This window comes from Megalops cyprinoides, chromosome 8 (genome assembly GCF_013368585.1).
Source record: "Megalops cyprinoides isolate fMegCyp1 chromosome 8, fMegCyp1.pri, whole genome shotgun sequence".
In the NCBI taxonomy this organism is placed as follows: Eukaryota; Metazoa; Chordata; class Actinopteri; order Elopiformes; family Megalopidae; genus Megalops; species Megalops cyprinoides.
The window spans coordinates 7387913-7460001 of NC_050590.1; the positions used below are offsets into that span (position 1 = coordinate 7387913).

The window sequence follows — 72089 nt, forward strand, 5'->3', positions numbered from 1 at the left end:
ATCACCTTGACGCTCTCATCTAGACATATAGCAGCACACTGCTACACCAGAAACACAGAGCAATACAAATTAGGTGCCACCAGCTTTTATTTCTTCCAGTTAGTCTTAGAACATGTCTGCACCAAATGGCACAGCAGTGCGATGGAAAAATATCAAGTGTCCTCCTGTTTTGTTCTGTACTGAAGAAATATCTTAAAACACATCAGGTGGTGCCTCAACCCCCCTCCCCTCCTCCTAGAAAATTAACAAAAAATTTGCATATACTCTAACTGAATTGGAAATGGAACTGGTAAACCATTGGATTTAAGTGAATCTACTCTTTCTTTTAATAATTGCAACAAAGAAGAAACACTTACACACTGTACATTAAAGATTTCCGCAGAGCTGAAGGACATGTTTTAAGCGTGTTCCATGAATATATAAGTACTGCCATGTATTACAGAAATATGGTAATCAACTGCCTGATCTGAATGTGGACCTTTTCTAAGAATAATTTGAACAATTAATAGAGGCCAAAGTGCCAAAAACTGGTGCAAAACAGATTAGTTAGTTGCAACCTTTTCATCTTGTAGATGGTGTGATAAGCTGGATGGAAAACAGGCAGATGCAGGAAGCAAAAAAAAGACTACATCCTGGAGTGAACACTAGGTGATTACAGGGTAGACACACAGACACACACACACACATACACACAAACACACACAGACACACACACACGCACACACACACACACACACACGCATGCACGCAGACACACACACACACACACACACACACACACACACACAATCTAGACATCATTGTGGGAGGACATGGTTAGACCCCAAAGAAGTCAATACAGAAAGAGGGAGCGCACATTATCTCTACACCTGACAGGACCAGGTTCAAATCCTTTACCTCAGTGCTGTGAGGTGACAACGATCTGCTACCATACTGCCTAAATGCGTGTGAGCATTGTATAACCTGTTCAGCGATATATCAACCCTTGTGCCTCCCGCTATGTATAGGGTGTAGAGTGTGAAAGGTCAGAATGCCCTGTTGTTCAGAAGCTGACATGAAGTTGAGGAGCACAAGCTAGGCAATGTTCCACTGCTGATAAACAGTTCATCCTTCAAAGTGGATGTACAGGCATTCATTCTCTGGAATCGGTTAGTCTGTCCCCAGATGGCAATGGTGATTAATCATAAAATAGTCTTTCTTTAGAACCAAGCCGGTTTCCCATGAACACAAAATACTTAATTCAAAAAAGCCTATCTCGGGATCAATAACCAGTCAATATTCAATCAGGGGACTACCAGTTACAGAGTCTTTAATAGGCTTAACGAGAGTCCTCATTCCTATGTTAGTAACTAACTTGCTGTTATCATCATTAAAATAAATGGGATCATTTGATATCAAAATGACCACTGATCAAAAACTGATCAAAAAAAAACCACTGAAACTAAATGGCTTTCAGCAATGGCATGTTGAATCCAGATTAGTAAACAGTTGTAAACATTGCCGTGTTCAGCACATTTGAAGGCAAGCACCTTGAAGTGTAAAAGCTAGCTGGTAAGAATAAAAAAAGAGGTTTAAAAATGGCACAGGACAAAGAAGATGCAGTGTTCGGCAGAATGTGTATGTTCAGCGAGACTGTGTGTGTGCGCGCGTGTGTGTGCTCTCATGTCTGACAGTGAACAGAAGGGGGCTTCAAGCACACCTACCTTGCACATCGTTCAGCCGGCCCATCTGCAAGTTCTGCTCGATACCCAGGTGCTTCAGGCTGCATCGCTGGGGATGAAAGTACCCTTAGCCACACACAGCAGTGAGTTAGACTACACTGACACTTGCTATGCACAGAGCACTGAGCTAGCCCACACTGACACTCACTATGCACAGAGCACTGAGCTAGCTCACACTGACACTCACCATGCACAGAGCACTGAGCTAGCTCACACTGACACTCACCATGCACAGAGCACTGAGCTAGCCCACACTGACACTCACTATGCACAGAGCACTGAGCTAGCCCACACTGACACCCACTATGCACAGAACACTGAGCTAGCTCACACTGACACTCACTATGCACAGAACACTGAGCTAGCCCACACTGACACTCACTATGGACTGAGCTAGCTCACACTGACACTCACTATGCACAGAACACTGAGCTAGCCCACACTGACACTCACTATGGACTGAGCTAGCCCACACTGACACCCACCATGCACAGAGCACTGAGCTAGCCCACACTGACACTCACTATGCACTGAGCACTGAGCTAGCCCACACTGACACTCACCGTGCACAGAGCACTGAGCTAGCCCACACTGACACTCACTATGCACTGAGCACTGAGCTAGCCCACACTGACACTCACTATGGACTGAGCTAGCCCACACTGACACCCACCATGCACAGAGCACTGAGCTAGCCCACACTGACACTCACTATGCACTGAGCACTGAGCTAGCCCACACTGACACTCACCGTGCACAGAGCACTGAGCTAGCCCACACTGACACTCACTATGCACAGAGCACTGAGCTAGCCCACACTGACACTCACCGTGCACAGAGCACTGAGCTAGCCCACACTGACACTCGCTATGCACAGAGCACTGAGCTAGCCCACACTGACACTCACCATGCACAGAGCAATGAGCTACCCCACACTGACACTCGCTATGCACAGAGCACTGAGCTAGCCCACACTGACACTCACCATGCACAGAGCAATGAGCTACCCCACACTGACACTCACTATGCACAGAGCACTGAGCTAGCCCACACTGACACTCACTATGCACAGAGCACTGAGCTAGCCCACACTGACACTCACTATGCACAGAGCACTGAGCTAGCCCACACTGACAATCACTATGCACAGAGCACTGAGCTAGCCCACACTGACACTCACTATGCACAGAGCACTGAGCTAGCCCACACTGACACTCACTACGTACAGAGCATTCTGTTAGATCATATAAGCCCCTTATTCTCTGCCAGAGCATGAACTGAAACTGAAGCTAATGGCCCAATTCATTTTTACATGGCACTTTTCGGGCATGCGAGCTAGCTCCGGGCATTAAACTGCCTTTATGCCCCTGACCAAGAGGGCACACAATGCCAAGGGCAGAGTCAGGGCCAGCACCATGGGGGTTCATAGGGAGTGCACCCCCAGACGGACCTCAGTGCACCCCCAGTTGTCTCCTTATATCCCGATGTCTACATAGTATTTATTACATTTTTTTAAGATATGATGTAACAGTCAATATTGAATATTTCACATTCAAATCATATTCAGTGTTCCCAAAATCAAACATTCAAATAATCTAAACCTGCCTCCCTAAGAAGGTGTACACAATTGTACACAATTCCAGCATGTAAATCATGATTCTTCATTCACTTACATTTTCAGGGAGGAAAATATGATAATATAAATGGATTCCAGTACTTGCAAAAATATGGTGAATGAACAAGCAATGCTGAAGAAGGAAAAAAATTGGATATATTAAGAAAGGAAACAAACATATTTGTGCAAGTGGAAAAATATATCTGCTGGCAACAAAAAACAACATTGAAGAAGCAATTTCTGACTCCAATACTGAGTTAAATAAGAAAAACAAAAAGAGAATTACATTAATTAAGAAATATGCCAAAGATGCACCAATGAAAAAAAACTAGCTTCATTTCATTAGCATTAACAAAATGCATTTATTAATTTTTGCATCTCATAAATTCTTTTTAAAACAGCCATTGTGAGTGAAAAGTTCCTTTCACTCACAATGAGCATAATTCAATTCCACGGGTTCCGCAACCTTGACAGTCTGGCAGGCCAGACAAGAGCAAGCCTAACTTCAGCAGAATTCCAAGAAAACAGGTGAGCATTCTGTAAGTGTAATGGAATGGTAATGGAACTGGATACGCGCAGGGGGAAAAAAAGGGCTGTTGAATCGTCGTGTTGTCAGCGCATCCCGGCTCTGCAGAACCCTGTCAGCTCCTAGACGCTCGGCATCAGATCTGAAATGACTGTTAATTCTGTAGAGCTACCTTTCGGCATGCGAGGCGTTCCTCTCATGCGGTGGAGAAACCTTTCTGAGACTCGCTCATTTTTTAAAGCATTCTGAGAAAAATGCTCAGTGTTAAGTATTCATCATTAATTATGAACATCATTTATATTAAGCCTTTGGAGTTATTTGACTTTTGAAAAAATAAGTATCGCTCCCAATCCTTATTGGATACAATTGGATGGTTTTACTTGTAAAATAAGTGATACATAAATACATACAGGAATGTATTGACAGAAATTAATATGTTGACAAAATAAATAAGTAAAGTTTCTGTATTTTTATATATTTATTTATTTATGCATATTTTATATTACATTATAAAAGGCATAAGCATCCATAGAGCAGACCGTTTTGGTCTAATAATTATCACTGCTGTGCAATATAGCCAACATATAGCTAACTTTATTCCACCAAAGGTTTTTTGATATTGGGATTGGTGTCTAATGCATTCACCCCTGTCTTGAAAAGCGTTGAAGACAGGCCCCCTGTGCAAAATATTTCCCTCCTGCAATAACAATCAATACGTCTCAGTATTACTTTCAGTAACAGCTCCTCGCTATGTAATGATTTGCATAAATATAAAGCGATTATCCTATAATCACATATGCATGAAGCTACACAAGCGGTCTGTACACAAGAGGAGATAAAAATCCTGTTCCTTATTTGAAATGCATTTAATGTGTGGTTAATAGATACCATCAGACAAAAATGATCAGTCCGAGGTACTGCAAAGACTTTTTAGATAGAAGCCTTAGGCTCCCTGCATTAATATTAATGACAAAAAATACAACTTGGGCTTTTGTTAATTTTTTACTATGTAAAATGTATTTGAATACTAACATAAATAATCAATAAGTGATTTCATAGTAAAGTGTTCAAATAATCAAATATTCCACCTAACTCTGTTTATACACAAAGGACTACGCTCACCACAATAGCGTTACACACTGACATGCACTAAAGACACTGCACAAAACTTTCACACAACTGCTACATGCAAAGCACCTCACTATTCTAACTATGTACAAAGCTCTGTGTTAGTTATCAACACAGACAAAACAATGTATTACCTACGTAAAGACTAACCACACATACAGTAATGAGTATGCTTACACAGAAGCTCTTATTACACTCTCCTCTCTGGCTCTACACATGGACATACTCCACATACATGTTGGCCAGTTGCAGTGTCTGCCTGCAGTATGTTGGACAACTCTTTTATGTAAGCATAAAGCATTATTTAAGTAATTCTTTAATTTTTATGAAGGGTCAATGATATGTTAGTGAATAACAAAGTCTGAAAACCCAAGTCAGCTTCATACAAACAGACATTATAGGGAATCACCATGTACTTCAGACAAATACATGAACCCAAAAAAAAAAATGAAATTGTAAACCTAACTTATAATTATGTCAAGAAAAATAGTCCCGCTTGCTTAGCTAGCAGCCTTCCGCAAAATTAAGGATAAAGTGAATTGTGGTTAGATTTAATTGGGTAGCTTGAGTCTATTATGTACTCTTATGCACTATACTTATGTACTAACCAAGTCCACTGGGCAGACAAAGACATAACACAGAGAATCATAAGGAGAGTTACTGCTTCATCAGGTACATTGAAACCATTCACCATTATAACAAAAAAAAAACTATAAAACCAGGCCTACATCTTTCCAAAGTGACTGAAGGCAAAGGACATCTCTCCCTCCCTCCCTCCCTCTCTCTCTCTCTCTCTCTCTCTCTCTCTCTCTCTCTCCACTCCGAGTAAACAGGCCCGCACTACACTAATGACAAAAAGGGCGCAATCAGAAGTTAAGTTGAGTCTAATTAAGTCTGGGAGCATACCCGCGGCCCCCACGCGAGCAAGCTCCTGTGACTGCGGCAGGTAACATCGCCCCGGCCATTAGCGCTGCTCCGTGGCAACGCGACGCCGGGTAAACAAACAGCAGACAGTAATAAATGAATTATGAATGTGCTTTGGTTTTCGAGACCTCCGAGCTCGGGGAGGATCTGCTGCTTGAAATTCATAAATGTAATTAAATAATTAAATTAGCACTAATTAACATGAAAGTGTTGATTATTTAAGCGCAAAAAAAAGGAAGGGGAGAGAGAAGAAAAAAAAAAAAACACTATTCAACTTCTTAATTATTCTTGTTCACACAGCATTTCCTTTCACTCAGCCGCCCTAAGTGCAAATAAAGCATCCCATCTGCTTGTAATTAGATCTAAATAATTTCAGACGATGTAGCTTATCATTTTGACTGCACATTTGATTAAAGCCAGTGTGGGAGCCTTGGTGCTTTGGATTTACCTAATAGGGGTTCTATTGGTTACCCAGTCCCTGACATTGGCACACATGCACACACACACACACACACACACACACACACACACACACACACAAAAACACAACACACACACACACAAAAACACAACACACAAACACACACACACACACACACACACACACAAAACACAACACACACACACACACCAAGAAAAAGATAACGAAAATCAGACAGGATGAAGAGGCAAATATGTGCACATAAAAATAGTGGGTAGTAAAAATCCCCGATCCTTTATAGTTCATTTCCTATAAATGAAAGGGAATTACGATGAACCACCGGCGCCTGCATCTGAAGCGTCCCAGCATAACGACTTTTCATTTGCTTAATCTCCAAATTAAATGGCGTTTGAAGCGAGAGGCTCTTTTTTTCCGCGGTATTATTACTCTCATCATCTCGAGAACATTTTCCTGCCGAGACCAATTTGAATAAGACAAGAGGGCCCTCCCTGAACTCAATAAAGGAGCTGTAATGCGTGGGTTAATGGTGGTGTCTGATGGATCTGCAGGGGGAGAGGACTACCTAATGACAGGATGTGGATTACAGTCCTCCTGGAAGACCTGATGTGTTTCCAGTTGGCTGCCAGATGCTGGAAATCAAGACGAACATTGATCAGTGACAGGACAGCACGAGCATTCATCAAGTCGCAAGATTAAAAAAAAATGAGAAAGAAGAAAAAAAAAACATGAATCAAGCTTGTCTCTCTCTTGCTTTAACAGGAACAAACCAAGCATAAATTATATTAATTAAATTAATTACATACTTAGAAGCATCTTCCCCCAATTAATTAAATTAGCCATGTACATGATGCTACTGGCAGGAGAAGATTAGGGGGTTTAATTAACAGAATATGAATGTTTAAAGCACAAACACACACACACACACACACACACACACACACACACACAAACACACACACACAGAGTGAAGGCAAACATAACGAAGTTGTGAGCACTAATTAAAAGGCTGCCTGCATTCATAAAGATGCTACCAAAATGATGACAGCACTGACAAGACCATACTGTTTGTGTTCCATTATTTTCAAACAAGTGAGAGCTGACACGGGGAGATGATGCTCTCTGGCTACGTTGCTGTACGAATGATCTTTACACTGCCACGCTGCATATTAACAAACACACACACACAAGTACATATTTGATTTGAAGGTCTCTACAGAGGTTGATGTTCTCACTTCTGAAATAGCAATGATGACCAAAAAAAAAAAAAAAAGCAATTGAAATAAAGCAAACTTATGGCATGAGAGAACCCATAAAACTGCGTTTTCGTGGTGGAGGGCTGCCCGTATATCTCAGTGAAAGGGGGGATTTTATGGGAGGCTGAGGGAGCAGGGGGCAGGAGCTGTGTGCCTAGCGAAGCGCAGAGACATAGACGCCGCTCAGCGTGACAGCTGCCGGGCTGCGCTCACCTCTGCCCCGCCGCAGAAATTCTCCAGGTGTCGAAGGCGTGATGCCTGCAGGGCCTTTCTGACGCGGCCCATCTAAGCGTGCGTCGGCCAGGAGGTGGCAACGGCCCCCGGTCGCCCGGGTTTGCGGCGCCGGCGGAGCAGGGGGGTATGTCGAGCAGGCTCTGTGATTGTCCCCGGCAGCCCTTGGACCTTGATCATCACCACCTCTGTGCCTCCCTCCTGCCTTGTAGCGTCGGCCTGGGCGGGGTTACTGGGTCCCGCACCTCCTCTTAGCTCCCCAAGATGGGCAGACACCAGTCCTCAGATCCGCCCCCGTCCTGTTCCCCACTCTGTCGTGGCCCCAACAGCGGGGCCCCTCTCACTTACACCACAGGCATGGCGTGTCCCCCAAAAATGCTTCTCTGGGTGCCACAGTGCCCAGCGGTGGGAGAGACTGCAGAGATGCAGCAGACTGTCTGCAAGATAGGGGGCGCCACTGAGCAGCGATTGAGTGTGTCTCAGCCCACTGCTCCACTCCTACCGCTTGCTTACCGGTATTGCATGTCAGCTACCCATTCTATACAAGCTCTTTTCAGCTACCAGCAGCTGAAAATAGTACCACAATAAAATTCCCTTTACTGTACAAATACCAAAAAAGTATCTAACCTCTGATATAAAAATGAATTACAGGAAACCCCTAGAGCCCCCAATGTCTACAGATGCCCATCCCTGCACTTCACCAGAAAAGTACCACCCAACCTATGCCCTCTTACCAGCCTCATAATAACAGCTGATGCAAACAACAGCGCAGAACACTGTCATTATTCTCCTTTGATCATCATGAACCGCATAACCGTTGGCTATTTTGTCCCGCTTCACCATGCATCCCTTGTATTCACAAAAACATAAAACAGCTGGCAGAGGCAGATAGAGGACTTCGCTACATGACAAGAGAACAAGTGCCTTTAGGGCCCATTATGTTTCAGCTGTCCATATTTTTGTTCCCCAGAACAAAGACTGCGCGCATCATACCAATACATATTAACGGGAAAAACGCTGGATTGGCGGATCTTTCTCAACAGCATCCTAAATATCACTTGCATCTTGAAAGAGGGGTTGGACAGTAACCATGTGGAATCCATCACCAGACATTTGTCCCTCTGTCCTGACATCCTGTGTAGATCTATGCTTCTTTCCCAGCATATTGTTATTTTGTTCAGCATTATATCAGCCTCAGGAGTCAGGTCTTTCCTGTACAACATTCATGTAAGCATTCATTATTTTACAGGATGACCCTGGCTGCTTAACCCTAACTAACAACATACAATAGCCTTAAATAAGCCCATAAGGCTGCTGCTGTTGCCATCGTTGCAGATGCATGGGACATTAAGAGACTAGGGGGTCAAAGGTCAACACTGGTCAATCCACTTGGAGTAAGGAATTGATTTTTAATTTAAACAATAGCTAAGGGATAGACTGTGGAGTCAAGGTGACCAATGAATGCATGTTACAAATTCATAAAGTCATAAAGCTGTGCTGTCATGACAAAGTATGCTGTACAAGCATGCTATGTTCACTTTCAACGATCATATTTTCAGGAGAATACAGATACTGACTTTGGCCCCAAAAATTTCCCTCCTAAAATGTGCTCTGTTAAAACATTAAAATGTTAAAACACTACAGACACATAATTGCTCTGGCCAGACATGAAACAACCTTATCAGTGCTGCCAGAAAAAAAGTGAAATGATTTCAAACCATGCTGCATGAATAAGGCAATATATATGAAGAACAGAGGCCCAGCAGCTGAGGTACAGTGGGGTACATGGGTACGAGAGGGGTGAACTACAGCCCTGCTCTCAGAGCTCCTGGAGAGGGCTGAAGGAGGGTGATGTGGGTGGGCCAAAATGGTGGCTGTTCATGCCCTGCTCTGCCGTGGAGCAGGATTGGATCTTTACTCCAGGCGCTTGAACGGCCACTTTCTGGTCTATGGATATCATCTCCAGTCACACTGTCAGGAGACCTCTAATGACATGCACATGCACAATGCACACACACACACACAGACACACACACACACACACCTATACACACAACCAGACACAAACAAAGTTGTCTGCCTTTAATTCAGACAGGAACAGGTGTCAATTGCCATGTGCATTTGCTCTGTCTCTCTCTCTCTCTGTAGACTCACTGCTTCAAATACAGATGACATGACGACAGGGGCTCAGGACAAAAAGCCAGTCTTAAAAAAACCATAAGGGGGGGAATGAGAGCACTGTTCTCAGATTAGCTTGTTTCCCTAAATCCTGGCAAAAGGAAGGTGCGTTTAATGGCATGTGTGCCGTAGCAATCAGCTCACAACAGGATGCCTGATTGCCACTGAGGGCAGGCTATTGTGAATGGGTCCCCTCGCCAAGCCCTCAAACATCAGGAGAATTTCCAAGCAGAGATGTTTTTCTTCCTGCCCAACCAAGCATTTTCAGTGCTCGGAGACAGCGCCAGTAAGTGAGTTTAGCCTTTTGTAAGTCTGACAGTACAGGTTGTGCTACTCTATTATGTTCAAACTGAAATTGCAAAGGCTATATTAGCGTACACATGCTGGTGGTTTAATGTGCAAAGGCTGGTGTATTTAAACTGCTAGTACATGCGTAATGGTACACACAGACTTTATTAGTGTATATAGGCTGCTTTGCACTATGCTAGTATATATAGAAGCGTACCGTGTTAGTCCTTAGGCACAATACTCATGGGTGGAGTGTATAGGATGTGTTAGTGTATGTAAGTCCTATTTCAGTTATAAATAAAAATGGAAATATAAAAGGATCAAACAATTGTACAGATTTCCTAAAAAAAAAAAAAAAAAAAGTAAAACCTAGGCTCTCAAATGACTTTGCCCCAATATTGTAGAGGAGTTTGTATTGCTAATTTGATTTAAATGCAGTCACCCATGGTCACGCAGCTACTAGCTTTTAATCCTGAAATCAAACACATTGCACCTCAGGGAAAATGTTTCGCGTGCCCCTAACTCAATAGCTGGCTATCAATATGTAATATCCCTGCTGATATCCGTAATCACTTCCGTGAAGACTAAGTAGCTAATTATCTCCATTTCTCAAAATGCAGGGATTTATCGGGTCGATAAGGAATCCAATAAACCCAATTTGAAATGAAATGTTCACGGCCGTTTCAAACCGAAAACGCAAGAGTAATCACCATTCCCCTCAAGTTCTAATTGCGCATGTGAACAGAGCGGTAGTCTGAGCCGGTGTGAGCTGTGCTGACCCATCTTGGCAGGGTTCAAGCTGTGTGTGTGTGGGTGGCAGGGGGAGGGGGGTGGTGGGGGGGGCTTGGCCTGGCACTGCACTGGAAGTCTAAGCCACACACACATCCACTGCCAAGGGAAACAGCCTTCTCTACCAGGCTGCCAATGCCTGTAACAAGTATTCAGTCTCAAGATCACGTGAGTGAATGAGTGTGACTGCGCGCGAAAACACGTCCAACCTCCATTCCCATTGTCTTTGTATAGGTTGGGGGGGGGGTGCTATGGGGGCTATGGGGGGGCCTAAGCACCCCCATAGCCCGCTGCAGAGGCTGGCAGACAGAGGTGACAGGTCTGCCCCCCCTACACCTGACAGGTGACCACCTTCTAACTCTGGACCTGGAGAGCAGAAAACAAGAAGGTCACTGCTCACGAAAGTGAGAGCAGATACCCTCCTGCTACTTCCAGCTTCCTTCCCTCTGAGTTTTTTATTGGGCTGCATACTCTGAATATTTGTGACCAACAGCAATGCATCTCAAGTATAGGTAATCTACACACCTGCCCAGCTGCTCTTTAAGATCTGAATCCCTTCATTAAATAAAAAAAAAAACTGCGATTTTCATTTAACTTCATAACTTGCTGTAAGAAAATGTCATTCTGTCTATAGGTCATTGTCAGCTCAAGAGCCATGTACGAGGGACACAAAGCAAAACAGTCTGAATGGACGTTGATCCTGCAATGTGGCGATCAGTGAGTGGAGGTCTGTGTCCCCAGCACTGCAGGTCCCAGGTCAGCAAGGGGACACAGAGGGTAGGGGTCTGAAGGTCAAAATATTAACCTGCCGCCCTGCCTCACCACGACCTGCCTTCAGGGCTCTATCACTGTCGGGCCACCACTGGAAATAACAGCACCACTTTGTGTTCGATTGCTTGCACAAGTAGAATGCTATTAGTTCTGGGTCACTGGCTGGATTTTTTCTTCACAACAAACTTTTTATGAAGCAGGGAGACGACCATCCATTAATCAGAGCAGTGGCAGCTTGTGGATGTCAGTAAATATGTGTTTTTTTGTTTTTTTTTTTTGCTTGTGTGCGTGTGTGTGTGGTTGTGAGTGCATGATTACAACTAACAGATTTTCTGCATTCATTAAAGTGTGTGGGAGCTGAGACACAGCAGCTAATGACATTGTAAACTGGCCAATAAGCTCCTTCCCCGCAGCTATCAATCACAAATTGGCATGGTTCTGGTCAGTTATGGTTGGAGGACAATTTCGGTATTTGCTACATTTTTCTCTGTGGTTTCTTCCAGTTGGACTGATCTGGGGCTTGATTGCTCTGACAGTATTCTTTCGTGTCCACTCTCAGCTACAGTAATTAACCCCCCCCCCCCCCCCCCACCACCACCACCACCACCTCCGCCACACCACATTAGTTTTCACCCCCACAAATTTATTTGTGAATCCATCAGATGGTCTGTGTATTTGAAAACCCCAGCCAGCTGCGTCGCAACTGTTTACAACTCATCTCTGGTTTGACAAGGAAAGTGTAAATCGCAAAAGAGTGAAGTGTTTAAAGGTGTGTCTGTACTGTCACTACACAGCTACATGCTTCTTCTGATCTAATGATATTTCATACCGCGCATCATTTGTTTCATGTAAGGCACTCATTTTTGTGATGGGTAAAGTTGTATGACCGTACAAATTAAGGGCAGGCATTTTCTAACATACAGTTGGAAATATTTTTAATAACATGCAGTCAGGCAGTATTTAAAATTCCCCGCTTTGTTGCATATTCAAACAAATCATTTCTTATTTACACATAAACAAAGAGTGCATAATATGGCTATTTCTCTGGGTGCTCTACTCACACAACAAGTTCCAAGACAGCAGTCATATCGATGCTGAATGGAATGTAACACTACGACCTTGGTATGACATTCCACAGGATTCCTCTTTTTATGAAGATTTTCTACTCTGGAGGACCAGCGACAATAGTATGAATAAACTCATGACAGCAAAACTGTCCAGGACAAAGCTCTACACATTCATATTGGTTGGAGCACCCAGCCTCCCTACAGTGGAATTAAAGGGCAGAATTTGCACAGAATAGCACACCACCAGCACAGTCTCTTAAACTGAAGAGCTGGGCACATGCAAAGCAAACCCGATATTTTTTCTGCTGGTCTCAAAATCCCTCCCCTGATTTTTTTCAGGCTGCTGAGCTCTGTAAAGAAACAGAGGCACTTGCCAGTTGCCAGCTTTTTTTTTTTTTTTTTTTGAGTTTTTGTTGGTTTTTTTTTTTCTTTTTTCTTTTTTTTTTTTTTGGAAGGCACACATCTGTTTTAGGCAGCGCTGAAATAAGAAAAAAAAAACATAAGATGACACAAAAATGAGAAAAAAAAAAGTTAAAGTTGTCTTCCCCCCCCATCCCCCCCCCCGGTACAGAAGGCAGCCGAAAAGAATGGCTGGCTGACGCTGCGGAGCTGGTGAGGCGGCGGGCAGAGGGCCAGTGGGTGCCAGTTGGGGAAGCGTGCACCCATCCTATTGGCATGCAGGGCCAGGTACCCACTCCTGTCCTGAGACAGCTGTAAACCAGCAGCCCATGGCATAGCAATCAGGCGCCGGCTCCCTTTGAAGAATGCTGATATCTTGCAATCTGCAGCTCTGCGAAGCCCGGCAGCCGGCTCGCGTTTCGCCCCGCATAAGGGACTGACAGCCCCGGACCCATTCCTCATGACAAGCGCAGGAGACGGGAGAGAGAGGGGACGAGAATGCGCAGGGAGATAAAAAAAAAAAAAAAGAACCCTGAAACAAATGGCGACCTTTGGAAAGATTAATTTGTTTACCAACAAATGTTCTCGCTGTCATGGGCACGCTGGCTGACCTTCATGTCCCGATCGCCAGGTTGTGAGGATGCTGACTGTAGTCATCTGTTAACTTAAACTTCTCCCATCACTCTCCCCCACCGCAGGTGACAGCCACCGGCAGCTCATTTGCCGGGTTTCAGACAACGGACGGCGCCACAGATTTCAGTCCATCGTCTTATAATAACATCCAATTCGTCTCAGTTAGCTGTAATAATTCCTGTAATAATTCCTAATCAAATCTCCTCGGTAGGATGAACAAGCCTCTATTGATGTGCTACACTCAGCTAAGTGGAAGGAGCAGGAAGTCGATATACTGTGATAGAAAAATTCATACACACAGTAAGCTTACACAATGGGAATGGTGTGCCAATAACATGGCCACAGGCTTGCAAACCCAATAATCCCTCAAGTGTGGTGCAAACTTCACACTTAATCCAACTGAGGCAGTACTGCAATCATTTCCTTTCACACTGTACTCTATCAATCAAAGCCCATTTTTGCTATTGAAAAAAGTGGATTGTACAAATTCAGTTTTTTATTTACTGCAGACAAAAAATGAAGCAGTACCCTAAGCAAATTATTTCAGTATTCATTATTTCATTTTATTTTTCAGTCTAATTAATAGACTTGCACAGTGTGTTTAAAGAATTTCTCATATCCCAAATCAAGCATTTATGAAATTTCAGCTCTGCTTAACTGTAAGCAGTGAAAAAAACATCATTCATTAACTGCGATTAATCACACTTTTTAAAAACAAGAAAATAATGAAAACACACACACACACACACACGCATACACACCAACACAGTTCCAAATTTGATTTGATTTGTCATATGTCATGTTCCAGCTGTTGCAATTTAGAGTCAGAGTAAAGATTTTTTAGATTTTTCAGTGCATCAACATTTCTATTTTAAAATGTTAAATTGCCTCTTTTTGTTTTAAATGTATTTCAATACATGAATTGTTTTCATGTCCATACTGGTTCATACTATGCATACCACGTGGCTGACAACTGCTAAAAATTCACTGTGCTCAGTTACTGAAAATTCCATTGCATGCCAATGTCTTTTGACTGGTCATTGTAAACATATACTGTATACTGCCAGTCTACTGCAGTCTGTTTCAAAATCCATCCTTAAGAAAGCTCTGCCAAAACTCATTTGGGTTTTCATTTTAGTGCCCCAGACCAATTACAGATATAGGCAAAAGAACCAACATCTTCATCTGCTGAGAGAAGGGAATAAAGCAACCCATATTAGAGATAATTGTGTGCAATATCACATGTTAGCATGCTGTCCAATGGTCGCCATGAGCAGCCATGATAACAGGCATTTTACCGAGAGTACACAACCTTATTAAAGTGCGGCAATAATGCATAGTTATAAACAGTATTGAACTGCCAGGGGTGAAAAACAACTGCCACCACCATACGTGTCTGAATGAGGGTACAGACAGACAGCATGGTGTTGGTGAGTGGTGCGCATAGACAGAGGGCGTTTTGGGATGGTGAGCCCATACATGACACATGCCTAAGAGGGTGTCTTTCTGGTGGTGAATACAGGGACAGGAAGGCTACTTATGGGCTGTACTTACTGCACTTCCTGCTTAGTTGCATAGCTCCGGGGGCTTGGTTCATTACAGCTCTCTTCCTACGGAGATCCGGGTTAAAGAGGGGATCCACAGTCAGTGCCGCCTTTGCCTTGTGCTAAATTAGAAAGTAACAGCACTTGAAGGAAAGGGAAATCAATTCAAAAGGCCTGTCCGTTAAGCCAAATCTCTTTGGCAATTTTCAGGAACCTTAAAGAATGTGCTATATCTGTTACTATAGGATTGATGCCAGTCCATCAAAATCATATACTTGCTTGTCAGAGGATTTTTTTTTTGTTTTCCAGGATAATTCACATAACGTACATTCATGCAGCTGGATATTAATTTCAGAAAATAAACACTTCAAACAGCAGTATAAAACCTGACATTTGAACCTATACCCATCTGGTCACAAGCCCCATTCCCTCACTACACCTCTGAACGGCCACCTGTTCCCAGGGGAGACAGGCTGTGGGCAGGCGAGGCAGACACAGCAAGCCCTCTCCGGGGCAGCTTGAATGTGACGCTCTGAAACTGAGGCTCCCACCAGTATATTCAATCCGTCACACCTCATACAGTGTGCTAGTGTGTTAGTAGCACACCCACACAGCGCTATCATCTCTGACACAGAGCATGCCTGGCACAGCCACACAGAAATGAAATGAAACAGTGTGACAGAAATGAGAAAAAAAAAAACAAATTGGATAATCAAGGACAGAATCCAGCAAAGGCTCGATTTATTGTGACACAATATTAATAAGTGCAGTCTGTATGCATTTCTGTTCATTTTGCAAAACCTGACCTGAGTACAATTTTTCAACTCTGTTGAGCACCACTGGCTGTCCTAGAGTAGGTTTAATGGGTCATACAATGCCACAACCTGAATTTCATTTTGTTTCATTAAGGTGACCTGCTGCACTTCATTGATGCCACAGTCCAGCTGTATGTCCTCTTACATTCTGCAATCTCGAAAGCCGTCTGTTCCTCAAGGTCTCCTGTGAAGGGAAGGATCAGCGCCCCTTTGTTCAACGTCTTCAAATATTCTTCAGCGCGCCTCTGCAAATACATATTCATCAGAGCACAACAGACAGTAGACCTCAATTTAGCAGGGAACCGTATGTAAGGTGCCACAAATATACAGTGACAGACAACAAGATTAAATTTTCAAACATGACAGCAGAAAGCAATTACATTGCTACACAGCAAAAAAAGAAAAAGACCGTGTCAGGGACATCAAGACATATAAAGTCATATCATCACAGAGGACTCATCTTTGATTACACTGGTTATACACATAAGTGTCTGCAGCAGAGTTCTTTGAATACTTTGTATGTATGGCTTCATAAACAATGGGAAAAAATCCGTTCATTCAAATCTGTCATTACACATGAGCTGTGAGAGAGACGGAATAAAATTACAGTCTCGACCCTGATGCTAGTCGCTGTCATGCAAATAGAAATGTCCAAGGCCTGGAGGTCTCTCCATACAGACCAACACACACTTCAGCATGGTTCCACTCTGAGCCACCCCCTCTGAATGATGAGTCCACCCCTGCTGCATAGCTCTTTCAGTTCTTCTTGTGTCTAAGCTCCAGAGAGCTGGGCAGAGAGATAAATATGCGTTATTATTATTTAATAAATATTTAATATTTTTTAATTAACTCTATACTGAATTTCAAATGATCAAACCCCACTCGGGCAGATACAGCTGAATTGAAAATTCTAATGATAAAAGTAGGGGTGGAGCGGGACTCCACTGCCCCTTTAGACCAAGTCTTTGTTATGGCGCATAGTAACTGCAAAGTGATCTGTATTCCCATTTAGGAATTAAAAAACCGCATTTTATTTCATATAGCTATTTATATTCTTATTTGTTTTATGTGACCAGCATTTCAGTGCTGATACAAGTAATCAGTTTCTCTCCTACTGTAAGCTGATACTTCAAAACAGAATATTTATTCTAACTCAAGAGGAAGAAATAATATTTAACTTTTAGAACAAAATGACCATGCAGTAATATCTTACATAACTTCAGGAAAATGTTTATCAGAAGATCCTTCTAAATTCTTTAACCACATGCTTAACAACATAATAATCTTGAGATTTTTTTTACGGAAAACACGTTAAAATGTCTACAGATGACGAATAAAAACACTATTCTTATTTGTACAAAATCTTAAAACCAACGACAAGTCCCATATCAAGCGTTCGCTATATTTCACATTTTATTCACCTGCCCATAGCAACAAGATACAGGTAACCGTATCTATATAAACAAGACGCCGAGCCTGTCATCTCCCCCATTTCTTTACTCGAAAGTAGAACTAACTTAGCAAACTAATTAACCGGATTATTATGTATTTTGGTCTTTTTTACACTTTACCGAATATACTGCTTTACTGAGCAACCATTTATCATGTTTTTGCCACAGCATTTTTTTAATGCAACGTAACAGCTAATATCCAATTACTTCTGTAGGCTAGCAAGCCTGCTAACAGTGTAGTTAAGGGGGCGGTGACGTCAGTCAGCGTCACACGGAAGTGATTCCCCGGCTGTGGGTTAGAGTGTAAAAGGTCCGCCTTGCCTGTGTGGCTATGTTATCCCAGAGGGAATAAAGAATATTTGGTTTGCAGTTTACAATTGACAGCCTAGAAACATGTCAGCCTCCCAGGAAGACGATATGACAACAGTGCCGTGTGCCGTTATCACCAGCTCTGATCCTGGGTTTAAGGAGGAAGAGTTAGTTAAACGTAAGTAGCTAACCAGCAATTTATTGTTAGTCTGTAGCTTAGGTAGCCACTTAGCCAGCTAGCCTGCTAGCTAGAAAGAGGAGGGTCTGCTAGCTAACTAACGTTAGCCAAGTTGCCTGCACTTACCAGCAGGTACTATGCCAGTTTGCTAACTTGCTCTTGCTTGAAAATCTAAACAGAAATCAAATGGTTTTAAAATTTAGGTAGCTAGGATAGCTAACAACCAACGCAGCTGTGAGTTTAAAATAGCTTGCTAGTTAGCTTGCTGGATGCATCTGTTATCAGAATCGTTACCGTTACAGCAGGCTAAAGAGGCTAACTAGACAGCTTGCTACCAAACATTAATGTTCATTGTATCTCTAACGGCAAACATTTTGTCATGTATTAGCTACAGCTAGCTTGCTGCCTAGGTAAATCTCCCTCTCCTGGCATGAAATTAAGTTGTTTGATAACCAAGGGAAATTCAGAAGTATAGTTAGCTAGACTAGCTAGCTAAATAGATGAAAGTGTTTGTCTTGTGACTTGTGTGAGCTGGCTAATTTTTTACTTTGACTTGTAAGCGAGTAAGATATCCAGCAGGTGGCAGTGTTTAGTTGAGGTTCATGGGTACTGCATCTGTAGGAAATTCAATTTACCAAATTATACATTATTCACATCAGGTGGCGTTTATTACTTATATCACGAAACCGTGCTTAAATTGTGGGCATGATCAGTGGTGGTGTTCTTTTTTTTATATAAATTCAAATCTAGAATGAATCAGGCTGAATTCTAAGATTTGGGTTGTACAGTTTCTGGTGTAGTTTAGAGGAGTTTTAGAGGATAGCATGGCCAGGTGGTTTGCGATTCTCGTAAACCCCTTGTCCTTGTTCTTCGTTTGTGTTAAAGCTGTGGGGAAACCGTATGAGTTTAAGTAAAATTCAGTATTAGGACACTCCATCCTGTTTGTTTGGGAGTGTTTTTTGTTTTTCAAGAACACTGTAATGTCTAGGTTTTTTTTCTTTACCAGCCTTGAAAACGTCAGGTTTTCCATCCAGCCAGGAATACAGTAAAAAGAAACAATGACAATACTGGGTTTGAGAAAGTGAAGGTGGTGGGAACAATAGAAAACTGGAAAAAAGAGTAGTGAGTAATAATGATATCCATATGGAGCATGAAACTGGAAGTTCCTGGCTGAAAGCGAATCCTCTTTTGTGGTGTTCATCCGAGATTGTTGAGGCGGCAACACTTTGACCAGCGCTCAGTAGCAGACAACAAAGTGTCTGTTATCCCTTCCTTTGATAAAACTATCCGGTTGCCGCGTCAATCTTAACAGGGCCAGACATTTTTGGTACTGGCATGGGGTAGCAAATAGCCAAAGGCAGGAATTGTGATTACTAACCCATGAAAGTAAGAGGCAAAGGAAAATGAGCGTTTTACAAAAAGCCAATCAAAGAGCTCTCTCCACAGGGAGACAGGGCCAGAGTTGGAGTGGTATCTTTACAGACTCTGTCCCATTTTTTGTAATGCTTCTTTACCTCCCCCCCCGCCACCCAGTTTGGAATTGCCAGCTGTACAGTATGCTCGTCTCATAGCGGAAAGCTCTGCACAGAAGTGCAGGCTTAGTGAGTGCAATCCTGTGATACACGCTCATGCCACCCATTGCCGACATCTCCACCCCATCCCTGGCAGAACAAAGCCGTTTGTTTCTGGCGCTGCGGGCTCCGAGGCATTGTCGGCAAATGACAAAACTGGTTTCGAACCCAGGCTCTGTCTGCACTCTAAGCAAGCTCTTCAAGTGCCTTAGCCAAGCAGGAGCTTGGCTCTGCCCTTTAAGACTATCTACTAATCCTCTCCTCTTTACTTGAGGAAAACCAGATGTCAGCTGCCTGCACACACAAAACTTGGCCTCCATCGTCAGACTTATGTCCCCCTCTGCCCATGCCATAAGCATAAATACAACCAGACTGTCCACTGTGACCCAGTACCGTGGAAGAACAGTGCAAACCAGACAAAAAGAGATGTCTGACTCATCTGTCTATTTTAATAGGGTGGTTGTTGTTCTTTTTTTCACTCACAGTCAGCAGGTTGTTGTGTTGTGACACAAATATGGTGACACCACCCTGATTGGCCTTGTACCACCCTGTCATTGGCGACACACTGCACTTCCTGTTTATCTGTGGGTGTGTGTGTGTCAGTGAAGTTGTGCCAGAAGCAACAAACTTTATCTTTACTTCTGATATCAAAGTGGAAGTAACAACAGAATAATTTCAGGGTGTGTGAAAAACAAAGAGTAAACATGGACTACGAATACATTTGTATGAATGTGGGGTTTGAAGATGAGGAGCAACTAAGATCAGATAGTGAGGAAATAAAAGAACTCCGAGATCCAAACAGAGTATTAGCTGTGATGGAAGCAAACAGTTCTGTTCATCTTTTAATTGCTAGACGTCAATGCCAACATCTCTCATTTCAGAGATCCTCGGTGGAGGGTCGTTGCCTGAGGCCTCCCAACAGCAGGGGGCAGTAAGATGGTATCCCTGGAACATCGACAATAAGTACTACACAGCAAACGTCAGTCTCTGTGTGGTACCCAGTACGTTCCAGATGACCAATGAGATTGCACAGACAATGCAGGCCTTCATTGTATTCTTCGACAGCGCTGTGGTGAGTGAAAAGTGTTCGAAGTGTCTTGTGTGCCTACTGCTGTAGCGTGTTTTCTCTTAACCCCCTGGTGTCCTGTGTCTCTCAGTCTGGAGGTCTGGACCGGGTTAACTCCTGGCTACCTGTAGTGGAGGACCTGCTTCCAGAGGTGCTGATCTTGGTGTGTGACCATGTGTGTGACAGTGGTGAGTGCCAACCTCGCCTTTCTTGGCCCAGTGTCAGTGCACAAAGGACTGTGGCGTTACAGCGTGTGTCGGCGTGTGTCACAGTGCCGATGCGGTATTTTGCGTGCTGGTGTTACAGGACTGACTGTCGGTGTGTTAACGGAGGTGATGTGCTGATCAGTGCGGTTACCTTTCAGGAGTCAGCAGGCCGCAAGCACACCAGTGGTGTCTGAGTCACGGCTTTGAACTGGTGGAGCTAAACCCGCAAGATCTGCCGGATGAGGATGGTGAGAGACAAGGGACCGAATTCCAAACGAGCGAGCACATTCAACAACAGTTTTGCCCTATGTGCCGTACCCTTACTCTAAACACAGGGTAATATTCTCTCTTTCTGTGCACCTACACAGACGATTTCCCGGAATCGACTGGGGTGAAGAGGATCGTCCAGGCACTCAATGCCAATGTTTGGTCAAGTGCGGAAATGAAGGATGGTAGGGTGCTGGTGTTGATTTACTATGCCATATTCTAAGGAAGTGTTTCTACATGGCACATTCCTCAACACATTACATTATTGTCATTTAGCACTCTTACCCAGAGCAACTTGCACAGGTTACAACTTTTCCATATTATCCATTTATACAGCTGGATATTTACTGAGGCAATTCTGGGTTAAGTACCTTCCCCAAGGGTACAGCAGCAGTGGCCCAGCGGGGAATCAAACCGGCAGCCTTTTGGTTACAAGTCCTCCTAGCCCTTTTGGTTACTGCCGTTCTACACTGCTGCCAAGTCAGTGTTGAATTAACATTGACAGTATTTTTTTCTTGTCAGTTTGGGCTTGTTTTATTTATTGTCAATGCTGTTTTTATTCTCATCACTTTATAGTATGGGGGTTGGCTGGAACAGTGAGCTCAGTGAATAGTATGTGCCAACATGATGATTTAAATATCAGTGAATCTATGCTGTATCTGTGCATCAGAAAAACCTGTTCCAATCTTCAAATTTCACAGCCAGAAGTATGTTGAGTCCCTGTTTGATGGACAGTTTTACAGTCCAATAAATGGTAACACACAAACTGCTGGGAGCAGGAGTTTTATAGGACAGACAAACCACAACTTGCATTCTTAGTCAACCAGAATTTCTTGGTCATATAAGCCCATCTGACACATTTTGTTCTTGTTCGTCAGTTGGAAAAGCACTCTCGGCCCCCTCACCTTCCAGGCTGACTGCTGTGCATTCCTGTTCTGACTCAAAGTGCGCTCTGACAGCCGCCAGCTCCCGGACCTGGCAACGAGGCTTCACGAACCACAAAACGAATGGAGCTATCAAGTGTTGTCATCAACTTACTAATTTAAACCAATCACAGTGTCCTGCCGCAGAATGCAAAGACTTTTTTTTTGTTTGGTACAAGTCAGTACGAGCCAATTAGCACCTCATCGGCTGCTCCATCTATTAAATGGTTCATGAAGACTCCCTGTCCTATGACTAGTTACGCCCTCTGTTACATAGCTCACCATCTAGGAGCTTCTGTGTGCTGAAAGCATTCTGAAAAGGTTGTTTTCTGACCATTTTTTTCCCTTTAATTTCAGCTGAAACTGTATTGTTCGATGCCATTTCAAACCCACTCTTTTTGTGTCTGTCTGACAGAGCACAACCAAGGGTTTGGCCTGATGAGTCGCCTGGTGGCATCCCGACACAACAACCCCCGGCCCAGCCATGATTCATCTGTAAGCACCTTACCTCTGGAACAGATTAATCCCCACAAACCTTATCCCAAGTAGGATTCTTCCAACCATAGCTGATACATATCTACAGCCTTAAATATACAGTAGTCTCAGTGTATGATATACAGTGTTCTATGTCACTACTGTGCCAGACATTGTAAGAATTGAATACTAATAATGCCCTAGCCCTACCCTAACCCTAACCCTAACCCTAACCTTGATACACCCCAAGATACCCATACTTGTGTTGAAACATTTAAAATGAGTCAATGGAGGCTGCCAACAGCTTACTGCTGCTGGTTTGATGCTGACCTGTTGATATTTTAGTTAAATGAATAGTTTTACAAACTTTCTTGTATTGATCTGTTTTGTGGGAGCCCACTTTAACAGGATGAGTCTAGTACCTTATTGAATTATCTGGTTCTGTCTTGTCTGTGTCAGTCCTCCTACCTTCCAGGAGAGGGTGCAGAGAACAGCTCTGGTGCAGACAGGACCGAGACTGCCGTGAACAGCGGATCACAGGGGGATGCACATGTGGGTGAGTGTGCTCCAGTCACTCCAAACCACTGTAATTTCCTATCATGCTGTTGGACTCTGAGTTACGTGGGCAGGGTGGAGTGTGACACAGGACTAGAGGATAGGAAAAATGTTTCCTGCCCCATACTAGCTTGGGGGGGGGCAGCAGTATAGCGTAGTAGTGAAGGAGCAGGACCGGTAACTGAAAGGTTGCCAGATCGATTCCCCACGGGGGCCTTGCTACTGTACCGTTGGGCAAGGTACTTAGCCCACAATTGCCCCTGTAAATGTCCAGCTTTATAAATCGATAACATTGTAAAACCCTGTAATTGATGTAAGTCACTCCGGATAAGAGCGTCTGCTAAATGCCAATAATGCAATGTAAACGTAACGTAGTTGTTGAGAATCCCTTAAAACCTAGCTGGTAGTGAAAATGGAAAATAAGGTGATCCGTAACTGCAGTCTGCAGGCATCAGCAGTGATTGGTATGTCTGTCCATTCTCAGATCCCACGATAGACATGGACATCCAAGAGCTAGCCAGTCTCACCATCGGGGATACCGACGTGGAGAACTTCGAGCACCTCTGCACCAAGCTGAAACAAATGAAGGGTACAGACTCAGCAGGCACACAGATTACATTTATGGGGAACAGATCTGCGAATCTATTCCCATGTCACTTCCTGAAATAACTGATTATATGTACCGCAGTTTATGGTGTGCATTTTCATTGGAAAGGTTGTAGGGGTCACAACATTTTTAATGATGTGGTCATGTCATGCAGTACCAGTCAAAAGTTTGGACACACTTTTCTTTATTTATTTTTACTGTTTTCATATTTTAGAATAATAGTAAAGACATCAAAACTATGAAATAACACAAATGGAATTATGCAGTGACCAAAAAAGTGTTATAATCAATTCAAAATTGAACTTTGAGATCATTTTAAATTCTTCTTTAAAAAAACTTTTTTTTTTTTTTTAAAGAAATGCACATATAGGCATCAACTTCACTATTTATGTTTGTCTTGTCCTTGAATGTCCTTGAATGCATGTTTCCCATTAGATTAGATTAGATTAGACTCGACTTTATTGTCATTGTGCAGAGTACAGGTACACAGCCAATGAAATGCAGTAAACCAATGCAATGCAGTTATTTAATCAGGTGCGCCCCATCTTTTGACTGGTGCTGTATGTGGAGACCATATGCTGAAGAGCAGAGTACTGAAAGCCTGAGAGCCTGTTCAGCCCCAGCAGAAACACTGCTACACAAGTAAAATTTGTGAGCTTGCTCTGGAAAAAAAAAAAAAAAAAAACATGTCCAGTTTAAGAAATAAGTAACACTTTACACAGACCAGCTCATAGAGTTGTGGGTAAAGTCTAGTATCCAATGTACCCTCCCTCTCCCTCCGCAGATAAAGCCTCCACGCTGCCTCATGAGCAGAGGAAGGAACATGCAGAAAAGGTAGGGATGTGCGCTGTAATAAACAGTGAAAATTCAGGAAGAGAAACAGGTGTCCAGCTGTTCACTGTATAACCACAACCCGGTTAAAAAGACCATTCCGGAGACTATCGATGATTCACTGGCTACCGTTTTCCTGGTTTAAGGCCAAAACCAGTTTTTATGGCCCAGATCGAGGAGCAGCGTAGAGTAGGGTACCGTGTGCCTCAGTGCAAAGAAACCTGCTCTGCAAAGTTTGGTTAAGAGTCTGAAATACTTTTTGGCATTTCTGGCTACGTAAGGTAAGTCTTAAGGTAGTGACTGACTGATACAACATGATTGTTAAGTGTTCATGTTTTATGGAGGATTTGGATAGCTCTTCCTCCGTTACACGACAAGTGTTATGTGCCTCTCAGGTTGCCAAGGCTTTCTGGATGGCGATTGGGGGTGACCAGGAAGAGATCGAAGGAATTTCATCAGGCGATGAGAGTTAAGGTGTAGTTCACACCGCCCAAGCTGATACACCCACACCATCCCTCCACCTCTCCCATTGGTGGGTCGGCTCCCAGCCGATTCATTCTCCTCGGACTCCCACTCGGCGTGTAACATCCAGGCACTGCATTTTTTTCACTGTCAGTGATTTGAAGAGAATCCATGATTGCAGTGGCCTCAGAGAAAAGTATTGCATTTGGAAATGGTTCCATGTGGTTTGTGTTCTCGCCTGGGCATCTGTAGACCATCTCCCCCCCCCCGGCATTGTTTTCACACTACAGAACTAGGATGGGGAAAGTCGCACCTTTATCAATCCATTGTGTGACAAATGCCTTTTGATCCCTGTGTCTAATTAAAATGTTAACAGCCATTCAATGAAATCTTGCCTCTGTCAAAACTGTCCTGTAATTGATTAAAAAAAATGTGAAAATGTTACTTTTGCCATGCAAGAATAAAAACAACAGAAAAGTACTTTTCCCACAGTGTGGCATATTGCATTTCATAGGGAGAGACGCGTGTCCGCAGAAGAATGCGCTTTGGAACTTTAATTACCCGAGCTAAATCGTTTTCTCACACCTCTGGAAGCTCGTTTTTGGCCAGATTTCCGTCTCGGGAGTTTGTCTGGTTCCTTCGTCGGAGCTCAGGCAGCGTGCGGGGGTGAGTGAAGTGGTTTTTGGGATTGACAGCAGGTAACCGGGCCCTCCTTCGCCCGCGGGCCCTGGAACAAAGGCCGCCTTCATATCTGAGAACCGAGCTGCGCATCGCAGTGCGGACGGCGGCTGGTTTGCATTACTCCGTAACCTAGCAATGCTGAGACACAGGAGGGTGATGCACAGGCTGCTGCAGGGCCTGTAATTATGTGACTGGTTCTGTCTGCGCATGGGGGGGGGGGGGGGGGGGGGGTGGTGGTGGTGTAGTACAGTCACATCAACTGTCATTATCCCCAATAGGAACAGCCCTGAAACAAAGAGCAGCAGCCTCCTCTTGTACCTGATATAAAAAGTAGCCACGGCTCTGTGGTTTCATGTGGCTGAGGACTGAACTTGCACCACAAGTGGACATGTCGCAACTCTGTTTGCCATTGGAGATACTGTAATGCAGACAACTTAAGCTTGGGATGCTGAACGACAACAAAGGGGCGATTCTAACATTCGACTTGGCTCATAACATAGCCAACTCTAATGTGGTACATTTTTTTTGGCTAAAAAAAAAAAATGGTGTTCAGCTAGTGGTTAGGAGTAAGCATGCTGGTTTACGAAGCATGTGAACTGAATAAAGATTGTAACCAATATAAATCCAGCACAGAATATTAACTGATATATCCCGTGTAATTCTTACACATAACCCTTTGCACTTGATCGTGGCCAGAGATCAGCAACTGGAAAATAAACTTTTGGACAGTGGTGAAACTTGTTTTGATGTGACTGATGAAAAACTGGATTTTATGTATATTAAAAAAAAATGACAATTACTGACCTTGTTTTTTTTTTATTATTAAAAGACCAACAATAACAAAAAAAAATCAATGCAACATTTTAAACAATCATTGAAGTTCATATGAAAGGAAAAACAAAGGATATATATGTATTTATAATTATATAAAAAGACAAAAGCTTCGAGAAAGAACAAAGAACACAACACTAAGCACCAGTTTAAAAACGACAGGAACAAGTACTTAAGAGTAGAAGACAGTAAAGAATAGAGAAACACATTAATACACTTAAAAAGACATTTCTTCGACATAAATGTCCCACAGGAGAAGCCTAGTCATTGTTCTGTAGGATTTTAAGCCCTGTCCTGAAGGACATTTTTGTAAAGGTTTTTATTTAACTCAACATTGGGATAAGCTGAAAACAACAGCAAAAAAAGAAACATTCCAGAGAGATGAAGTGGGAGAGAGCCCACACCAGGCCTAAACAGGGCCATGACATCCATCCCACACAATGCTTTTATTGGGGCAGACAGGTATGTCAAGGAACGGTCACTACTCCAGTCTCAGACTTTACAAGCTGCAGGATTTTAGGAACATGCAAGTCTGAAGCCCCTACAAGTATGAGCTCCAAGAACCTCATGCTGGCTAGAGGGCTTCCGCTGTGTGAAAGCCGAGATACACCTAAGTGCTCTGCTATGGGAGTCACTGCTCCCCCCCCCACTCTGTTTTTTTACTCCACACCTGACAGTCAGGCATGTCATCAGTGAGGATTTACCTCAAGAGGTCAAATCAGACCATACAACAACTGGGTGCATGCACCACAGCCCGGGTCTGTACTCTCAAAAGATCTCTCTCCCCTCCAGGTAATAAAACCAGCTGCCTTTCCAAAGTTACAAGGGAAAAAGCTTTTTTTTTTTTTTTCTTTCATTTCATCTCTGCTTATGCAATGTTGCTCCCGTCCTGTCGAAAGAACAAAATTCTTCTCTGATCCAAGGACACGCTACAAAGAGGGTCGCAGGGGGACAACATCACGTTGCTCAAATGGATAAATAACAAGCTTTTGGCTTTCCAAAGGACTGAGTATGGGAGGGGGCCTGGGTTACATATGCACACAGCCAACCACTGCAACAAGTACTTCCCTTTTGAAACCAAGCCTACTTCACAGGTACAAAAATAAGTCTAAAGGACATCATGTCAACACCTGCCAGCAGTAACTGCCCCCTCAATTTCATTACAAAAGTATCCTCATTATGTGTGGTAAACCACATTACAATAAATCTTCCCCTTTCTAAAAAAAATAATAATCTACAGGTACACGATAGCAAAATAGAATCTACAGTACAAAGAGTGGAAACCTCAGAAAATAAGCATGCATCTTTATCTTTTACAGATGTACGTATTGTTTCTTTTTTGTCGTTTGTTTTTCTTTTACTAGAGTAAAAACACAAGGTGATCCTGAGGGTGTACTACCCCTGTGCCGAGCTGTCAGTCAGAGATGTTAAAGAGTGACATTGCAATGCACAGCAGGGGTGGAGTCTTGCGCACGCACATGTGGGGCAGACTGCCTGACTGCTCTCGACTGCAGGCTGACAGCTTTTGTTCACATTTTGTGAGGGTTAGAATAACTCAGGACTCAGTGCAGCGGTGTAGTTAACCTCCAACCTTCCCAAGGTGTGCGTGTGTGCATGCAGGTCCCTGTGCATGCCAGTATGTCAGGGTCCAGCCAGGATCCAGGTGATCGCCCTAGCTCTCATGGGGATGGGTCAGCACATTCCACTCCTCCTGCTTTAGTGTTTATGGCACAGACCAATATACAACACTAATACGTCAGTATTTACAATTAACATTGCCATTTGGAGGAAAAAACAGCAACACGCTCCTTCTTTCCTCTGAAGGAAGGATGCAAAAAATAATCATTTTAAAAGTTTCAACTCGTGAATTTCATTTATTCTTCACAGAGTAGAGTTCTGTTCAAAAGTGAATGGTCTGCCGCATAACATTTTGAGAATTAAAATGGCCCCAGTTCCCATTTTCTCATATTTACAATGCCTCTTAAAAACCCATTCAATTACTTTGAGAAGGAGTTATATGGACTAATGCTGTTCTGTGAATTTTCTTCCAAGAAATGCTATTTAAAACTTTGAGGTACCTAAAAATTTATCTCGGTGTTACTGTAATTGCTTGAATGATGTTCAGTCTGCGCCACTATACAATTTCAGAGTAAAATGATAATGCTACTGTGACTGCTACTGCAGCTTTCACAGTATGTTACTAATGGCCAGCTGTGCTTTGGCCAAACGCTGAAATCCCAGACTTCTCCTTTTTTTTTTTTTTTTGTCCAAACAAACACCAGAATCTTCCGGCAAAAGCCAATGCAGAGGGTGGGCTGTGAGAGTGAGTGTGGCTCCAATACGGCATAGCCGGTCTCTCCGGCCCGCAGACAGACACCCAGCTGACAGCTGGCTAACAGATTAAACACACAGCACAATCAAATTCTGACATCACCTAGGGCAGGATGGATGTCTGGCCGAGTTCCACAAAGGGAGATTAAGAGAGCGGCCGGAGACGACGGTGTTCCAGGAAGAGGAATACTCGGACCCGGCCCAATTCTGCTCACACATGTGAACAGAAAGGAGAAAAAAAAAGCAAAAAACGTATGTGAGCGTCTCCTAACGCTGTATGACACACTAAGACACTGATTCTCAGTCCTGCTCCTGGGGGCCCCCCTGCTCCGCACGTTTTCCATCTTTCCCTGCTCTACCTACCTGACTGAACTCATCACTGGCACATTTGATTAGCTGAGCACACCTGATTTAATCAAGAGCATGTTAATCACACTAATCAGGTGTGTTTGGAGCAAGGATAGATAGAAGATATGCAGGACAGGGGGGCTCCAGGAGTAGGACTGAGAAACACTGCCCTAAAGACCCCCCTGCCATTTCGGATCAAGCCACTCCCTTCATACACAACCCCCTGCCCTCTGCACTGGGAGCACTGGCCATACCGGACTCTTTTCACTTCGCTTCAGATTGAGAGGTGCGCTGTGAAAATGTGAGAGAGGGGAGAAGGGAGACTGCAAGAAAAACTGACGCCTAAAGGCATCTTACCAGCTTTCCCTTTAAGCGCGGCTCGGAGACGGGGAAAGGCAGAACACAGACAACTTTCACACATTTCATAGGTTTAGTACATTTAGGATCAACCCTCAGGAGGGTGCTTCCTGTATTTACTCATGTATGTCAGACTCCTGGAGGGTCACAGCTATGCCAGGGTTCTCAAACTGGCTTTAATTTACTCAGTTTGACTTCTTTTTGTCAGTGTTGCGCATGATAAAGCTCATGACTGTATGCCCTGTCTTAAAATATTGCCCTGTAACTTGGGAAATTCTACTGATTCTAATTCTTTTACTGTGAAATGGACAATGCTAAGTATCCACGGATAATGAAATGGATGAAGGAAACTGATTAAGTCCTGTAATTTGGTTGTACTGAAATACAGAGCACCTGTGGCCCTCCAGAAATCAAGTCTGACACCTCTGCTCTAAGACTAAAGCACAATAGCATCTTAACTGAAATTTGTAAAACTTCATTTTCATTTTCTTTTTCATCATATATATATATATATATATATATATATATATAAAAAGAAAGAAATCTTTCAATGTTCTTAATATACTCTAAAAACTACAACTCTCTCTGTTGGTATATGTACAACTTACTCACAAAAAAGAGTCACAAAGGGGAAAATCATATATATATTTTTTTTTAACTATGGCTCACATGCTACAGCTGTTTGGCACCAAATGCCAAAAATAATATACACATTTATTCTAAATCAGCATCAAATTCATACGGAAAAAAACACGAAAACAATACGGACTGTACTGTTTGTAATGCACTCATCCCCTTTGCCGTGAACTTAGAAAAGTAAGTGCTTTGAAACCGTGTGGAGAGGCGGGACAGCTGGGTCCATTTGACAAATAGGGTCTATGACAGATCTGCCTGGGGGCCTCCCCCCTGCGTCTCCCTCTGCCTTCTGGGGGAACAGACTGGGCCCCCACTTTTCATTTTCTTTTTCTCGGTTTTGGTCTGTGCGTCGTGTGGGGTGTGGGGTGTGGGGTGTGGGGTGTGGGCTTTTTCTACGACACGCTGGAACATCTGATGCTGGGGGAGCCCATCTGGGTGAGCACCTTGTCGAGCCACTGCAGGGGGCCGTTGAGGTGCAGCTCGATCCAGCAGGGGGTACTGGTTACTGTCTGCCGCCTGCGAAGGAAAGGGAACAGTAGCAGGGGTTAAACGAAAAAGACAGAGGCTCCGACATTTATGAGAACGTAAAAACCAAGAGAAAGTAGCTGGAACAGTACAAAGCAATTATAAATCATCTTTTGTGGGCCTGACTCAACGTGTGCCTGGGACATCCAAAATGAACAATTCCCTGGGAATGTGCAGAAATGCAAGAATTAAAATAATTCAAAATAAGATGTCCCCCCTTTCAAAAAAAAAAAAACCTGGCCTAGTTCAGAAATATATAGATTATGTACCTAAGAACAGAACAGAATAATGCCAACATTTTTCAGCTCAATTTTCTTTGACAAGAACAGCACTTTCTCTCAGCTCGGTCTCCACTCCACTCCACACTGTCTGAAAAATGTCCCAGCATAAGCAGTAAAATCAACTCACAGCCTGTCTAATTGCCAGACTCCTAGTCAAACTGCCAGACTCCTAGTCAACCATGAAAAAGAAAAATTACCACTGATTCTAATGGAATAAAAAAAAAAAAAAAGACTTAAAATGCTTTTACTTCCTGCGCTTCCATGAAAAGACACTTGTTGCGGCTGATCACTGAATGTACCTCATGCGCCACTTTTGATTAAAAGAGCAGGGAGAGGAGAGAGACTGAGGAATCCCCCCCCCCTTAATTTAATCTTTCGCTGTGTGAGCGGACGTCCCACGTCGGGACAGCCGCCCCTGCCAGAGAGAGCCTCCTACATTCCTTCCCACTTACACTACCCCTCTCCCGGAGTCCCGGAGCCCATCCAAGGGAAGCAGTGACCGCCCCCAGCCACCACTCTCCTTCCCTCCAGTGGCTCTGTTCCCCCCCCCCCCCCCCCCCCCAAGGGGGGGCCTAGCTGTAGGGTCTCACTCACTGAAGCACTTTAGCTGCCTGGCCAGCATCACCCATGTTAACACTCCTTTTCTTCTGAGCTATTAAAGCCACTCACATCACATTACATTATATTGTTGTCACTTAGCACACGCTCTCATCCAGAGTGACTTACATAGGTTACAATTCTACCCATTTACACAGCTGGATATTCACTGAGGTGATTATGGGTTCAGGACCCAGCCCAATCAAACCGGCAACCTTTCGGTTTCCAGCCGTGCTCCTTAACTGCTACGCTACAGTGCCTCCCCCTTCTTACTGTGCGCCTTACACATGCTCAGTGTATCTGCCAGGCCAAACGGGAGGCCGCCGCCAACTCTTTCACGCCAACGAGTGGCTGGGAACGATAAATCAAAGCAACAGTTGTGTCTGTCAGCTGTGTTTACATCTTTATAAAGCAGAGAGGGCCGGAGAGGGGGGGTGGGGTGGGATCCCATTATCATCATTACATTATTACTATTTACTCGATTAGCGGAGGCATTTATCCAGGCCAGCTTACTTGGCTTACCCTTTGCACACTGCCCATTTATACAGCAGGAGATGCAGCAGAGCACTTCAGGTCAAGGGTGTAAGAGCTGTGCTCTACCTTGGACTCGGATCTAACAGCTTCTGGTCACAAGCCCAGTTCCCAAACCACTACTCTACGTGGCAAGAGAAGATGGCTAAATACGTCAAGAAAAGGCCTCTGCGTTCCTCTGAACGGCTGTCACAGGGAAAGCGGCCCCTTAAAAGTCACATCCTCAAAATAACAAGGCCGGTTTCGCTCACGGTAGTTTTGCTTTGTGTTTACGCACAGGCTACGTCAGGCGTGACGCGGACGCCTTCGGAACAGAATGTCAATCACCGATGCGCACTCCTGTCCGTCAGACGCGACGGCTCTGAAGCGTTACTGGGTTTCACTGAGGGAGTGGAGGAGAGGCAGGGGAAGAAAGAAGAAAGGGAAAAAAAGGAGGAGCGGGGAGGCGTGAGAGACAGAGCGGGTGTCTGGTGAAACCCGACCTGGCTACTGAGAGCCCGCACATGCTCTGTTGTGTGCAGACCCGAGCCGGCACCCCTGTAATTAACTCTCTCTTTCTCTCACTCTCCCTCGCTAACTCTGTCTCCCTCTCTCACAGTAACTCTTTCTCTCACACTAATTCTCTGTCAACTGGCTCAGATTAGCCACCCCCCCCAACCCCCACCCCAAACCAAAACCGCCTGCCTCCGCAAACTCAGCAAAGCAAAATACGGAGTCTGTCTTCCTTTACCTCACCGAGAACACTCGACCGGAACAGCCCACGCTGGACAAAAACAGACACGTCTGTCAAAGGATTTATCGGCCCAAATAGTGCCGGCAGTGGTGCCGTTTCAGGGGGTATTCCAACACCCGTGTGCAGTGAGTCACGCTCCCCCCCCTCCCCCCCCAACCCCTATCCCTCTTCCTCCCCCGTGCCCTGCTCTTTCCCAGGCTGCACAGGAAGAAGGGATTCGGTGAGTCAGAGGCTCGCTAACCGCACATCGTGTGACTCTCTGCCCCTCACACGCCTCAGACAAGGCCCCCCTCTCTGGCTCCTGACCTCTGCTCTGAGACTCAACTTTCCAAACATGCTCGCCACACCGGGCCGCTATCTGAAATCACACGACGCTGGTGGAGGCACGCCGTCCACATACTATCCAATCTCCAGGGACAGTCATGAAATGCTGGCTTGCGATCCGGCTTTTAAGTTCACTATGCAAACAATTTTCAACCACAAAGCTAAGGTGAAGTGGTTGGAGGCCCCAGATTGCTTAAAGATCGTAGGTAACAATCAAAAAAGACAGAAAAGCAGACAAAGAAATAAACAACTATTTTGTGCCTTTCCAAAAGGCAGGGAGCACTTAAAGCCAATCATTTGTTCATCATCTAACTGTTAGCGTATGACTGTTTAACATGATGTACACATACAGAAGCTGAACTGTCCATATCAGGTAACAATGCTGTTTAAGCACTAACTGAACTGTGACCTTTGGAAACACTATAATGTAGTATATTTCAAAGGCGGTTTCCCCCTCTGTTAATGGAGAAAAAGTATGTGGTGCTTTGATGCTAGGCCCCTGAAAAGTTGTGTTGGTGACACTTTCTATACTGACCGGTGTTGAGGAGGAGCTGAAGTGTTTAACTCGGCTTGAGAGAAGGCACATTGGTTACCAGTGCTGGCTAGCACAGACACTTCAAGAGCCCACACAGGTGAGCCGTGTGTTAAACGGAGTTACCTGTACTCCGCCCCCCAGCCCTTGACGAAGCTCATGCGGATGGTGCACATGCGGGTCAGCTGGTACACGGCCTCGAAGCCCTGGTTCACTGACTGGGCCAACAGCGCCGCAAACTCCTGGTTGTTGAAGATCTTCAGGTTGCAGCCTGAGGAGAGATGGACACACCAACACAGCTTACTAGTGTAATATACAAAATACACAGAACTGAAATAACATGAGGGACTCAGTGAACCAACAAATACTTGTGTGAGCCTGCGTTTGTGTGTCAGTATCTGTGAACACTGCCTGTGTGTGTGTGTGTGTGTGTGTGTGTGAGTTCAGCATATGTGTGAGCATGTTTGTGTGTGTTTTGTGTGTGTGTGTGTTCAGAGTGCATGTGTGTGTGTGTGTGTGTGTGTGTGTGTGTGTGTGTGTGTGTGTGAGTTCAGAGTGCATGTGTGTGTGTGTGTGAGTTCAGTAAATGTGCAGTTATGTTTGTGTGTGTTTGTGTGTGTGTGTGTGTGTGTGTGTGTGAGTGAGTGTGAGTGAGTGTGAGTGTGAGTGTGTGTGTTCAGGGAATGTGTGCGTTTGTGTGTCTCTGTCTCACCTGGTGGAATCTTGCACACAGTAGCTGGGTGCCAGCCATACCGCTGGTTGCAGTTTGGACTCTGGACAAAGATGGCGCTGTCACTGAGACATTCCGCAAACACCTCTCCTCCGATGTAGTACAGCCGGACTCCCCTGCCTGGAGAAGGAGAGATGAATCACTATTCCTGGAGAGGAATCCCTAAAATAGTTTGGTTTGCCATCAACGGCTGTGTGTATTAATGAATTTTTCATGAAGTTTATAACAGTGCATTTGACTGTCTATTTCCTCCTTATTAGTCATTTCCTTTCTAGTTCTTCTTCATTATTTCTGCGAGTTATTATTAAATGACTACGTTGCTAACTTTTTTCAAACCTTTTGCTTATGTGCTGTTAAAAAGCACTCTCTGGCTGCTCCGCTTAACTCTCGGTACTATAAAAAAAGACAGTTTGAGTGACAGGATGGCTGCCAGAAGGGTGTGTGTGTGTGTGTGTGTGTGTGCGCGCGCGTGTGTGACAGTGTGGCTCGGTGCGTGGCTGTAGTACCGATGTGCCTGCGCGTCAGCTCCACCGCGGCGTTGCGGTTGACGTTGGACAGTAGGCCCAGGCAGAAGCGCTCCGAGTTGGAGGGGTCTGTGAAGCCGTCCACGGTCAAGGAGGGCTGGGAGGCGTGGAAGGTCTCGCCCACGCGCTGGTTCAGCTCGTAGTAGGATATGGAGCACCAGAAGGCAGGCTCGCAGTATGTCACTGGCTGCAAGTCTGAGAGGGGGAGAGACGGAGTCAGGGAGAGAACAGAAGGCCTGCTTCGGCCATCTTTTAGCCATCCTTTTAGCCACGCTGAAATCTTTATCCGTTCTTTCTCCCACAGCCGGTCCTTCCAACAGGTTTTTCCTTCCAGAACTGTCTGTGACCTTTTCAGCTCACTTTTTCGGCCCTCTGGGAGGGGGGGGATCTGGTCACATTACCGTTGCCCCTACCTACCGACGGTGGATGTGAAAACGGAAAAAAAAAGGGGGGGGGAAAGATGAAAGAGGGGGAAAAAGACGGGACAGAGTGCGAGGAGGAGGAGGAGGAGGAGGAGGAGGAGGAGGGAGGCGCCGGAGAGATGACGACGCTTTGCGCCGATTCCCAGCAACTCAAACCAGGACCGTGGAAACACAGCCATCACTGAGATGCTGCAGAAGCAGCGGCAAATTACAGGGCACCGGGCGCGTGCACACACACCGCAAGGCCTTTCTAACGCCATCGAAACTGTGCCATTTCACCACTGGCCTGCGCCTTTGAACCAATCGAGCCAGTAACAAAGCGGCTATTTATTATTTCTACAATAGCTCTGACGGCAAGCCCCCCCCCTGTGATTTTCCACAGAGATATAATAACCAACAGGATATTATTATTAATATTAGCGCGGGCTGGCTGTATCTTGGCATGGCTGTGAGCTCAGATGGGAGAGAGACAAAGACTCCTTTCATAAATGGCTTCCTTTGCTACGGCCCAGAGGTCGGGCCTCCCAGAGCTCCACTTCACAGAGCAGCTGACCTCCGGCTTCCCATACACACGCGCACGTGCACGCGCACGCGCACATGCACACGCACACGCACACACAAACACACAAGCACACACAAACACACAAACACACACACACACACACACACACAAACACACACACACACAAACACACAAACACACACACAAACACACACACACACACACACACACACACACACACACACACACACACACACACACACACACACACACACACACACCTGGCCTTGCGTGCACACCCACATGCACACTTAAATACACACACGTACTCAATTACACACGTGCACACGGACTATCACACACAAATGTTAAGAGAGACAGAGTCTGAAACGAGAACAAATTACATTACATTAAAGTTAGCAGACGCTCTTATCCAGAGCGACTTTCAGCACAAAAGAACAGAAGTGTATCCATTCAAGTTGAATGAGCAACAGTGTCAGACAAGACTAACAACACTCCCAGACCACACACGTATTCAGTCTCAGTGTCCTTGTCTCTGTTCGAACAGCATCACAGTATCTTAAAAACCCATCTGATCAAGAATACCTTCTTTTTGCTGCATTACTGCCTACTGTAAGCTGTCTGCCTTTTCAGTTATGCCTCTCGCAAAGCAAGCACTGTGTGGAAACGCTCGGCTATCAGAGTTCGACTAATCACAGAAAGGAGCCCACCCAAAGCATTCTTATTGGGAAACAGTCCTTTAGATTACAATCAAGCTGGCTCCACCTCCTTCCCAGACGAAGGGAGATAGAATCAAAACTGTTATTTATAGAAATGAGTATCTGCGAAGTGGGATCTCCATGTCAACCAGTACGTGACCCAGCACCTCAACTCCAATGCAACAACAGCACACAGGTCACGCTGCTCTCTGCCCCTCTGGGTTGAGCACATTCTTGTTTACGAAAGGCACAGATTGTTCATCCTGACTGAACTTCTTGACATTTTCCTTTGTCCTACACTCTGCAACCTCTCCGTGTGCCCTGACGAGATCCTCGACTTTCCCCTAAAGCCTGGGCATTCCACACACCAAGACAGGTCACTCTATTGTGGCCGAGATGTGGTAAAAGTAATTACATCAGAAGAGAACCAGGACAGCCTCAATCAACAGGAGACACCGTGCTGAGATCCAAGTGCGTTTCCTGAGGTTCTCAAGTTTTAAACTGGGGCAAAAAGGAAGGACATTTTGACCAAAAGCACAAAAGTAGTGTCAAGTGGTTGGCCTTCTCTTACCGAGATTGCTGTGTGCAGGTGATACAGGGTTGGGCGACAAGTTTGGTGAACCTGTAAAAGGAGAGAAGATAGGAACACTCAGTAAGTATCAAATTAACACAAAGTCAGTAAGCATTACGTCAGATGAGCACACGCTTAGCGCTATGACAGATAAACAGATACTCAGTGCTATGTCACATGAACAGATACTTAGTGCCAATGACGAGCCAATGACGCCAGTGCACCAGCAGCCAGATCTCTCACCTGCGTCCATGCTGTGGTTCATCTGGTGGTCACTGGTCTCCCCATCTTCACTGAGATACCCTGGCGGAGGCGTCTCTGGAACACACACACACAAGGAATGAGCACGCCCAGTCAGCTGACAGCATCTTCTTTGTGACATCACCTTCAACAGAAGCCATGCTGGCCACCAAGTCCCACTAGTCGCACATCTGCCTTCAGCTGAAACAAGCTAAATTTGGAGAACAGTGTGATTTAGCCTCTGACCACACTGAGGATGAGAAACGATACACAATGCCTGTGAGCTGGTGCGTCTGTGAGGCAGTGAATATGTGTGTGTGTGTGTGTGTGTGTAAGAGAGAAAGAGAGCGAGAGAGACAGTGAGCTGCCACTTTACCAGCCTGTAATCTGGGGATTTTCCCTGTCAATCTGCTCCCGTCCCTGCATTGTCAGTGAGGTACAGCAGGCTGCAGCCCCAACCCATCAGAGGCTCGAAGCAGTGAGGCCTCACTCGAGCACCGGGGGCCACGCCCGCTCACCTGGGATGTAGTGGCTCTGCGGCTCGATGCCGGCGGGGAAGTTGGTGTTCTCTGGGATGGCGTGGCTGTAGTCTTCCAGAGGGGGGAACTCACTGGGGATCTCTGTGTGACGTGGCACCAGAACCGGCGGCAGCACTGTGACAGGAAAACATACAGACAGCATAACCTTTCACACAGGAAGTAAACCTTCCACACGTGACAAAGGGAAAGACAGACTCTCCACGGGCCTTTCATAAAGAAACCAAACCCACTACACCTCTGCCACAGGGGCACAGAAAGGCAGCCTGACCTTTCACAAAGCACAGACAGCAAACAGACCCGCCACACCTACGCCGTGAGGACACAGTCAGTACCCACGGCAAACAGCCTACGATCGTTCTGCTGGCAATCTCAGATAACAAGGAACAATGTCATGGAAAGTGAAGTAAGAATCTATGTGTCATAACGCCAGCACCATGAAACTGACTTCTATATCTTCATGACTGGTGAGGGTCACAGCCGGTTTACACCGAAGTATCAGACGACAGTGCTCATCCTGCTTACCTGGCGTCTCCACCCTCTGGTAGTGGTAGGGGTTGACGCACACCTCGTCTTTCTTCATGTGGAAGGCGAATTCGCATAGCTCCATGGCCCGCAGCTCATGGTGGCTTTGTAGATCCGGCCAGCGCCACAGGCGGCAGTAGATGACATGCGGCAGACCCTTCCTGTGAGACACCTGCAGGCGCCCGTCCAGAGACCTGCAGCGGGAGAGAGACAGAGAGAGAGAGAGAGAGAGAGAGAGACAGACAGAGAGACAGAGGGCAAGAGAGAGAGCGTGAGAGAGAGAGAGCAAGAGAGAGAGAGAGCGACAGAGAGAGCGTGTGAGAGAGAGAGAGAGAGAGAGAGAGAGAAAGAGGGCAAGAGAGAGAGGAGACAGAGGCAGGAGGAAGATGGGAGAAAGAGGAGAGCAAGAGCAAGAGGGAGAGGGCAGGAGAGGGAAGGAGAAAAAGAGAGGGAACAGAGAGATGATACCATCAGTGCATAATTCAGTAGGGTGGTTTGGAATTCACAAAAGTGGGCCTCAAGTGGGCCTTCACCCTGCCCGATGATCTCTGCGCTGTGCGCCTTACCCTAACCCCCGTCAGCCTCGCCTTGAACACATTTCAAAACTGCAGAAGGCAGTGCCCACCGTGGAAGGCCGTCGGCAGAGACCGGCACTTTAATGACATGTGATAACACAACGGAGTCAAGCTGCAGACTTCATTTCACTGCCTCTGCTCAGAATTCACTCTCCCATGTTAACCCCACGGTCACACAGCCCAATGAGAGGTGTCTACAGAGCAGGGCCAGAGGCATTTACTGTATGTCTGCCACTGGGTGGAAAACAGAGGCTGCCAGCCGGCCTCCGCTCAGTCCGTCCGCACGGCCAGGAGCCTGGTACCGCACCAGCTCCAGCTCATCGCCGTGCTGTCAGAAGGAAAACATGCACTTTGGGTTTTTACAATAAGCTTTTTACTCCTCTGGCAGCCGGAGAGGGGAAAAAAGGATGAAACCCCAGCCTGCACAGACCCCACCAGGGTGCTGTTCCCGCCTGCAGTCTCAGCCCACTCTCACCTGTCTGACTGCACAGACAGACGCTTCCTGTGTGTGTGTGTGTGTGTGTGTGTGTGTGTGTGTGTGTGTATATGTATGTGTGTGTGTGTGTGTGTTTGTGTACGCATTCTATATACGTGTGTATGGGGTATGGGTGTGAGTGTACTATATATAAAGATCGTGTGTGTGTCTGTGTATGTATGCACTACATGTGTGTATGTGTACTAAATATATGTATGTGTGTGTGTGTGTGTGTGTGTGTATATATATGTATGTGTGTATGTGTGTGTGTGTGTGTGTACTGTATGTGTGTGTGTGTGTGTGTATATATGTATGTGTGTGTGTGTATATATATGTATGTGTGTGTGTGTGTGTGTGTACTGTATGTGTGTTCTGGCTTGGCGAGTAAAGATCAGTGTGCCCTTATCGCCTGTTGTGGGAGCTGTGTTTGTGTGTGTGTGGGGGAGTGGAGGAGCTCCAGCTGATAAGTGACAAAAATATTTTCTTTAAGTTCTGAAACTCACTGCTGTTGCTTCTCTCAGCGCCATTTCAAGACCTCCACCTGTTTACTGCCGTAATACAGCTGCCGGAGTCCAGCTACTTTCTCATGGGATCCAGATTTTATTTCAAAAAATAAATAATCATTACCTTTATGTGTTCTCTTTTTGAATTTGTCGGTGTGTGTGTGTGTGTGTGTGTCTCTGAGTGTCTCGGTGCTCCTGGGTGAGAGTCTGGGTACATCACTGTCTGTGCTTGTATTTTCCTGCCTGTGTGTACACCACAAGTGTGGAAGCATAAAATTATACAGGGCATACGTATTTTTAATTTCCCATGTGCCACACAGGGTAATCTCGTGATGTGTGGAAAAAGGGGTTCGGTCTGTGTTGTCGAGAGGAGGCAAACAAGTGGTAAAGTGCATACATTCTTAATGTGTGTCTGAATTACAATGACGTGAGCAGTGTCATCCTAGCACCTCCAGAGCTCATTTCAGTTTTCATTTCTTTTCTTCACACCGCAGACCAAAAAAGGAAGTGGTGTGCACAGTCCGTAAACATCAAGCCACTTCCCCCGGCTTTACACATCGATGAACCCCAAGCCATCGTAAAAAATTAAGGTTAATGGGGGCTGAGATTACCTCAGCAAAACCAGAGTGGAGCATGTGAACCAGGCCTTTGCCATGATGTCACCAGCCTGTGGACCTGCCCCCCCCACACTGCAGCCATGAGGGGAGGGCTGTACGTGTGTGTGTGTGTGTGTGTGTGTGTGTGTGTTTATTTGTATATGTTATTATGTGTCTGTGTGTGTGTGTGTGTTTGTGTGTATTTGTGTATGTCTGTGTACACATATGTGTGTGTGTGCATGTGTCTCCGAGTGGGGGCTGAATCAGACAGGCTGACTCACCGGGGTACCTCATCCCTACGCTCCCACACAAGCCTCCTAGGTCAACAGAGTGACAGCAGCCCCTGACCAGAGAGAAGCCCCGGGGCAAAAAGCGTCTGCAACGTTTCGACATGCTGAAACGATCCACCACCACGCTGCCATTATTACTCCACAAAGGGCCACACACCCTGCCTGGAGTTGGGCCGGTCACTTCAGGCTGTAACACACTGGCCTACGTTCCCTGCCGCACATTTTTCCACAAATTTACATCCGCAGCTTTTGAGTGAAGAAGAGGAGAAGCCAGGTGAACAGGTGAGTTCTGCGGGGTTCTCCGATGACAGCTAGGCTATACGGAGCTTTACAGAGGACATGGCTGTATGTCAGATGCACCATCATCTTGAACAGAGTACAGGACAGACAGACAAACAGCTCATCTCCCTCTCCTTCCCTCTAAGCCCCTGGGCCTGCCACCAGTTTGTGGATCCCAAACGAGACATACTTCCCAAGTAAGATCACAGATAATGATTCACAGAGGCCAGTGAAGGGGTGGGACTGTTTGAGGAGCCAGGGAAACTGCTGCACGTCCCTGCTGCTGTCCCACAACACGTGCCGTCCTCTCAGCGGCGACCTCATCCCGAACACACCCTCTCTGGAGTCGGGATGGTCACTTCCTGGCTGCTCCCACAGTTTGCTCCTTCCCAGGCAACGGGCAGAGTGACGCTGGCTCCACATTACTACTGATCAGGGGTTCAACACCCCCACACACACACACACACACACACACACACCCTGCCCCACCTGCTGTGTGCCTGTCTGTGCAGCCAGACAGGAAGCACAGGATAAACCCTATCAATGACAATCTGAAGACAGGCCAAGAAAAGCACAACAAAAAAAGGCAGCAACACCTACTGCTCCAGTGTCACTCTGAGAATAGAGGACATGGGCCCTCTCCCTCTCTGCAGTGAGACCTGCTTACTGGCACACCCTCCTAACCCAAGCTGGTGCCGGATGCAGACCACAGGGGAATGGGGAAAAAAGAGAGATTTTTTTTTTTTTTTTTTTTTTTTTTTTGCAGATGTGAGGAATCCAAAAAAACAACTTCACCCCTAAAAACCCGCAGGGGAGGCCTGCCCGCTAACTGTTCCCACATTCCACAGTGCCTCCCAGCCCCGCCTGACTCTGCTGTCAGGGAGCGAGGGAAGGGGACTGAGATTTGGGAGAGTGTTTAGAGTGCCCAGCTTCAGACCCCCTCGGTCTCGGTCCCGCGACGCTGCGCTAATCTCAGGAGCAGTACAAATACGCGACTCTCCAGTGCTGAGAGGGTCTGATCTGGCTATAGTCTGAGCCCCAACCTCCCTCAGCCCAACATAATACCCCTTCCGACATCAATATGAATAAATACAAATAAAACCAAATAAAAAAAACCCAACAAAGCTCTTTAAAAAAGACACTTAAAAGTAAGTTGTCCATTCACTCATAACATGCATCTGGGTAAATTTCAGTACTACACACACAACAAAAAAAACCCCAACAAACCTCTTAAAAAAGGCACTTAAAAGTGAGTTGTCCAGTCACTCATAACATGCATCTGGTTAAATTTCATCATTACACACAGGGGGAAAAAAACACAGCAACAACAAAGCTCTTTAAAAAAAGAGGCAGTTAAAAGTAAGTTGCCCAATCAGTCATAACATGCATCTGATGTTCATGTGATGATGGGACGTGTCTGTCATGAGGATTCTGACGCTACTCATTTGGTGGTTTTGTATTAAACATAGATGGGTGCTGTGGTTGAGGAACTATACTAGCTCTAACACCGGGTAGGACCACTCTGCAGTACAGCTGAGAAAGGCACTTAACCTGATTTGCTTCAGTAAATATCCAGCTGTATAAATGGATAACATGTAAGTAGAGCAACTTGCCCCGGATAATGGAGTCTCCAAAGCAAATAAACAATTTAATATTTTTAAAACCAGGGAAAAATTACTCTGAAAGGTTTTGGATTGCGACAGTGGCATCAGGGAAACACTACTCGAGTCCCTTTAATTAAATGGTTTAACTGTTTGTGGTCGCTGTGCCCCGGCACTCTCCCTGAAACACACCACAGCTTCAAAAGTCATTGTTTTCCCACATTTGCGTGCAGACCGCAGTTCACTATGTTAGTAACATTACACAGACTGCAATCCTAAAAATACAAAAATGACAGAATATGTATATATATATATATATTTTTTTTTTGTTTTCCTTTTTCCCCCCTGGTAGACTTTAACTAAGAAAGCACACACTGCTGGTGGAAGGGAACGGAGGGCTCGGTTTTGCGGAACACACCAGCCCTCTTACCACACAAAGAGAAAGGGAAAAGCGTGAGGGCCGAAAAGAGAACAAAAGGGAGCGCGTGTGGCAGACCACTGGAGCAGCTCGCCGCCGTGGCTCCGTGGGCTCACACTCCCTGCCCCCCCCTGCCCCAAATCCCCCCCCCCAACACCCCGGGCTGCGTTGTGGCCAGACTGCCGAAGTAGCCTCGGTGCTTTAGAAACTGTGCTCACTTCACAAACTCTGCTAGAGCAATCATCTGCTAGAGCTGTCGTTTTTTCTTTTTTTTTAAAAAAAAAAAAAAAAAAAAAAAAAAAAAGGGGGGGGAAAAAAGATTTTGACAGTGGTCCACGGGTGACATCATTGCCCAGCCGCGAGAAGTGAGGAAGCAGCCCAAACTCAGCAGGAGGGTGGGGGATGGGGGTGGAGGGGGGCTGTGCAGACATCCCAAAAACACTACCCTAGCCTGCAGCAGGTCCCCCTTCCTCTATAAAGCCAGCAGTTGAGCCGCCCAAGCAGCCAACATCCAGCAAATGTCACAGAGCGAAACTCTGGTACGGGCGGCCAAGAAATCTCACACACGCTCGTTAATTACCACATCCCTTCAAGAAATACTTTCATAGTAAAACAGAGCGCCCGTGGTGCCAGCTAATAAATACACCGCAATTCCTTCAATTTAAGGGTTTTCCACCATTTAGAAAACAAGGGAAAAATCATGCTACTGTGTGCATGGTTTTAAGATGTGTATGCTACAGTTCATATATGAGGTAGCTAGCTAGCTACAGCACAACTTGCTTTTTATTAATTTTTTGGATGATGTCATAGACGCAACTGGCTAGCAGCCTCTATGTTTTACCATGCATTTTACCAAATAAAGACCACTGTCAGGGGCCCCTCTGTCAGAATAACCCCTGAAATATTGCTGCAGTTAATCCACATAGGAGGCACGGCGTGGGCCAAAATCCTTCACGCTGTGGAAATGTGTCCTTGCATGGTCTTCAGACCAGAACTTTGCATTGCTTTCAGGTAAAGGCTAGCGGATCTGAGATATAGTTGGTGGGGGGGGGTTAAAAATCAGAACAGCCTTACTGTTTCCCAGAGCTGGTGCATTTTGCCGCATCTGTGAAGCAGAACGGCAAACCAACTGAACTGAACTGAAACTTGTGGTCGAACAACCGCTTCACACGCAAGTGGAGATCAGAAAGTGGGAGAGTGAGGTGTTCGTGTGTTAGCGATTATCTAAACCAATCACAGCATTTTGCTATAGAGAGCATAATTATTGACTTCATACGTGACCATACGAGACCAATAGCACACAGAAGCCCCACCATTATAGGGTGTACTAAACCCCACTCTCCCATAACTACACAAAAACATTACGACACAATTTCTCTCAAAAATGCTGCAATAAAAATAAACCTCACTCCTCAATATATCTTCTTCAGCAAGCAGTACGTGTACCACATTGTCATCTTATTTTTTCCAACAACATCTTGGATGTACCTTTCTGGATGTGTCTTATAAGAGTGCGGGCTTGGCTGATTCTATTATGACTGAAACAGAAAAGGGGGTGTGAGCTCAGAAACCACACTGGATCACTGCGAGATGGGTTTCTATTCATTACACACATGGGTGACGTACGGGCAACCCTCAAAAGGTCTTCTGTGATATGTTGTTAAATATCACCACAAAAGACGTCAAATGTAAGACCATAAGTCTTTGCCATTTAGGCCATCACTGAGATTAAGGGTTTGAGGAATGTGCTTTAAAAAATGTCATCTGTTATTTTGTTTTTATCTAAAAAAACATTACTCATTCTGCAATGCATACAGTGCAGTGGTTTACTGATGTGCAGGGGGTATTTTAAATTGGCCAACAAGAACGGCATGTCCCCTCAGGAAGCTGCTATATTTCCATTACTTAAAGTACACTCAAAAGTTTTACACGCAATACTGTGCTTCTTTAAGACAGACACAGAATTGCTCAATTCACAGAATGACAATGTGCACTGCACGCATGGCTGGTCTGGGATGCAGGCAGCTCCCCTGGCATTTAATCCTACAAAAGGAGAAATACATAAATGCTTCACAAATATAACCGCAGTTCAGCGTGCTTCTGTTTGGAGCCGCCAATATCTATTTAAAAAAACATGAGAGAAAGGATGGCAAATACTTCCAAGGGCTGCAGCATATTTACATTGGTAAAATTTCCTTGTGAGAATTCTCCTTTGCGAGGGCTGTGGAAGAAGCTTCCATTGCACAAGCCCACTGTTTTGGCTACAGACGCATGGTTCCAGTCTGGGTCTCTGTTTAAGTTTCCACGCAGCACGTGGGGGTGGGAGGGTGGTGGATTCGAGAGAAAGAAGCTCCAGGATCAGCCTGACCTCAGCAAACGCTGCGCAGACTTTCGGCTGCATTTGGGTTTCCCGCGGGCCGGTCCCATTTTTGAAGCCCTGCGCCCTTTCCTTGCCGCGGAGCTGTTTACTCTTCCGCCGCCCCAGTCGTAGCAGTAGCCACGCTAGCCGTGACGTTGCGGCACAAAGCCGGCTTGTTGTCTCGGCACAGAGGTCCCATTATCCCCCCCCCCCAGCCCCTGCCCCCCCCCAGATGCAGTGGCAGCCAGCGCTTTCTAAACCTTCAACCCCGGCAGGAACCGCAAAGCAAACAGCAACCCACGCCCCTCCCCGGGGCTCGGCAGCGCATTCCTGGGAGCTGAGTAACAACGCCTCACACTGCGAGCGCTCTCACCGCAGCTGCGCAGCTCCAACGCATGCGGCAGCAGATAGGGCCGGACACCCCCCCCCCCCCACCCCCCCCCCGCCGCACCGGACACTGGTCCCACAGGGGGATTGGTCAGTGTGGTACAGACTGTCACCGCTACTCTCTTTCTCCAGCTGCCAGAACCACAGCTGTGACCCGCAACATTTCAGAATCCACACTGCTGCCTGCGATCTGCACAGTCACACCACTTCAACTGTCAACCATCCAACCAGATATTTAGCCCGAAGTTTATTTTTCATATTTAAACCGAGGTTTATTCAACAGGTGATCTCTGCAATCCTCAAGACTAATCAGAACTGTATCAGCAACACAAAAATTGGTATTCTGAATATGTAACGTGAATTCAAAACTTCAAAAAAGTTCAAAATAAAAATCTGGCTCTTGTGTTTTCAAAACTTCCTTTCTTTCTTAAATGGACAATACACTTTCAGGATACCGGAAGCTTAGAATGGTACCCACAGTCACATACAACATATACATTACATTACAGATATACAGGCTGTTAAACACACCTCACTGACTTCCACAGCTATCAGTCCATTTCAGTACAGAGCAGCGGTTTCATGCCTTATGACTGCAATATCACTATCAGTTTAGGCAACAGTCAGTCCACAACAACAAGTCAGGAAGCAGCAGCCGGTGGGGAGGAACAGTCACATGGTGCGCAACAGTTTAGAACAACATTTACATGGTGAGCAGCAGTGGGGAGGAGCAGTCCAACTGTGAACAGTAGTCAGAGAAGAACAGCAATCACATGGTGAACATCAGTGGGAAGAGCAGTTACACTGTGAGCAGCAATGGTGAGGAGCAGTCAAATGGTGAGCAGTAGTGAGAGGAGAACAGCATTCATATGATGAACAGCTGTGGGGAAGGGCTGTCACATGGTGAGCAGCAGTGGGGAGGAGCAGTCGAATAGTTAGCACCAGTCGGAGGAGAACAGCATTAACATGGTGAGCGGCAGGGTACCGCTCGGCAGGCGTGCACACCCCCATCCCCACCCCCCCCACCCACTGCGTTTCTCCACAGAGTGACAGGATGTCCGGGTGGCTGCTACTAAGAGTCACTCAGGCTCGCTCTGTGTGAGCGAGGCGGGAAGCATGAGCTCACAGGTGGAGAGCTACACGGTAGGTGCACTGTGTGACTGTCACACACGCACTCTTCCGCTTTCACAACTCCTTTCCTCCACAGGAACACAAGTACATCTGCTGTTTTCACACAGTCATCCTACTTTTTTTGTTAATGTCTGCAAAAAGGGTACATGTTTGAAAACCTAAACTAAGTTATGAATTCTGTTAACCCTTTCTGTGATTCTGTTAACCCTTTCAAATATTAACAAGTGCCTGTCTACTCAATAAAAGTTGATTTCACCACACATAATTCACATATTTCACCTGTTTAACAAATAACAGCATGGTGCTGAAATATTACTATATATTTATGGCATTTACGGTGTGTAATAAGATGTTGAGAAATTACAGAGGTAACCTACCAAATGAAGGCCATACAATGTAGAAACTGACAAACTATCATAGAACCTCAAAGTGACATTTCATTAACATTTATTTAAACTTATCCCAAGCACCCCCCACAGACATCTGAAGTGCCATTAAGAAGCTGTACATTTTACAATGCAATCTTTTTTGATCTCACACTTGCATCTGAGAAGAGGTCTCACAAGTCTCTACAGTCAGACTCACATAGCAACCTGGTAACTTGGAAACAGAATGTCTAGGACCCCCCCCATTTTATGGTATGATCGTACAGCAGGGCAATTCAACTAGCTGCCTGAGGGCCAAATATGGCCTGTCATGGACTTCCTCTTGGCCCTTTGATCACTGAGGGAGAAAAAAACTGTATCTATATAACTTAACAAGCATGAAAAATTAGGCTACTGCAACTTAGACATCCAGCATAATATTATATGTTCATAACACAGGTGTCTTGACTTACTATAATCACCGATTTGTCTCCTGTTAATATGTACTGTCTTTCCTGTTAATTTAGTTCTTGATTTTTATTGATTATGGACCTGTGAGAGTTGTTTTATTACTTTTAAGCACTGAATTATTCTAAGCAAATAAAAAAATAATGACTATGCTTTATTCTGAAAGTAATAAAAGCTAAACATGATGTATCAGTGAGAATGGGAAACTGGCACACTCACAACTTTTTTGAAATAAAATCTGGATCCCATGAGAAAGTAGCTGGACTCCGGCAGCTGTATTACGGCAGTAAACAGGTGGAGGTCTTGAAATGGCGCTGAGAGAAGCAATAGCAGTGAGTTTCAGAACTTAAAGAAAATATTTTTGTCACTTATCAGCTGGAGCTCCTCCACTCCCCCACACACACACAAACACAGCTCCCACAACAGGCGATAAGGGCACACTGATCTTTAGTCGCCAAGCCAGAACACACATACAGTACCTACACACACACACACACACACATATATATATATATATATATATATAAACGCACACACGCACACATATACTTATACACACACACACATATATATATATATATATATATATATATATATATATATATATATATATATATATATATATATATATATATATATACAGTACACACACATTCATATATAAATACAGTACATCCGCACATATATAATAAATATACACACTCTCTCTGTCTCAAACACACACAAACACACGTAATACACACACATATGGTACACAGACACACACTTATAGAGTACATACACACACACTTCACCCAGGAGCCGACCCTTCTGTTACAGGTTATCAATCAAGCACTGCTGTGGGAAACCCCGGCCCCCCCCTTCCCAGAACCCCCTCCACCGCCACCCCTACCCCCCACCCCCCTCCCGCCCGAGCTCTCTCACCTAAACAATCCAATTGCCCACTGAGTCAGCACACTGCGACGTGCTAACACCCAGCCCCTGACACATGTGTGGACAAGACAGGATTTCTGGCCTTGGCTTCAGCCCAGCTCCTTCTCGAAAGGCATTCCCTTCCATAAACTAGGTGTGAAGAATCCAGCACTGCGGGGCTGGTGGTTACAGGCACCGAGGCAGCGGCAGTGTCTGGCATTCTGTGCTGCCAGCCACCAACACAAATACCCTGACATTTCAAATACACGCAATACGCCCAGCCCACCGCAATGCCTAAAATACCCAAAGTTAGATTGATAGGACTTAGACACAATGAGTGACAACTACAATATTACTCATCGTTCCAACACAGATGCAGGAAATTCAGCCCTGCCGCTGCTCTGACGCTCATTCGAAAGGTTCCCCTTAATTACATGACGTACTTCATAACTTTCAAGTGTTTATTTTGGGTGCAAGAGTTACAGTGTGGCTATAGGTCTGGGTGTTTCTTTTTTTTCAGTTCAGGAAAAAAAAAAAGTGGCTTCATCCAACATCTTACACGCCAGAGATAGCCACACATCGAAGTCTCAAGCGTATTCAGGAATGGCTTCTGTCGCCACAGCTAGCCACAGAGGCTGCTGTGGTTTTAAGGTAAAGACTCATAGTGCCAAAAATCACAAATGCCTAGCCTAGCCTTTTAACTCTCTGCACTGCATATGAACTCAGATAAGAGCATTGCAGCCAATTGCGAAGTACTGAGAAAAAGATTTTTAAGATTGATGATTAGTGCCACACCTCTGAGTTAGTCATTTTAGGCTTTAGATTATGTTAAGATTACATTTTTCCCTCCATTACGATGGCTGCAAAAAGATGCAATGGCAAAATCTGCCTCAGACAAGTCATTGAGAAGAACACAGCCTTGAGACTACAGTCTATGATAAGCTTGCTTCTGAAACAGATAGAGCAGTTCTAACACACTCAACGACACTGATAATGACACAAATTCTGCTCTGACGGTACAGGCCCATAACTAGAGGAAAACGCTCTACGAAGAGTAATACATAAATAATTCATATAAACATCGACCTAGCATGACATTACAAAATGATGTGTTTGCATATGAAAAACAACATCCCTCTTCATATTTCATTATGCCAGATGATAAATTCTCACCTCGTGTTGCTCTTGAGCACAATTCAAAAGCCACCATTCAATTTCAATGAGGACAGTTTGATGCACGGCGCCGTTAACACCTCGCTACCATGTGAGACTAAACCCGCACCAATCATAGCTAACCAGTCCAATCAAAAACCTTCATTTTTTTCTTGCTGACGTCAACACACTCCTTTTAGTTTTTACCAACATATGTGATGTCATAACGACACACTCATAACAAGAGTTGTGACAGCCTCTGTGCAATCAATTTAAACACACTGCTGAACCCAAAAACTGCTGAATGGACATCACAACCCAATCAATCAGTCTCTCACAACACCCCACAATGCAATGCAAAGTGTTGTATGACATGAGGCAGAATCTTCCTAGTGTGATTATATGAACACTGTTTTTTTTTTTTTTTCTTTTGAAATCTGTTTAAACCAGACAGACTTTTCCTTTGCCTGTCAATCAAAAAACTGATTCCACTGATGAAAACAACTGCAACCATCTGCCAAGTACTACCAGCTAAATAACTATGACAGCTCAACAACAACATGGCCTTTTGACTGAATGTTTTTATTACTGTTCATGAGAGGATGTTGCAATCGTGGTGATTAGTGTTTCAGCGCCATGTCGATTCAATCCACACGTTCTGGCAAGACCTGCTGACAGACAGACCAACATACTCCTAACAAATGTTTGGAGGAACTTGAGGGAAACAGCCCAGCTGTTAGATCCCGTTTCAAACAACATCCTTCGCTGGCGGCTCTCTAGCGCACACAGTGAGAGTGACGGAGGGTGCATTAAAAGTCTCGATTATTTCAGCTCCACATGTCCGGAGCCCCGTAAGATCATCTCCTGCGAGATTTTAATATCCGGTACAGACTACCGTACACCCAAAGTACCTGCAGTCTGCAAAAGGCAGGTCTGGCGGTACTCCAGCACAGACCCACCGCCAGCGCTGCCACGCCTCCACCCACAGCAAGCACTGAACAGCGTGCCTGCTGGGAAGCAGTCCAACTGCCCTGAGTTAAGAGCCACTTCTGAACTCATTTGTTAAATATGTCAGCTCTGCACTATGGCTGAGAGAGTGGATCAAGCCAGTCCGGGACAGGACTTCAATGAGCGCGTACCAGAATGCACCGAGAATCCATTTACAGACTCCTGCAAACAACCCACTGTAAGGCTCAAGCACAAAACGGGTTCAAGTTCTCAGAAGAACTGGTACTCCAAAAACTAACTTGTTACAAGAACTGCATGCCTAAATTCCTGAAAATACTGATATTTCGAGTGGACCGCTCAGAAGGCCAGCTCAGCTGCCAACTCAACTTCCACCCTTTCGACACTATCAAGCCACAAATAGAAATAAAATCGACCACAGCAACGTTAGATTTCAAAATGCAGAAATGGCACAGGAAGGGGAATTGTTTATCGTACACAAATAACTCCAAACCCGCGGTGTGTGCTTGATTTCCTGTTGCATATTTGGGATTGAAGCAAGCTCTCTTGAGAACTACAGATATTCACGTTAAAATCCACAACCTGGGTATTTGAAGGCAGTCTTAAATATGCGATTTTGCTGTTTTAGAACCAGGAAGAGTATAATCCCCAGAGTGAAACCGAGAAACACCATACTCAAGTCAAAGGTTAGCTGCGAGTTCTCAGCAGAGTAACGTTTTTACTGATGGAGGAGATTAGCACTTTGGGTATATTCACTGATGAATCTTGAGCCGTTGAATCTAAACCTCAAAGTCAGAGTCTGGGTTAAAGACCAAAAGTCAAGAAAAAGGGAAATCAACATAACCAATTCATCGTTCAGTTAGACGCTTTAAATTGGTCTGAGTATCAGCACCTCACTCTGACTGAAAGCGGTTTTTTCACCTCCGAGGCAGTTACAGCACCACATGCCCAGCTATACAAAAAAAGAGAACAAAATAAGGCAACATTTCGGATATACAAGTGTATAACTTCCAGCACGGTTATATGAAAACATTTAGCCATTCTGTAAACAAGACAGCGCAGCTATCTAGTGAATGTGACTGTATGACATAACTTAGGTAAGCTAGCTAGCAGCTAACTGTCTGGCGGTAATTAGCGGTAAAAAGCCTGGGATTTGTGGCACCAAGTCATCTGAAAAGTTGTTTAGTTGAACACTTTCAGCATACTGGTGCATGGTACTGCTGCTAAAATGTAAGTGCATGGTTTCGCCAGCTAGGTAGACAGCCAATTTCCCATATGAAATCCTTCGTGCATTTGACCGTGATCGAGAATATAGCGTTATTAGGTCACTAATTCATGACTGATCGTATTCATATGTGGGGACTGTATTTTATTTATAACAGTTAAATTACTCAGGTTACACACTTAGCTTATCACTTATCTAACGTGACTGCTGAGAACAATATGCCGACTACACTCATGCATTATTCTAGCCACGCAGCTAGCTGGCTAGCTAAGTTAGCCAGCAAGCTTGTGTCCCAGATAAGGCACATATTATATAACTTCCCGACACCATTGCTATTTTGCATTTGATTTGCGTTTGCATGGCACACTGTTAGCTTAGAGCAAATGCAGACTGCTTGCTAGCAAAGCAGGTAGCTAGTCTAGCTATCTAGACCGCCTCACTTGCTCAGCTAGCTAAACTGCTAGCAACCTGACTGGCAATCCCAATTTACCCAGTTAGCCACCAAATAACTGCCACACTACTTGTGGTAGCGCACTATGACAGTCTCGCTAACTAGCTAGCGACTACATCAAAAATAACTGAATACAGCTACAGCAACTGTAACACAGAATATTAGCTTGTCAAGTAACAGAATATGCACTAAGTTTGATACTAATAATCACAAATGCTAGCTGCAGCCAGATAGACGGTAACATAGCAATTAAACCAAAACATAATTCAAACAGACCGCCTGGTTAGGATAACGAGACAAGCCATATGGCTAACTAGTTACACCAGATAATCTGTCTTGGTTAAACCCATGGTATATCCAAACATGGATCTGACAGGGAGATACAGTTAGCCTGCTATCCAGCTACTACCTAAAGCGATAACACGGCCCTTTAAACCCGCACCGGGATAATCAAAGATTATAATAATAATTTTATATAATAGCTAGCAACCTGTCGGCAACAAACTACTGGTGGATATGAGACTAAAGTGCACAGGCAGTTCATAGCTGACAGCACCAGACAACTTTAACTGCAAAATACAGCTAGCGAGCTAGTGGGAAAAATAAAAACCAACAAGAGAGAGAGAGCTAGCAAGCTAAACAGTGTCAGTAACTTAAAGGCAATTGGGTAATATGAACTGAACGTTCCCACCACTATTTAGAGGCAGAGAAGCGCCGTGAAATTATCAGTTAACCAATGTTTTATCTAACGTTAGCCAACGTTTCCTGCGAATAGCACTGGTGAAACCAATGTTTGCTGTACTACCAAAAGGCAAGATAGCTACCCACAATTTTAGTCCGTGCGAATCTCTCACGGTTAAAACTCTGCCTGTCAAAAGAATCAACGGGGGAAACCATACTGCAATACAACTATCATTATTTCCCATTCGGCATGCATGCATGCACGCACTGAGCCGTGGGTGCGATGTCGGATACCTGGGTATGGTAATGCATTTGGTGTTGATATTCTGGGTTGTGATGGCTTTTTCCAGCTCGTCCAGCTGACCGGTCTTTTTCAGCTTCTTCACCAGGCTTTTTACTGCCTTTTCGCACCATTTCTCTTCCTGCCCGTTCTGTTCTCCTTTTTTCCAGCCCAGAAGCCTTTTCACGATCGGTGGAGTAAAAGGCAAAATTGACATCTTGAGCTCAGTATAAAGTTCTGCCAATGTAAGTGCCCTTTCTGGTAATGAAATAAAGACGCAGTCCTCTTTAGGTGAAATTAATGAACAAAATTATTTTAAAGCAATCAGCAACACTCATATACGGAAAACTTTGCTTCCCGTCCGATTCACAGTTTTGCTAGCTTGAAAGCTAGCGAAGGGTTTGCTCTCTGTCTCTACTACTCTGCTGCACTAGTGAAACTAGTAACAATCCGCAGCGAAACGTAGTCCTCTTTGCCAGTTACTCTCCCTCTTAAACCCATCAGAGAACTGTTCTTATCATCTGCTGCTTTATATAACCTTTTCAAGCTAAACAGAACAGCTATGATGACTGTTTTCGTCTGGAGCGCCTAGCTAGCTACTAGCTAAAAAGTTTGGCTTTGGGGGAACTCTTGAGGCGACGAGTCATCCGCTTCCCTTCACTCTGTGGTAATGCGGTGAAGCGCCCACTGAAGTCTATTTAGAAGTCTGCCTCCAATGCAAATTTGGTAACTACCCCCAAGTCCCCTGCCTCTTCTCTGCAGACTTGGGTATGTGAGAGAAGCCAAGTATTGTACTGACGACCAAATGTGCAGCGTCTGCATTGCACGGGTCTCCCATTGTCTGCCCGGCGGGTCTGTCAATAGACTGGGTTACGGTTGTTAAACTGCTCGTCGGGTCCTCGAGAGGCAAATGAGTTCAACTTGGTGCAGTTGTCAACACAAGCACTTCTTGTTTTTCTTCACGAACGTAACTAGACAAAACATACTGCTCCACTGTAAGTTTATATTAGCTGGATACTTAATTTCTATTATGACAGGAAACTTTTTTTTTTGAACCGCTCTTTGGTGACACGTTGAATATTGCCCAGCCATTGTCTTTAAAATAGCACATTGTGTTGGCTAATTTAAAAATGCAATGTACAACTATATGACAAGAAGCTGTTTACTTACACATACACTGTTTGTTTATTTATTTATTTATATACATATAAGTGTAAGTAAACAGCTTTTTGCCAAAGTAATCCTGCTCAGGTATCAGATTTTGTCTTCCATCTGGACATTTAACTTTGCGCAGTCGCACTGACTAAAGACAGTGTGGCTCCACACGAAGGATCCCGCCTTTATACCCAGGTATGCTGTGTTCGTATCCCTCCCGTTCATTAATCCTAAACTCGGTGCCTTGATTTATAAAATCACACCAACTACAGTTATTATGACAATTATCAACGCTGCATAACAGGATGCGTACAGTTCTTGACCTCTGATTACACTTACTGCTTTGCCCTATGAACAAAGAAGAACACCTGTAAGGAAGAGGAAGGGTGGGTTGCTGTTATGAAAACAGACTAGGTTCATGCACTATTACCGGAGGTGTGTACAGTAACACATTTCTCTCAGACATTTCTTTATGTGGTGTAATCCATATGCATATGGATTATATCCCCAACTATATGGCACTATTGCTATTTGCTGTCCTCTCTCATATGATGTCTTCTTGAGAGCAGTCCAGGAATTGAGGTTTTTGACATGTAATACAGGTCAGCAAATAGTCACCCTCAAATGTGAATGACTTTAGCTGTAAGCAATAACTTAGTGATATGTAAGAAGCCCTCTTTAATGTGAAGAAAAAAAATACCAAGAAAACAAATGTAACTTAAGTGTCAGATGGCACATTATTCTAACCTGGACTTTATTTATTTGGCTCTTATGACCAAACAAGTGAATTGATAATTGAATGTTATGTATGTGTAACTCTTCTTTTTTGACTAGTTAGCACTGAAGGAGTAAAAGAAAAGAACATTTTTAGAGGGGTTTTGTGTGGTAGGGCTTGTGTCTGAGGAAGGGCCTGCTGCCTTCTGGATTGAGTTTTCCAGCCTCTAATCTGAGTGATGCTATCCAGACTTCAGCTGCGAGGGCCACTTTATTTAGAGGGGGGTGGGGGTGGTAAAGGCAGGCATGCAGGCTGGCCTGTCCCGGCTTGTCCAGTCTGTGCACACACAGGCTCCTTGCTCGGGGAATATCCCAAATCAGCGGGCGTCATTCTGTCCGCTCTCTCCCTCCCAGCCCCCTGCCTGACAAGTGGCAGAGGGAGTGAGGCCAGGGAGGGGGGACAGAGAGGGGGTAGTCTGTACCAAACCTCACAGATGTTATTCTCACTACGCAGAGAGAGCACGTGCACAGGTCTTACTCCAAGAGCGAATGTAGGATTCAGGGCCAGTGCTACTGTTTTTCTGTTTTAATAAAGACACCTTTCACTGCTCCACAAACAGCTCTGCTAAACCTTTGATTTTTTTTTTTTACTTTTAGATTTCTGCTGTGTTTTTTGTATGTGAGAGTCTGTATGTTTGTAGTTGTGTGTATTTTAAGTTGTACAAACATACTCTTTCGGAAAAGAGCTGAGGTATATAAAAAAAAGAAGTCTTCTAAACCTGTTAGAGAAAAAATCGTTGAAAAGCTGTGTTAAAATGTCACACTTCCCTCTCCTCAAAATATGTAATGTCTCAATTTCATTCTGATCAAAAAAAAAAAAAAAAAACATGCACAAATATGGACTGGACTTTCTTGGTGTAGTGCAAACAGCACTGGAGGCCACGCATTAAGGAAGTGCTTCTGTGTGACATTTCAGCTCTGAACATCTCTTTCCCTGTCATATGCAAAGATTTCTTTTATTACTCTGAATTATCAGTTACTGACAATATTGTTCTGTAATTGATGTGTTGAGTGCAGTTTAATTTGCTTCTCTGTTCTGGCACTGATAATGATCTCTCTTGTTCTATGTATGCAAACAAATACAAAGCTGCAGATCCATTTTGATAAATTATGCAACTCCAAATGGCGTTCAATGCCCTGAAGATTCATTGTAGAATTATTTAATTCAGCCAGTGACTAAAATCACAAAGAAACACTGACACTGAAACTAACTAAAAATGCAAAGCGCCACATTATATCAATCATCAGATGATCTCCACCATATGGGAGGACAATCGAATTTTTAGCCACAATTGTACATATGGCTAGATGACCTTTTCATGCCATTCTAACCTAACACAGAAGTCCCTAAAATACTTCTTTAAAAAGACCTCTTTGAAGGTATCATTAAAGTCAATAATGATTGACATTTCTCCTTAAATTTGCCCACGTAGAAATAGTAAAGGTGATCTGATCCCCACTCTGCAGTATGCTTGCATGGTATTACTGATAGGTGCGTGCCCCCCCCCCCCCCCCCCCAACCCCCCAGCACAAGCCTAGCTATAAATACATCTATTCAGAGGCCCAGCATGGCAGCCCCTTTTCCTTTTATCTATTTTAGACAGCCATCAATGTATATTTTTACATCAGTACTTGGCAGACCTTCATGCTTCCTCATTTGAACAAGAGCCACGGTCAGTAGCTGCTCAAAATCCATTTAAAAGGGCCTGAACAAACATTGAACCCACCCTGAACAAGTGTGGAGCATGACTTTAACATGTCCTGGCACTCCTGCAACCATGAATACACCACAGAAAATTATTTTCAGTCTGAATTAAATTTACGTTTTATGTTATGGCCAACCCCTCCTTGACTCGAACAGCTTGAAGCTGTTCGAGAAACTAAATCATTGAAAGCTTGAAACTAAATCATTGACTATGCCTGTAATGTGATATTAATATGTAATAATGTAAAAAGTAATATGGAATATGTTTATCCACATTTTACTTTTCAGTTTATGAGCTGTATTGTTTGTATCACAATGTAAAGGCGCCTGAGCATCAAAGTCATCATGTTACTACCAAGATTCAATAGCAACCTACATTTCGCAAATCAAGAGTATCAGACGGTTACTGTTTCAAGTGCAAATAGCCTGCTGTATCCATTCTTCTATTCATTCTACCTTTCAACATTCTTAGGAAATGTGATCAATTGTAACAGCACAAAAAAGAGTGATGCTCTGGAAGTGATACATCTGTGTTCCTTTTTTATCATTATTATTATTTTTTCCATCTTAAATTGAGAACATGCCACAACATGTCCAGGTCTGCTGAAACAATCAAGCCCGCAGCCGAAGGACTAGGAAATAACAACAACAAACACGATACGCGCTCCCTTGGGGCCGCGTGGGCAGGAAGAGGAGACAACGCGTGCTGCCATGTGCCGCCTGCAGAAGTCTGCACAGGCCCAGCACCTGTTTACACCCCTAGGGATTGGGCGGACGGGACAGCTGGTGTGAGTGTGGGTGTGTTTTTTGGTGGGGGGTGGTGGGGGGCAGATGGGCCGCAGCAGACGAGGATGGAAGAAGGGCAGGTTTGGGGGGCCTGGGTGAAGAATCGCTCTGGACAAAAGGCACGTCGGCAGGCTGAATGGGTAATGACCATGCACAATCCGATGGATGATAATGGCATTGTAGTGGGCTGCACTCAGGGGACTTGGAGAGGAGGCTGGAGAGTGTGTGTGTGTGTGTGTGTGTGTGTTTGCGTGGTGGGGTAAGACGGAGTTGGGGGGTGGGCGGTGGGTCTTCAGCTGGAGAGCAGCAACAATAGTTTGAGGAAGGGGGGTGTTATAATAGGAAGCATGAGGCTTTGTGTGTCTGAGATCAAACTAAAAAAAACACAGCTCTGCTGCAAACTTGATAAGAAGCTTGTATTTGAAAACTAACATCAAAGCTCTGGTCTCTGGTTTGCTGTTTTTTTAATGAAATATAATCCTGAAATATCGGAGTTGAAGTCTAGAAACTACTACTGAAGTGGAGGTATCTACACTTGTAATTCAGGACACTTTTACTAAGGGGTAGATTTCATTGCAATTGAGATTTGAGTAATGTCAGTGTTTAGGCTACACGATATTTACAAGGCTCCAAGCTGACTGAGTTTGAACATATAGAAACATACAATTTACTTTATTACAGAATACTCACATCAATCATATCCAATAGCAGCAAAAATGTACTAAACTGATTAAAATAACAACAAGGACATACACATCTGTAACACTGACAGATTTAGAGGGTTCTCGCATTTAAGCTATTTTCAGTGGAAAGTAAAAAACTCCGAAACCATTTCCTTTGGTATCGGTTCACTTTCTGAATCTCTTGTTTTTCTTGAATCGCAAAATTCCTTCTTACTGCTCTTACAGAAGAGAAGAATCTAAGTTGCCAAGGATAGAGACCTAACTTCTAAGAGCTTGTTAAAGTGAATCAGGAGCACCAAAATTATCCGAAGGCCACAGCTGTGTCACCAAGGCCATGTTGCTGCTGACGACGGATACACAGCGAGGCATCCTGAAGCAGGGATGTCATCCAGTGCTAGTGAGTTTGTTTACAGAACAAGAAACGCCCCACTTGAGCCTCTCTGTAATTGCCAGCCCAGCAAACCACAGGCTGTGTGCGCCTACCTGAGACAAGTGAGAGACACCCACCACTGTTATTAAGCTCAGTTTACTTAGCAGCACTCAACAGCTGGCAAGGAGGGGTGGTGGAAGGGGTGCGAAGTCATGCTTCCGCAAAAACCACCTCGGCTGAGTCTGGCAAAACGCTGCAAAGCTGCTCTCTCCCTCCCTAAACCCATCAATCTCTCAATGGCCTCAACAGAGACAGCTCCAAATCTGCGGGAGAGCACACTACGTCCCAACCCCCCCTCTCTATGTGCCCTTCAGCCCCCCCCCCCCCCCCCCCCCCAAAAACGCCCCGTCTACAAACCTTCACCCAAGCTGCCTCCTTGTCCTGTCCTGCTGGCCAGGACACCCTGCACACTCCCCTAGGCCCTGAGATATTCCAGCCCCCATCCTCTCTGGACCCCCTTTGGTGTAGCAGAGCTGCAGATGGGTAATAAGGAGCAGGTGAATCTCACTTTCTCCCACCACAGTTTCAGTTCCACATCCCTGGTTAACACTGATGGCGGACTTGATAATCCCTTGGCTTCTTTTTTAAGCAGTTTGGTTTGAGTGCCTTTTTGAAAAAACTATGACGTATGTTTTACATTCAAGCTTTTTATTATTATTATTTACTAATCTACCAAAAGTGCTTACTTCCCTGAAAGCAGTTCAACAGACACACTGAATGTGTTGTGCTTTGATGGAGAAGGGGGTTGGGGGTTTGTGTTTCTACAAAAGCCTTGTACAAATAGAGGTTTATATTGAAATCATTCTAATCAAAACTACAGAAAAGCACAACCTGATATAAATAGCCAAAAGGGATGGCTGCTTCATTATTCAGCCCATAACTGTCTTAGAAGAAGTTGTGTGCCTTTTCTCCTAATAAGCAAGGTCGAGGCTAGTTTTTCCTTCAGTTGCTACACCTCGAGAACAAGACAAATACATCACCTTATCCCCATTTGTAGTCAGGGTTAGTTGCCAATTGCAACCGTGTGAACTGTCGAGAGAAAAAGTGTTTCTTTAATCAACTGAGCGTAATTGGTGGGAATTCCCAGTGTTTTCAAATATCTTTGTACCAATGCTATGCGGAACAAGGATATTTTTGTAAGTCTCCTGCGTACACGCTCCACAAGTCTCCCCTTTCGCGCGCTGAATAATCGATGCGTCACACCTTCATACCATGGGCATGTTGTGCTTCGCGAGCTCAGCGCGATGAATCACAGGAGAGAGTGTATACAGAGCCGAACAAAGTCCGCTGATACGACTGTTTGATTGTAGTACAGGTGACGCAAGTACATTGAAGTATACCTTAGTCAGACTTAAGTACAGACTGGAGAATGAAAGGGAATGTTATTAAGATACTGACTCACTCCATCCTCTACATTCTCGCAAATCCATATATGGCGAGTAGGTTCAGGAGGGTGTTAGCCCCGTGCATCAGTTACCATGGCCCTTTCCACGGTTCTGAGGCACTCGTCTGCCTCACCACCTTCTGTTTAACTGACCGTGCATTTATTATTATATTTACATTATTACGTGGCTACAACGGAATCCTGTTGTCGGTCCTCTTGGCCGTAGTGTCGTGTCGTGTGTTTGAGGATCAGTATTCGAGAATCATCAAGGTTTGTTTATACCTACGATTAAGAACATTTTTAAAGTATCATCCAACGAAAGACGTGTAAAGCATAATAACAACAACAATAATACTACAGAAATGTTGTCATTCACTGACATATGTGTAATTTCCAAACGCCTGATATTTCGCAAAAGAGAGAAGAGGATTTCGCACAACAAAAGCACAGCTCTTGGTGAAAGTGGAGTAACTAATATCTAACGAGGAAATGCAACATCCAGAGCAAAAGCAGAAGACCGTCAGCTTGTAATGTAAATTATTTTCCACCTTTTCAGTGGAGACTTTTCAGTCTTTTTTACTTAAAAAATGTATTTATTTATTTTGACATTATGGAAAACTGTGATGTCACCGTATTAACATTTTAAAAAGGAAGCATTATTATTTAATTGCTGCACTATATAAAAGACTATAAGCCAACACTGGTCAATTGGAACCTTTGTTGCTTGACTAAAACCTAAAAAGGTCTTAAAATCTGATAACTTTAACCAGTTTTAAACTCCGCCCCGCATTTCTAACCCACTACTAGTCTGATGGCCATAAGGTTTTGGCCTTAAGGTTAGTTTGCACCGCTTTGGGCCTTCAGTTGCAGTCTCGTTCTATTTTCCCGATGAACCATAACCGCATATCTATGATTGCTCAATTATCTCAATGCAAATATCGTCAAACATGCAAATACGGATGGTATCAAAAAGCAGCAAGAGCGAGCTAGAAGTTGGAGTTGGTTTGAAAATGGAAATGAGGAATTCTATGGTTAAATCGGTTTTCAACTTCAGAAACAAACAGACAGACAAACAAACAAACAAAAACGTTGGACTTCACAGCTGTGATTATTCAGTGAAGCGTTACACCACAGTGTCATATTCTGATTTATGTGGAAAGCAGGGGAGTGAGTCACACCTTGATTGCGAGTTCATACTTGCCACATAACAACAGTTAATAAATTATAGTGTATTAGTCACTACAGAAAAAAATAAGGACATCAATATAATAACGGAACAAATATGGTAAAATTCCTGACTAGAAGGGATGCATGTGGAAATAGGATGAGTAAGAATAATTTACAAATACAAATGCATTGCAATAACGTCTGCAAAGTCAAGTATAAAAGCATATATGGACCATCAAGCCTTCTGTCCTCCTATTATTCAGAAAGACAAGGTTCTTATAATATTGGCTTGCCTAGCTCTTTCTAAATCTGTCTAAATCATCACAATTGAGAAAAGAGCCTTGGTCCGGGAGTTTTCCTGCCAGATTGTCCCAAGATGCAACTCAGTGAGAGTGGACCAAGGCCATGACCCAGGGTCATCTATTTGCATACAGTGACCGGTGTTAACCTTATGATTAAGCGATCCTGAATTACTGAGGACACAACAGACTCTTTGAATTACGGATGGCAAAAGCAACCGAAGTGAATGGTCACAGGCAGAAAAACAGATTGCAAAGTTATTGGGCACCTTCTAGTGGCCATAAGTACACACTGCAAGACTCACAGAGCACTCGCATTATACATTACATTCAACGGACACATTGCATTCGGTTTTTCTCAGGTCCCTTTATGAATAGCATTTGTGAAATATTTCAGGTAATCAAAATTATGATACCACTCCTGTCTTAATACACAGACAAAATTCAGTAAGATACAGGGTGACATCAAGGACAGCTATCGAATTAAGAAAAAAGCAATGACACAATGAAGGCTATAGAGAGTAACAGTTCTTGCCTGCCAGAAAAAAAAAGTTTATGGTTCTCAGTCCAAAGCAATCCAAAGTAGAGAGGTGCAGCATTTACGTGGAGACTTTTATTTCCATATTGTGTACGTATTGAATTGTAATATTGCTTCAACATGTTATCATGCACAGCTAGAGTTAAAATAGAATGTTTTATAAATAAAAAAGAAAGAAATTTGAAACACCACATTTAAAGTAGTTTGAAATATCAGGATTAACACTGCATTCAACCACTTCATCAAATGCCCACAAGGTGAACCTGGACATTTCTGAGATTTATTACATAGATTTATTGATGACTCAACCATTCAAACTGTATGATGCCAATAGAATAATAATGATAATAAAAACTGTGTTCTCAACTCTCCTAATGCATTATCTGTAATCTAACACTGTTCCAATGAATATTTGCAAAGCATTATGGGGGAGTCACTTTCTAAGAGACAAAGACACAGTCCTAACAATCTGGGTTTTTTTTTCTGCAATGCTGTTGCACTGAGATTTTGTACTCATTATATTTTGTATACTATTGAGTTCAATTTCCCAGTACAATATAACTGGAGATAATGTTATTCAGGTGTTATGTTTCATCCACAGAAGCAGAGTCATGCAACCTCAGTAGACAGTTGTTGATTGAATGGTTAAAACGTACTTTTTAAAAATCACTGCTTGTACTCTATTTGTGAGATTTGGCACAACATTCATGACATTTCTGAACCTTTAAAATTTCTTTTAAATGCCCATCTCAACATGCAAATTTGTTTAAATCAAAAACGAACCAGTCAGCCACTTCTCATATCCCTTAGATCAAAGACTTCAAACTCTTTCTATAAACACAATTCGAATGTTCATTGTGTACAATGGGCCATAACTGCGTTTATGTGATTTAAAAGCTTTGTTGAAGCTCCCATAACATTACATGTGCATTGCCATGGCTCATTGCACCTCTCTCAGGGCAAAATAATTTTACATGCATATTCCATCCCCTACCTCTGCCATTTTCCCCATTATATACAAATAGTGTCTCTTGTTTCCAAATGAGTTTCCTATGTTAATTTTGTTTGGAAATAAGACTGTTTCGAAGATATATTGACATATCCACGCTTTTTATGTTTGTTTGTGATAGACATAATACACGTTGCTAATGCCACATGGGAATATTATTAATTCTGTACGAGTTTTGATATTGGATCCCACTTGCTAGTTTTTGACACTGCTGTTCTTTTGCTCTTTGGGGCCGAAGGGAGGGGACAGCGCCCCTCCTCAGCTTCCACGCTGCTGTCATGTAGGGGCCCTGAGGACAAGCCAGTGGAGCAGGAAGGCGCCTCGCTGCTGGGAGAGCATGGGACAGCCACCCGACTTCCTCGGCCCGTGGCGGCTGTGTGGGATGCCCAAACACTTTTAATTACCCGTCGAGGCAAAGTTCTTCCAAATGGGAGAGAGACAGAGACAAAGAGGGGGCAAACAGAGGGCTGGTGCCACTGTTTTAGTGGAGTCTCCATTCCTCACAGCCTCCTGTTTCTGCAGAGGGTCCACTTATGACCTGCTGCTTCAGCTCAGCTTCAGTTAAGGCCTTCACTACGTTACATTACGTTACGTTACGTAATGAATGTAATGTAATGTAATTAATTACCATTAATTAGGGCTTACAGTTTAAACACAACCCCCATTTATTAAAGCCTACTGATTAAGCACAGCATCCATTGATCCATTAAAGGTCCACTGTTTCAGCGTAGTTTCCATAGTGTACATAGTGTTTAAGCAGAAGCTCCGTTAATTAAAGGCAACTTCTTCAGCACAGCCTTCACTCAGGCCCCTATTGCTTCAGGAAGGCCTCAGTTCTGAAAGATTGTGCCGTGCCTGTGCCAAGCTCTGGGGAACTGGTCAAATCCAAACACCCTCTCAGGTATTCGGCCATTCTGACCTGCACCGCCACCCCTTCCATCCCTCAAACCAGGCCCCTATCCAAAGCCGTAATGCCTTTTTTCCTTTTCATTACAGGAGGAGCTGTTATGAAGATGGGATTCATGTAAATGAGTGTCTTAGGTATTCATTTGTTTTACGGTGGGTGAGCGGGCGTGCATTCCGCCCGGAGCAGTGGCGGAGGAGCCGTCGTGAGGAGAAGGAGGAGGAGGAGGAGTGTTGGGATAAAGAGCGCCTTGCTCTCCTTCACCGCTCACCATCACTCTCTCGCACAGACACCTCATGTAAATATATGGCTTGCAGCCCGCTCCCATCCAACACCGCCAATCCACCCCCCCCACACCCCCGCCCCCCCCACATCCAAACTAATCATCATGAAATTAGTTTCAGCGCGACCGAGAATCTGCCTGCTTCGATGCACTATATCCATATGCATGAAATTGCCTGAGTTAATGCAGGGTATGAAACTCTGCCGTCGCGATGAATGGTTCAGATTGCATGCAGTAATGTTATTTTCCATTAAATTGGAGAATATTTCCCCATTGCGTAGTCAGAGCCCTGCAGCAGTATGCTGTAAATTGCCATGTATGGATAATTAAGCAGTACTCCTGAACATTAAAACATGCTTATTTTGGGAGGGGGGGGGGCTGCTGGCTGGGGCTGAATCCTCTCAAGTGGTAGCTGTGGTGTGGTGGTGGGTGTATTTGGGAACAGTGTCTAAAAGGACTTGTTTGCACAAGATCTTCACCATGGTCCTGTACCAGATCTTAATGACTATCCCTCTGTTAAACATCAGTTTAATTAATATTAAGGATGTATTTAAATGTTTTTTTGTCATTAATGCTTAGAAAAAAGCAGCAGAGCAGGGACTTCCAAATTTTGATTGATTGTGTTGCATATGGGAGGTAGTTCTGTCGTTCCGTAGTCCCCTGCGTCACAGATCAACCATCAGCAAGTTTTGGCCTGCTAAACTTGCTTTGCTGATTGAGGATTAGCATTATAGGATAGCTATAGTATATCAAATGTCTCAATATCAAGGAGCCTGACCAAATGCATGATTCTGTTAAAGGTCAGAGCTTACCAGGATCTGACCCCCCTACAGTGTACAAGCATCAGCTTAGTGAACAAATTCTGATATCACAAATAACAGGTTGAGGAATACTGTAGTGTATGAATGTACGGTTGTATGAATACAAGGCAAAGGGTCAGTTTAAAATAACATAGATATCCTATTCCATTTACGTTTATAAATCACCAGTAATGGCATCAAAAGCTTCAGGACATGTGGAAGATCAGTTTACATCTGCATCAGATAAAAGTATGGTGTTTAGTTCTATTGACTAATCGATCAATTGAGATATCTACAAACCCAGTTTCCTTTCAAAAAAGAAGAAAAAATAGTCAAATTATAAAATAAAAAAGTCAGTGAAAGTTCCAGGACTCTTAGTTTTAACATGATGGTTTATTTTGTTGCTCGTACGTGTCTGTGTGTGATCAGACCGCCCTGAAATCATTATATATTGAAGTTTAAGTTTTTAATTTTACTTTGTCAAGTTTTTGAATAGCCTCCCCCTCTGTAGCCCTCTTTTTGTCAGTTATTGGTAAAGATGAGGCCCATTTTCACAGCACTAACTCAATACTGCATCAATAATGCTACAATACTGAGAAACTAATGCGCAAATGCAATGAAAAACGCAAGGTAATAATCAACCAGACAACTATAAAGCATAATTAGTTCACGAAGGAAATGTATTTGCCACATATATTGTCCCATTAATTTTACGCAATTCTGGAGCTGATGCTCTTAGCGATACAATAAAATTTTAAATACTTCTTTTCCCTATAAAGGCCGGATGTCATTTTACGGCTTAATAAACATAATGGATTTACATTATTTTTGCTTCTGAAGAGGGATATATATCATGTTGATTTGTCATTAGATTCCGAAAGCACCTTTAATTGTATTTCACTCTTGGTATTTAAAGTGATATAAACAAATACAGTGGCAGGTAAACCTGAGTTTCTGCTTTTTTGCTTCTAAACACTACATTTACATAATTGTTTCGTGGCTGCTTTTTTAATTTAGCAAATTAATCACCGAGAACGCTATTATATTGGCAAAAAATAAAATGGAAAAAACCTACGGTGGCATTAACAATGCTTTCAGCATAAGCACTCAGTCACACAGTAGCGATACTGTTTTGCATAAAAAGCAGCCCCATATAAAGCATTTTGTCTTCTTTTTTTACCCAATAAATGGCACGCAAATTTTTATGGGGTAGATGAGAATAAATGCTGAATATTAAGGTAAAAATATTCTTAAAGGTCACAAATGACTCTGTTGTTCAATAAGGCCTGAGGAAAACACATTAGGGGAATTATCTTATAAAGCTGTTATGAAACAGTAGCAGTTATGTTCATATTTCTGAAGTAAATTACCATGTTGGTAACTAAATTACCGGTAATGTAATGAATGGAGAAAAGTTTGCATGCTGCATTTGCATTCAGACACATAGTTCTCCAAATGCTCTGTATGAACACCTCAAAAATTAAATAATGTCTTTTAAATTGGTCCTTTTGACACTGCTGTAATTAAAATTTTGGAGTTGTTATTTCCTGCTGGTGTTTCCAGTGTTTCACACCTGCCATATCAGAGCCCACTGCATCACCACAGTGGCACAAAGAGAACGGACACAGCACAGTACACTGTGCATATACCCACAGCGCACTGGCAGTGTCGCACAGTGCTAGGGTCCCTCGCTGCGCAGAATGTGCGCACGGCAGTTATGCTAAGCTCTCTGTTCGTTGTACAGATGAGGCAGCTTCCAAAGTCAGTTTCCGGCCTCTTTGAAACCCCCCCCCCCCCTCGCTCAAGATCAGTAATCTGTGTCATCAAAAGGTGATGCTAAGGGCAATGAAATGTTAACAAACACATTCTACCACAATAAACATGCTAATGCATGCCAGGGGTGGGGGGTGTTTTGGGGGGGGGGGGAAATCTGCTCCTCTGGGGTGGCTCTGTTTGACTAAGTCACGCCGCCTCATTTGTCTCCCCCCCCACACCCCCCACACCCCCCACACCCCCCTCCCCTCCCGCCCCTGGGCCCCCTCTATGGGGGGCAAATGGCATAACTTCCCCCTGCTTGATGACACCCTCAGGGCTTGACCAATGAGCAGTTCTGAGAGCGATCTGGCAAGGTCACAGGCGGTCATAGGATACTCCCATTATGTGTAATGGTGTGTTCACCGCTTTGAGCTTTCGCATGTAGGACGGACATCTGGTCTCTGCTGGTACTGTGCGTGCACCTGTAACCACTGACTCTTTGTGTGTTTCATTGGAAAAGCACCATTGAAAGAGATTTTGTGTGTGTGTGTGTGTGTGTATGTGTGTGTGTGTGTGTGTGTGTGTGTGTGTGTGTGTGTGTGTGTCTGTGTGTCTGTCTGTCTGTGCATGTGTTTGTGTCTATGCAGGAGCGAATTTGTGTGGTCATTCATTCACATCTATGCCCACTCAAATTTGTGTCTGGGAGTGAATTCTTTATTATGTTATTCAATCTTGGCCCATCGGTGTGCATGTTCACAGAGGTTTAAAAAAAAAGTAGAGAGAACAAAACCTACACCCTTTCATTTGTGTTTTTCCCACCCTAATTTAGACAGTATGCTAGATTTTCTCCATCACAGTAGTGGTTGACGGAGAGCGGGTGTGGCTTTCTCACAGTGGGCAAACTCATGCAGCCCCAATGTTTGTGTGGGGCTGTTGTAGCTCAACACTGTTTTGCTCTGTTCTCAGCCCAACTTGATAATAAAAATAGAGGAGGACAACTAACAACCCGCTCAGTTTGGAAACTGACAGCTGCGCAAAGCCTGAGAAGTAATCAGGAAGTCTCAGAAGGTACCGAGGGGTCAGAGAAGGTAGTCCTTAAATGGAACGGTAACTTCATGGCTACAATATGATTTTTAACCAGGCAGACTGAAATAAACACACTGATCAAAGACAGGTTATCACACATTAAGAACAATGAGACGCTGTAGGCGGTAACAAAAGGACACAGCAGGATATTCATGCCTCCAGTAAAGGTCCTTTGTCTTTTGTGTGTTTGTACATGCGTGGGCACATAGTCTGGTATTTCCTTTACTTACACATGTGGTCTTTGAATTTATTGGGTAATCATTCCTCTCCCTATGTACCTGTTTATGATTGATTTGCACAATTAAAAGTCATGCCACTTGAGGGTTAACCCCAAACAGGGGTCACACATTAAAAGCTGTCTTTTATTTACTTACAAGTTCTTTGATAGCATTACCTTATACAGAAAAAAACCAGATTGCATATCTCTTTGTTATAATCAAAACATTTGAATGTAACCCTATTTGTGTTTAAGACTGAAATGTATGTTAACTACCCAAAAATGCTAACCATTAGACACAGTTACTACAAATTAAACAGATGCTGATGAGTGGTCCTGTTTTAAACTGGCAAGCTTGTTATTCCTGAAAAGCAATCAGAACACATCCAGGATATTTTTTTTAAGTTTTCTGCCTTCTCTTTTTCTTGCTTTCTGGCCCCCTAGTGGTCATGAGTGCAGTTTTAATGCGCATCTATTTTCGCCAAAGCATGACATTAAACATTTAATAGCATTTTCTGGATTATCAGACATGAAGCTTCGAACGTATTTTATTTCCAACACACAGACATTCACTTTGAAATAATTATGTTTAAGTGTGTTGCCACTTACTGTACCTCATAAACACTGACCCATATTGAGACAACCCTAAGCATGTTCACACATTCACAGTTGCTGGTTACAAAACTGTAAAAAAAAAATGTTAGTTTAAGTCTGTAGTGCTGTTTTAAGTACTCTGTTTGCTGAACCAAAAATTTTGTTGTTCAGTGAAAAATACAGGCACCCATTTCGAAAAATGGTCAGTGAATTCGTATGTGTAATTATTCAATTAATATAGAATTTGCCCACTCTCTTTCAGTGTAGCATCTCTGTAGTGTTCTTTTTTGTTTGTTTTTCTGCAATCACACATCAGGGAGTGCTCGCCAACTTCCACGATCAATTTATTGATTTATCGATGTCCACAGTAACTGATCTTTTGACCTGTACATAAGTGTGGTGTTACTGATGGAGACAAGAGAGAGAAAATGACACTGTGTGACCAATGAGGTTAGAGGTGGGTTATGCTGGGGCTGGGGTGTGCACACTGGTGTGTAGTGGTGGTCATCAAAAGTAGTTTGATGCTAGTGTGTCAGTCCAACAGTGCACAGAGATTTCAATAGTGGATACATAGGTGTGTGTGTTTGTGTGTGTGTGTGTGTGTGTGTGTGTGTGTGTGTGTGTGTGTGTGTGTGTGTGTGCGTGTGCATGTGTGTATGTGTGTATGTGTGTGTGTGTGTGTGTGTGTATGTGTGTGTGTGCGTGTGTGTATGTATGTGTGTTTGTGTGTATGTATGTGTGTGTGTGTGTGTATGTGTGTATGTATGTGTGTGAATCCAGTGAAGGTATTGCAGTGGGACAGACTCCTCCTCACACTTTCATACAGACATGTACTCCACTGATGCTGATGCTGATGCTCTGAAGCCATATGTAAAAACCTGCCCCATATTCCCCACCCTCTTAAAACCCAGGGGCTCATTAGCACTGCTTTTACGACATGTTTTTACTTAAATGCTATTGATTTTTCCATCTCCTTGTCAGAAGGAGCTTTTCAGTAAACAGGCAAGTGGATGGCGGATCAGTGGGGAAACTGTCATCAGTGTGTGGATGCCAATGGCAGTATGAGGCAGGAGGAATCCAGCTGTTTACACGGGTCACAGAAAGTGAAAGCATGGTATGTCACCATGGATACACATGGCAGCTTAAGATGAATAACGTGAGAACATTACCAGTTTCAAACTGAGAGTGCTCTCAGCATTCGTTGCACCGCCTTTTAATGTCAGTTGGAACAGACAGACGGGCGACCAAGGGAAGTTCTTTTTAAAAGAGAAGAGAGGAGGAAGGCAATGCTGTTCATCCAGCAAGCTTTCAGATCAAGTTCTTCTGTCCTGAGAGGCAGTGACTGACTGGCACTTTGGCCGCGATCCAGGCGGGACACAAGCAGAGGAGCAAATCTAATGAAGCCCCCCCCCCCCCCCCACCACCATCTCCCCCAAAACACTCCCCCTGACCTGGAGCTTGTTCCCACATTGTTCCAAGTAAACTGTTCCCTGTGCTGTTTAAACATTCCCCTGTCACAGTCCTGGGGGCTGAGGGGAGAGAGCGGTGGCTGGGTGCCCCTAATGAGGCATTTCCCAGGAGCAGAGACAAAGCCAGGGCTCGGAGTAATAGCAAAATGGGGCTGGCCTCCCTCCACAGCCCAGTCACTCTCATCACCCGCACCTCAGGCTGTAAGAGGCCTAAGTGCTGAGAGGCACACTCTGGGCCATTCACACAATTACAGCGGCAGAGTCTTATGAATTGCGCTGGCGATAACTTGGATTTAAACAGCACCTCTGAAGGATCTCAAAGAGCCGTAACAGTGGCCGGGGGCGGTGTGTGACTTGTTAAACCACCACCAACATGTTGTACAAATCTGAGTGATGTACAGTGGCCTTTTCCCTTTAGTATTTGTTTGCAACCTTGAGAATATATGTCAGCACCAGGAAGTACATTTCAAATCACAGTAAGAATGACAGATCATGTACACGCTTACTGATACATGATACATTACATGTTTTTTGCAGCATTACATGATTGCATGTTATTAACAGGGTTAATATGAAAATTTTTATATTAATTTTCTTTTTAATGTTCATTCTTAATAAGCGTGTTCTTCTGATTTCATGATAATTCAAACAAATATAAATTCATTTTTTAATTACCCAGCCTAATTCTTATCTGATATATTTTTCATTTCATTATTGGAAGAATCTGTTTCCCTGTTTTACTCAAGGCCTGGTGAACATCTCTCCTCCTTACTTGTGACAGCCTCTTCTTTAATCTGAGCTCTGAGAAATGAGGGCTAAGTGTCCCCATAAGGGTGTTAAACATCATACTGAAACTATTAAGTCACTGATTCTCAATCCTGCTCCTAGCGCCCCCCTCCTCTGCACGTTTTCCATCTTTCCCTGCTCTACCCACTTGACTGAACTCATCAGTGGCACTTTTGATTAGCTGAGCACACCTGATTTAATCAAGAGCATGTTAGTCATTTCAATCAGGTGTGTTTGGAGCAAAGACAGATAGAATAGAAAAGACAGATAGATGAAAGATATGCAGGACAGGGGGGCTCCAAGAGTAGGACTGAGAAACACTGTATTAAGTGTTTTGTACTCTGGTTTCTTTTTTTCAGCTGCCCAACATCTCTGCAATAAAACAGTTTCTTGTGAGTACCACAAGGTGGCAGTAGGAGCCGGGAGTTTGAAGTGACATTTCATTTTCAGG

At 44.2% G+C, this 72089-nt stretch overlaps 2 protein-coding genes across 2 annotated transcripts; one reads left to right on the forward strand and one right to left on the reverse strand.

Annotated features, from left to right (window-relative positions):
* Positions 1-18119: 18119 nt before the first annotated feature.
* On the forward strand, positions 18120-25616 carry aagab (alpha and gamma adaptin binding protein). The gene is made up of 10 exons (XM_036535607.1): positions 18120-18262; positions 20715-20905; positions 20991-21087; positions 21264-21353; positions 21474-21557; positions 22711-22790; positions 23229-23325; positions 23809-23913; positions 24716-24765; positions 25158-25616. The coding sequence occupies exons 1-10, from the start codon at positions 18169-18171 to the stop codon at positions 25233-25235; spliced, it is 966 nt and encodes a 321-aa protein (XP_036391500.1). The 5' UTR covers positions 18120-18168; the 3' UTR covers positions 25236-25616.
* Positions 25617-30456: 4840 nt separating this feature from the next.
* Positions 30457-54519, reverse strand: LOC118781757 (mothers against decapentaplegic homolog 3). Its single transcript, XM_036534798.1, has 9 exons — positions 53829-54519; positions 38701-38894; positions 38158-38292; positions 37643-37717; positions 37400-37450; positions 35168-35380; positions 34644-34781; positions 34058-34202; positions 30457-30924 (listed from the first exon to the last, which is right to left on the reverse strand). The coding sequence occupies exons 1-9, from the start codon at positions 54029-54031 to the stop codon at positions 30801-30803; spliced, it is 1278 nt and encodes a 425-aa protein (XP_036390691.1). The 5' UTR covers positions 54032-54519; the 3' UTR covers positions 30457-30800.
* Between the last annotated feature and the right edge of the window lie 17570 nt (positions 54520-72089).

Bases quoted from the DNA above. Each gene is read 5' to 3' on its own strand.
- aagab (XM_036535607.1), top strand. From the start codon at position 18,169: ATGTCAGCCTCCCAGGAAGACGATATGACAACAGTGCCGTGTGCCGTT. The intron at 21,088-21,263 runs GTGAGTGCCAAC...GTTACCTTTCAG, and splicing joins TGACCATGTGTGTGACAGTG to GAGTCAGCAGGCCGCAAGCA. The intron at 22,791-23,228 runs GTAAGCACCTTA...TGTCTGTGTCAG, and splicing joins GGCCCAGCCATGATTCATCT to TCCTCCTACCTTCCAGGAGA.
- LOC118781757 (XM_036534798.1), bottom strand. From the start codon at position 54,031: ATGTCAATTTTGCCTTTTACTCCACCGATCGTGAAAAGGCTTCTGGGC. The intron at 38,895-53,828 runs GTATCCGACATC...CTCCCGCTGCAG, and splicing joins AAATGCATTACCATACCCAG to GTCTCTGGACGGGCGCCTGC. The intron at 34,782-35,167 runs GTACTACAGCCA...CTCCTTCTCCAG, and splicing joins GCTGACGCGCAGGCACATCG to GCAGGGGAGTCCGGCTGTAC.